The sequence below is a fragment of the Rana temporaria genome, chromosome 4, assembly GCF_905171775.1.
Source record: "Rana temporaria chromosome 4, aRanTem1.1, whole genome shotgun sequence".
NCBI classification, from domain to species: Eukaryota; Metazoa; Chordata; class Amphibia; order Anura; family Ranidae; genus Rana; species Rana temporaria.
In genome coordinates, this window is record NC_053492.1 from 382,855,745 (window position 1) to 382,913,659 (window position 57,915).

A 57,915-nucleotide genomic window follows, 5' to 3' on the forward strand; every position below is an offset into this window, starting at 1 on the left:
AATATAACAGTTTGGGAAGTCACATGAGGGGACGAGGGGGGTTGCCCCCCCCCCCTTTTTTTTTTTTTTTTTTTTTTTTTGTAAAGAGGGAGGGAGGATAGGCCCCCGGAGCGTAGGTGGAAGAAGCGGTCTTTTTTTTTTTTTTTTTTTTTTTTTGGGTCTCCCTCACCTATCGCAGTAGATAGATAATAGATCTATTACAAAATGAATGAGGAAGCGAGGGTTGAGCGAGGGGGGAGGAGGAGAAAGGGAGGAATATAGGAAAGGTAAGAAGAAAGGGTATACTATTGGATAAGCAATGTGTGATATAGGAATATGTAGAGAGGGGTAATGAAAGGTGATGTGATATATATAAGAAATACAGGATTAATTGCGGGGTGCACGGGGGGTATAGACAAAAAGGCTCAGATCAAGGCTGTGCTTATTCACTTCTCCTAATCTTAACGTCTCTCCTCCAAGTGGGGGGGAAGTCAGAGACGTTTACATTTTTGTGTGTGGGAAATCTTTTTTTTTTTTTTTTTTTTTTGAGATACTGCAGGTTGCAGGTCAATTTGCGGTGGCACAAGACCTGTGACTATTTAGAAAATACAAAATCCGTGGGGTTGGAAATATTGCCAGAACCGGAGTGTGCGGTTTATCTCTAGTTAATTTAATTTTTTTTATTTTTTTTTTTTTTTTTTTTTTTTTGTGTTTTGTATATTGGGCTCTCCGTGGATAACCTAACAGGATTAGCCAGAAGTAAAATAGTAAGATGACGAAGTTTAATGTCACCTCATATAATGTAAAGGGGCTAAACAATCCAGAGAAACGTTCAAAACTCCTAGCGGAATTAAGCAGATTAAAATCCCAAATAATATTTTTACAGGAGACACATTTTAAGAACGATAAAATCCCGAAATTGGGTAATCGTAAATTCCCTACGGTATATCATAGCGCATCCCAGTCTACAAAAACAAATGGGGTATCTATCTTGGTGTCCAATCAAGTGCCTTGGAAAGAGTGTAAGACAGTGAAAGATGAGACGGGGCGCCTCCTTATTGTGATAGGACTATTATGTGATCAAAAGGTTACACTGGTAAACTTGTATTTGCCAAATGAAAATCAAGTTAGTGTACTGGAAACATATCTGAATATGGTCCATCAGAATAAGGAGGGGATGGTGATAATGGGTGGAGATTTGAATTTGGTATTGGATCCGGCTCTGGATGTTTCTAAGGGAGTATCTCATTTATCATTTAGAAAAATACGAAGAGTAAAGGGACTATTACAGGATCTACAGTTGATGGACACATGGAGGGTTCTCCATGCGCACGACAGAGATTATACTTTTTTTTCAGCGAGACATAAGACGTATACCAGAATTGACTATGTTTTTGTATCACAGAATGCCCTGTCGTGCGTAGTGGGGGCCTCTATAGGTTCATTTACGATATCGGATCATTCACCCACCAACTGTATCCTGGAACTGGGAGAGTTAACTCCCCGTGAATGGCATTGGAGAATAAATGAGATGCTCCTGAAGGATCCAGAGTACGAAAATCAAATAGCAAAGGAAATCGAATCTTTTTTTGAAATTAACACATCAGAAGAAATAAGTCCTCTATGCGTATGGGAAGCACACAAATGTTATATAAGGGGGATCCTTATCTCACTCGGCGCACGTAGGAAACGAATTTTTGGGGCAGAATTAGATGCGCTGATTGAGGAGATCAAAGGAGTTGAGCGGTCGCATAAGAAATTTCAAACTATAGGGAAGGAGGAGAAACTTATGAGATTACGGGAGGAACTAAATGTTTTACTAACGGAGAGAGCGAGGGCAAAACTAACTAGATGTAAGCGTGCATACTATGAATTTGGAAATAAACCGGGTAGAATGTTGGCCAATGCGCTGAGAGAAACAAGGGCGAGGAATCATATTGAGCATATAAAAACGCAGGGAGATACCCTAGTTAAATCGTCACAAGAAATCGCAAGGACGTTTAGGGAGTACTATTTGAAACTATACAATATAAAAAGCCAACATTCAGCTCTAAGTAGGGAACAACAGGTAAATGATTATATAGTAACATCAGGGATGCCGGGGCTCTCAGAAGAGGAGGCAAAAAATATGGACGGTCCAATTAAACTAGAAGAATTCCTAGAAGCATTGAAAGTATTAAAACCAGGAAAATCACCAGGCCCAGATGGCTACACGCTTCTATATTATAAAACTTTTTCAGAAAGGTTGGCACCGAGATTCCTTGCCGCCTTTAATTCTATACGAGAAGGACAGGAAATGAGAGGAGAGACATTGATGGCTCATGTAACTTTAATTCCGAAAGCAGGTAAAGACCCAACTCAGTGTGCCAGTTACCGCCCCATTTCATTGTTGAATGTGGATCTCAAGATTTTAACGAAGATACTTGCAAATAGGTTACTGGGATTTATCCCGGACCTCATACATCCAGACCAGGTGGGATTTACCCCGGGTAGAGAGGGGAGGGAAAATACACAAAGGGTCCTTAGTGCCATTCAATTATCACACTCCCAGCAGAAACCGTTAGTGATCATATCCGCTGACGCGGAGAAAGCGTTTGATCGGGTGGAGTGGACATACCTGAGAGCAGTTTTACAACATATAGGATTAAAAAAAGGAATGTTAAATTGGATTACAAGTCTATATTCATGCCCAAGAGCTAGAGTGAAGGTGAACGACGTTATGTCTGAATCCTTTCCGATAGGTAATGGAACGCGTCAGGGATGTCCACTCTCACCCATCATATTTATTCTCACAGTTGAACCCTTTTTAAGAACAATACGGGCCAATACAGATATTAGGGGAATTAGAACAAAAGAGAGGGAACATAAGGTGGCAGCTTATGCCGACGACTTACTGTTCTTTGTAACTTCACCAGTGATATCTCTGCCGCCATTGTTGTCGGAGTTACGGAGGTATGGGGAGATGTCCAATTTTAAAGTAAATTACAGTAAGTCCGAAGCAATGGGAGTGGAAATGAATGGAATGTTAAAGCAACAATTGGCAGACAATTTTAGTTTTAAATGGACTGAATCACATCTAAGTTATTTAGGGACTAAAATACCAAATAATCTTAACCGTATATTTGAACTCAATTATGCACCACTGATTAGGCAAATCAAAGTGGACTTCCAGAGGTGGGAGAAAGAAATTTTTACTTGGTTTGGGAAAATAAATATCATTAAAATGAACATAATGCCGAGAATATTGTATTTGTTCCAGACCCTACCCGTTAAGTTATCGGCTGGCTTTTTAAAAGATCTAAGGGCAAGATTCGTTAGATTTATTTGGGCAGGAAAACCCCCGAGGGTACGTAGAGCTATTCTGACTCTACCTAAAGAACGAGGAGGGGTAGGCCTCCCAGATCCGGTGAGCTATTATGAAGCATCGCATTTAACACGGGTAGTGGACTGGTGCACAGTAAAAGAGGTAAAGCCATGGATACAGTTGGAACAAACTACAACGGTTATACCTTTAGAAGGTATAGTGTGGCTCCCAGAAGCTGAGATTCCACAGGAGGTGAAGAGACACCCCACGATTGGGGCTACTATCCAGACGACAAAAAAAATATTTAAGAAAAAAAAGATATCGATATATCCAAGTCCCATGATCCCAATCCTGGGGAATCCAAGTTTTGAGCCGGGGCTGATAGATCAGAACTTTAGAGAATTAAGGCGGCAGGGAATTAGTAGGCTAACGCATTTTTCTAGAGAAAACCGGGTAATGACTAGGGAAGAGATAGAAAGAGCATTTTCTGAGGCCCTTGATCCGTTTAGGAGAATACAGCTCAATGCTTTTTTGCAGTTATTTAGGCAACGCATTGAAGGGATATGTATACCTTCTGGGTTTGAGCAGATATGCTTAAAAAGAGAGCCACTTAGACACTCGCTTTCAGTTATGTATGCTTTGCTGATAGAATTAGAAGCCCCGCCAGAATTGGCCTTTTTGCAAGCTTGGGAAAGAGATCTGGGCGTTATCTTCACGGAGACACAGAAAAAGAAGATACTACTATTTGCACATAAAGCATCTATGGCAACTAAGTATCAGGAAGGAGGGTATAAAATTTTGACTAGGTGGTACAGAACTCCGGTGGTATTGAATAAGATATATCCGCAAGTATCCAAGCAATGCTGGCGCTGTCAGAACGCAGAGGGCACTTTATTCCATATTTTTTGGGAATGTTCCAGATTAAAAGAATTTTGGACAATGGTGTCAGAAACGGTTCTAGAAATAACAGATGTATCTCTGGGAGAAAATCCATCAGCTTTTTTGCTTCACGATATACCTCTGTCTAATGAAAGATATAAAAATTCTTTGGTAAGGCACTTGATTACGGCAGCAAAAGCATGTATCCCGGCCCTTTGGAAAAGTGCGATAGCGCCAACTAAATTACAATGGTTTGGGAGAATAGCGGAGATCCAGCAAATGGAAAGTTTAACGATGATATTGAGAGAGCAAGAAGAAAAATATCGCGAAGTATGGACACCATATATTAAATACAGGGAACAAAGCGCGTAGACGGATATGCTGGGGACCGGGTGGGTAGGGGGGAGCCCAGTGTTCAAAACGTGTTTTTTTTTTTTTTTTTTTTCCTCTTCCTTTGTGAGTTTGTTATATTTTGGTTGGTTAATTTGTTTATGTAGACATGGGGTGGAGGGTACTGGGGTATTACCCTAGGTAAGGAAAATATATTGCATTGGTGTTAAGAAATATTAACATAAGTGTACTAGAATGAACAGGAAATATGTGACGTTAAAATAATGTAATGAAGCTGAGGTGAGAAGGCATGGTTTGATAAATGTTGAAAGGTATTCTATTGTATAGGTAGATGGGAATTGTTAATGTACACATGTGTGTTGCTGTATAACACTAATGCAGTTAAGAAAATAAAGAATTTATAAAAAAAAAAAACCTTCCGAGCAGTGGGCTTTATATAGCCCCCCGCACGTGTACAAAGCCCGGGAAACATGTGAATTCAAACACATGCAGAAAGCCCGGGAAACACGTGAGTTCAAACACCTGCTAAAAACCCGGGAAACACGTGACTCAGAAGCCTATTTTGCCCAGCAACATGACTCATCCTTTGAAAGTCACGTTTTTCCCGCCCAAGCTGCCAGCTACAGTACTTTCAGTTGACCATTTTTTTTTTTTTTTTATTTCATGGTTGTTCCGCCGGCCACAATCCCATGATGTGGGCACTAATTAATGCCCCCTTTCCATCCATCCGACTTTCATGAACAGGATACTACTTTGATTCGACTTTGTGATAGTCTGACATGTTCTTTGACCAATCAAAACAATCCCAGAGTGAGATAAATTACTTTTACTGCTGCTGTAATCACAATGTCGGATGTCAAAAGTCAGATGGTAAGGACAAGGGTCCTACTTTGATCCGACTTCAATTATATTCAAGTCGGACCAAAGTAGTACAGGGAGCATTTTTCCAAGTCAGACCAAAGTAGTACAGGGAGCATTTTCAAAGTCGGACCGACATGTGTCGGACCAGTTAAGACTGCTCTCATAGGGAAACATTGATTTTCACACGTCATGCGACATGAGCTCCCAATGTCGGAGCGTTTGTCGGACCAGTGTGAACCCGGCCTCAAAGAGGATGCCGCAGAGTTTTTTTTTGGAAGCAAGATCACTTCCACCTGGCTGAATTAATAAGAGAAGAGGATCTAGCTGCAGCCTTTTACAGAATCTGCAGCTGCATCAGCCAAGAAGGCAACTGACTTGGCAATGAGTGGGAGAGACTCCCTAATCTCCTGTTTGGGGGTGTCGGATGAAAGGAGATCGTCCAGACACTGAACCCATGCGTTCAAATTCCTAGTCACACAAGTGAATGCTACAGCTGGATCCAAGAAGAAAACTGAAGCATCCCAGGCCTTACGCAGCAAGGAATCGGCCTTCCTGTCCATTTGATCTTTCAGGACCCCCTGAGTCTTCAAATGACAGGTCTGACCTTTTGGACAGCTGTGACATAGGGGCATCCAGTCTAGGACATTTAAAGAAAGTCTCCTTGAATTCAGACTGAAAAGGAAATCTCCTTTTGTGCCTTTTAGACTGGAATAACCTCCTCTCAGGTTCCTTCCACTCTGTAAGAATCATATCCTTAAGTGACTGGTGTACCGCAAAAGCTCTCGACTTCCGCCCCTGTACATTTTATCTTGTACAGATTGGACCAGCTGTAGAACTACAGACAAGGGCTTACCTTGGGGGTGTCTCAGTGACCCGAGTGATCACAGGGCGCACGCGAAGGGGAGGACGTCTATTGACGTCCTCCCGGCATTTGGGGTCCACGCTGTAGCCGTCATTCGGCTATAGCGCGGGCGCCAAGTGGTTAACTGCTTGCCGACCAGCCGCCGTCATTCTACGGCGGCAGGTCTGGCTCTCCTGGGCGAGAGCCCGTAGCTCTACGTCGGCTCTTTGACCCGCCACTAGGGGCGCGAACGCGCCCCGCCGGTGGCGGGCACCCCCGACTCCCGTGCGTGTGCGATCGCCGCCGGGCACACGCGATCGCTCGTTACAGAGCGGGGACCGGGAGCTGTGTGTGTAAACACACAGCTCTCGGTCCTGTCAGCAGGGGAAATGCTGATCTTCTGTTCATACAATGTATGAACAGAGGATCAGTGTTTCCCCTAGTGAGTCCACCCCCCCCCCCCCCCCACAGTAAGAACACACCCAGGCATACTTAACCTCTTCCCCATGTCAAAAGTGTCCGAAGTGTCCGCCAATAATGTCGCAGTACCGAGAAAAAAAAAAATCGCTGATCGCCGCCATTACTAGTAAAAAAAAAATATTAATAAAAATGCCATAAAAATACCCCCTATTTTGTAAACGCTATAACTTTTGCGCAAACCAATCAATTAACGCTTATTGCGATTTTTTTTTACGAAAAATATATAGAAGAATACGTATCGGCCTAAACTGAGGAAAAAAAATGTTTTTTTATATATTTTTGGGGGATATTTATTATGGCAAAAAGTAAAAAATATTAATTTTTTTCAAAATTGTCGCTATATTTTTGTTTATAGCGCAAAAAATAAAAACCACAGAGGTGATCAAATACCACCAAAAGAAAGCTCTATTTGTGGGAAAAAAAGGACGCCAATTTTGTTTGGGAGCCACGTCGCACGACCGCGCAATTGTCTGTTAAAGCGATGCAGTCCCGAATCGCAAAAAGGTCTCTGGTCTTTGGGCAGCAATATGGTCCGGGGGGTAAGTGGTTAAACGTCATCTTGCCCCACATATTCATGCAGAAACCCAGATTATTCCTACAACCAGATCTCAGAATATAGGCAAGTTTATTAATCTTCAAATATTTATTCAAGAAACTTACCCTACATAAATTGACCTTTCATCATGGTAGCCCAAGTAAGCGGAGTCGATGCGCATTTTTTCAAATTTTTGTTTATTTTATTTTGTATAAATCAAAAGGGGGAAAAAAAAGACCAGCGTACAAGTTTAATAGACTTATTAAAAAGACACAATCTAATCTTTTCTCAGTGGAATCGACTCTTCTTTTATGCCATCCTTGGTGACAATGGAGATTTTCAGTGCATCTCCTGTGTACACATCTCTCTCAGCTGCAGAAATAAATACATCTTTGACAAGCTGCAGAGCCTTCTCCAGTGTCAAGGGAAGGTGCTCCACATTCTGCATGTTCTTGTAGCCAATCTAAAACCCAAAGAAATACAATTAATGTCTCAAGTACAGACCAGGAGTTTTGTGTTATGGTACAAATCACATGGGAAAGCCAAGGATAGACTAACAGGCTCAGTAACATTTCACAGACAGATTTAAAGCATAACTCAAAGCAGATCTAATGAGTAGAGTCTGCATGGCAGTGCTCCTCTTGCAACACCACCAGTAGAAGGCTGATACTTGGAAGCCTGAATGATTTTATGAAGAGAGCAAGACCAGGAATAGATAGAAGGAAGTGAACACATTGCTTATGCCAGTGTTTCCCAACTCCAGTCCTCAAGGCACACCAACAGGTCATGTTTTCAGGATTTCCCTCAGAGGAAATGGCTGTGGTAATTACTAAGGCAGCGAAACTGATCAAATCACCTGTGCAAAATAATGGAAAGCCTGAAAACATGACCTGTTGGTGTGCCTTGAGGACTGGAGTTGGGAAACACTGGCTTATGCAACAGTGAGACCACCAATGACTGCACAGCAATCACATGTAAGCACATCCTGAAGCCCCAAATGGGGCTTATTGTGTCACTTCCACCTTCATACTTTCCACTTCCATACTTCCGGGCCTTGGAGTGCAGAAGGCTCCAGGAAGTGTTTACATGTGATTTAGCTTGCGACTTATAATCATTTTGGAGTAAGCACATTTTTATTGTTTTTAACTGCAAATAAATATGATTTTACACCATTGGAGCCTGCCTCCTGGTTTCTTCCCTTACATACATGCACTGGTAGAGAGGTTTCAAGAGGTGGAGATACAAGTCCTGTTGAGCAAGTCCATGTGTGGCAGGAGGAAAGATATAAATCGTAAACCACTTATAATCAATAGGGGGTCAAGAAACTGGTGAGTGCGGTGTTCACGAGGGGAGCACGATTGATTACTGTGAATAATTGTAGAGACACAGCAACTGACCAATTTGTTTTCACTGAATACATAGCACTTTATTGCACAGAGACTTTTATTTTTTTCTGCTGGATATATTGCACTTTGTTAATTGCATTTTAAGGTGGGAATTGTGTATAGGGGGTGGGGGGGTGTCAGATATATTTGTGAGCAAGCACTATGAATAGTAACATTGTACGATAGGGGGTTGGCATTTTATAGTACTGCTAGCACCACACCAATATATTTAGCTTTATTTAGTTATATCCTATTCATAGCATATAAACACGGTGGAGGCAGCTGCACTTGCTGATGGGTCTACAGCAGAGTATTAAATTGATCAATGGTGAGCTGTTTTATTCATAGATGCCTTTATATTGTGGTGGATTAGGTGCACTTGAGGCTGGGTTCACACTAATACAAGCCACGGGTCCCAAAAGGGGTTCCGGTGAATCAGGTCAGAATTTGTTCCTGAATTCGCACCAGAAACTGAGCCAAAGTATCCTTTTCCAATGCGGACCAAAGACAAAAAAAAAAAAAAAAAAAAAGAAGATACTAGACATCTTACCTGATTGTCCAGAAGGGGCTGGAGCATGGCACTTGCAGAGCCACCAGCTTTGTATGCATCTCTCTGATAGGATCCTACTGGATCAAAACTGTACACAGCACCTTTGCCTGAAAAGTAACAAAGGTTCTCATCAAATTATCACACAAAATCAGGCAAGAAAAAAATAAATGTGTACATATCCTTAAGCGAGTACAATCTCAGGGGTGGTCTGGTGCTGCCCAATCTTCATAATTATTTATCTGGTATTTGTCCATAGAAGATGGCGTCATGGGTGGATGATGGGGAGCCACTATTGTGTTAAAAGTTGCACTCCTGGGGTCTTATAAGGCCCTATAGTTTTTATTCTATAGAGGATCTGTCAGCTTCCTCTCTTACACCTTCAAATTGTGTGTTGGGGAAAGTTCAAAAAATTCTGTACTTCTTGGGAGCTAAAGCCTCCACATACTCCCCACAGCAGCACAAGCCTCCATTTTCACACTTCCTACAGTTACCACCAATGTGGTTAAAGAGGAACTACACTGAATCTGAGCACCACAAACGCTATTTAATTCATTTTTAATGTTCAGAGCAAAATGTCCCCATCTATTCATGTCTCCATGCTTTATTTTGCTGAGAAATCATTATTAAAAACACTTCCCTAGCATTTCTGGCTGTGCCCATCTTGAGTGATTCATGTAACATTTACTTCCTGGAATCCATCTGCCTTTTGCTCAGCGGATAAAAAACACTCCCTTCCTACCTGAAGACTCCTTGGGATGTAGGACATTGCTAGCCTAGGCATGGAAAGCAGGAAGTAAGGGAGTGAAAAAGGGTTTAAAAAAACAATTATATACTTTACCTATTTACTAATGCTAGCCGCATAAAGATTAAAAATAGTCAATGTTGCTTTAGAGAGCGAAGTTCCCCTAAAAACTCTTCGAGGGATTCTACAAAAGGAAGGCTAATGATCTACAGGAACCTCTCACCCTATACAATTTCTATTTGGATATTTACAGCTTACTGTGTAATGACTCTTTATAGATTCTAGAAACAGGAATTTCCTAAAGAATTGCCCAGATCTTCAGGGTTAGGAACTGGAAAGTGGGCTTACCCATTTATGCACTTAAGACTCTTCTACAGACTGACCCATCCATTAGATGTTCTGCATAGAATCCCCCCCAGCTAAGCCTATGGGGATTTACCAATTACTCCCCTCTTAGTGTTGGCACTGTACTTATTCTCACTGACATCCATCATATTTATTTTTTTATAATATGTATTTTAAGTGAATTTGTTAGCATATTTATATTATTGTTATAATTAGGATTGGACATGGGGGTATGTGTTTTAACCACTTGACAACCAGGCCTATTTTGGCACTTTTCTCCTTCATGTAAAAATCACAATTTTTTGCTAGAAAATTAATCCGAACCCCCAAATAAATATATATATATATATATATATATATATATATATATATATATATATATATATATATATATATATATATATATATATATACACATACATACATACATATTTTTTTAGCAGACACCCTAGGGAATAAAATGGTGGTCATTGCAACTTTTTTTTCTCGCGCTGTATTTGCACAATAATTTTTCAAACTCCTTTTTTTGGGGGGAAAAAAACGGTTTCATAAATTAAAAAACAACAAAACAGTAAAGTTAGCCCAATTTTTTTGTATAATGTGAAAGATGATGTTACGCGGAGTAAATGGATACCCAACATGTCAGGCTTTAAAATTGCGCACACTCATGGAATGGCGCCAAACTTTGGTACTTAAAAATCTCCATAGGAGACGCTTTAATTTTTTTTTACAGGTACCCCGTTTCCCCAAAAATAAGACCTACCCTGAAAATAAGACCTAGCGTTATGGTACCATTTTCGAGTTACAGAGGAGGTATAGTGCTAGAATTGTTGCACACGCTCTAACGCACGCGACAATACTTCACATGTGGGGGTTTAAACGGCGTTTAGATATGTGGGCAGGACTTGCATGCGTGTTCGCTTCTAAACGCAAGCTACCGGCGACAGGGGCGTTTAAAAAAAAATAATAAATAAATTGTATTTTACTTTATTATTACTTTTTTTTTGTAAACATCCCTTGTAATAGGAATCACTGTGACAGGTCCTCTTTATAGAGAGAGATGTGGGGTCAATAAGACCCCACATCTCTCCTCCAAGCTTACAAGCATTAAATCGGTGAAAAAAAAATTCACCGATCTAATGCAGACAGCCGCAATTGCTGCTTTGTTTACTTCCGGGTACCGGGCGTGACGTCATAACGTCGCGCCCGGACCTCCGACGGTCATAGAGATGACTGGTGACCATCCCGCTGCCTATAAGAACGATCAAGTGGCGGAACTGCCGCTTTGATCGTTCTTATCGTGCACAGAATCGGCGGCTGAAGACGGTGATATCTGAATGATGCCTGTAGCTGCAGGCATCATTCAGATATCACCACACAAAGCCGAGGACGTCCATAGACGTCCTCGGTCGTCAAGAGGTTAAGAGGCATGTACTGTATGTGTGGATATGAAGGATGATAATGTTGCTGCTGTAAACAGAAATGTAATTGTACAATATGTATACAATGTATTTATCTCATCTAAGAGCACATGTTAGCGACATTTTTGGAGGAAAGTCTGTGCAGCACAACGCAGGGCTGCAAAATGAAGATCACTGGAACCAGAAGGTACAGTTATATAGCAATAACAAACCGTGGTAGAGTTATTAAAAAAAAAAAACCCCTGTAAGGTTATTGCATACTAGCACATTACGAAATACTTGCGTTAGAACGAAGAGTTAAAAGTTATGTGAAAGCTCCTGTGAGAGTGGGAAAGTTGAAGATTGAAAGTATGTTGTAAAAAAAAAAATCTATTGGAAAAAATAAAGATTTCTATAAAAAAAAGTGAGTGGCCGGAGCCGCAACAACGTCACTCCTGCGCATTTGTGTGGGAACCCTCGGTTCCAGCACAAACCTCTGAAGGAGGTTTAGGAGGTATTTATTTTACCTCCAATTAAGCTTTGTTATAGGCATCCCTGTAGGTTTAAAGCCGACTTTACTACCGCTTTAACAAACTGTCAAAGGCCATATTAACACTGCACATGTCCGTGCAGATTTCGCGGCTAGGCGGTTTAAAAAAAATGTACAGACCATGGTGGAATTCAAATGTAGTGCGTGCAATGACATTAATGAATGGTCTTCCAAAGCAAGCATGACATACATTTATGACACCAGCTGCTCTTTTCTAAGCCTGCCCCTTCTACTTCACTGACTTAGATGAGGAAAGGCTCTCAAGACATGAAAGGGCAGAACGTTCCTGCTAAGCACACTCCACTAAAGGCTGTTTTTTTTTTATTCCTAATTTTCCAGCTTGTGCGCAGATTTTAGCAACTGGATCTGCAAGCGTATGTCCCATCTGTACCCAACTACTACTACTGCTCACACCATGCACCCCTTGGAGATATAGATCAATGCAGACTGGTCTTAGAAATTCACCTTCTTCATCGAGGCCTCCAATGATATTGTATACATAATATGGAAAGAAGCGTCTTGAGTAGAGAATTGTGGAGAGCATTGCTGCAATTGCATTACTGGTCATGGTCTTGTTGTTTGAATGCTTATACATCTAGAAAGAGAAAAAGAAGAAATAGTTCACGTTCTCCAGTAAGGCTGCATTAAACAATGTACCATCCTATTGATTAAAAAAAATTGAAAGATTGGGTTATTCTAAAAATAGACACCTTCCCTGAGAGAAACACGGGAGGCTACCATTGCTGACTTTTTGCTCTGAAAACGCTAGAAGCCTGGTTGGCATGATGATCCTCTGGCTTCAGTACTTTGAGCTACTGGATTAAGCACACCAAAAAGAGAATGACAACTTTCTGGTCCTTCCTGACCTGCATACTTATTCTGGGTCAGTGACTCGGCAATGGCAACCGCCATATTCTTTTCTTTAAAGTGGAACTTCACCAAAAGAAGAAGCTCCACTTTAAAATAGTTCAGCCCAATATTAACTCTAAATACACTGGCAGTCACATTCCAAGACTAATCTAACCCTTTAAAGCAAAAATCGCTATAAATATCTTTTCTGCAGTCAATCTGGTCCAGTCCCAGGCTGAGCTGTCAGCGGCGGCTTCTCTGTGTAGGAGAGACGTTCGACATCAGAAGCCCCATCGTAAGTTTACGGGTGACGTCACATATCAGGCATTTCCCAGCCACTGTCAGCCGTCTCTTCCACACAGCATCCGTAGCTGGATACTGAACCGAACCAGCAGAAGAAAAAGGTATGTATAGCGATTTTTGATTTACAGGGTTAGATAAATCAGTCTTAGAATGTGGCTGCCAGCAGATTTAGAGTTGGTTTTAGGCCGGACGTCTACTTTAAGTCTCCCTCTACCTCTGTTTTGCCATGTTTGGCATATAATTTTGGGGGAGGGGAGTGGGTACCTAGTTTTGACAGGTACTCGCTTCCATTTACCTAGGCAATCTGAGCAGAAGTTCAACCCACCCCCCCTACAGTCTTCTGGGACATGTCACAGGTAGTGATAATAGAACAGAGACCAACTTCAGCCAAAAAAAATTTTCCCCCAGTTATCTTCCAGGACAGTACAGGAGAGACTTTTTATACTAATAGGAAACCCAAACTATAAAGAAAAGACCCATGCAGAAGCCATTTAACCACTTAACGCCCGCCGCACGACTATTTACGTCCGCAAAATGGCACGGACAGGCAGATGGGCGTGTATATATATATATAGGTCCCCGCCTTTCCGCGGGTCCGATCGGGACCCCCTCCGCTGCGTGCGGCTTACCTCGGGGAGCCATCCGGGACGACGGCGCGGCTATTCGTTTATAGCCGCTCCGTTGCGATCGCTCCCCGGAGCTGAAGAACGGGGAGAGCCGTATGTAAACACGGCTTCCCCATGCTTCACTGTGGCGGCTGCATCGATCGAGTGATCCCTTTTATAGGGAGACTCGATCGATGACGTCAGTCCTACAGCCACACCCCCCTACAGTTGTAAACACACACTAGGTGAACCCTAACTCCTACAGCGCCCCCTGTGGTTAACTCCCAAACTGCAACTGTCATTTTCACAATAAACAATGCAATTTAACCACTTAAAGACCTTAGGTGTTTTTCAGATTTGGTGTTTGCAAGACTAAAACAGTTTTTTCTGCTAGAAAATTACTTAAAACCCCCAAACATTATATATTTTTTTTGTCTAACACCCTAGAGAATAAAATGGCGGTCATCGCAATACTTTTTGTCACACTGTATTTGCGCAGCAGTCTTACAAGCGCACTTTTTTTGGAAAAAATTCACTTTTTTGAATTAAAAAATAAGACAACAATAAATTTGGCCCAATTTTTTTATATATTGTGAAAGATAATGTTACGCCGAGTAAAATGATACCCAACATGTCACGCTTTAAAATTGCGCCCGCTCGTGGCATGGCGTCAAACTTTTACCCTTAAAAATCTAGATAGGCGACGTTTAAAAAATTCTATAAGTTGCATTTTTTGAGCTACAGAGTAGCTCTAGGGCTATAATTATTGCTCTCGCTCCAACGATCGCGGCGATACCTCACTTGTGTGATTTGAACACCGTTTTCATATGCAGGCGCTACTCGCGTATGCATTTGCTTCTGCGCGCGAGCTCGACGGGGCGCTTTAAAAGAAAACATTTTTGTTTTCTTATTTAATTTTATTGATTTTATTATTTTTTACACTAAAATATAAAAAAAAAAAAAAAAATGATAACTTTTATTCCTATTACAAGGAATGTAAACATCCCTTGTAATAGAAAAAAGTATGACAGGTCCTCTTAAATATGAGATCTGGGGTCAAAAAGACCTCAGATCTCATATTTAGGCTTAAATGCAAAAAAAAAAAAAAGGAAAATTTGTCATTTAAAAAATGACAAAAAAAAAAAATTGTCTCTTTAAGAGGCTGGGCGGGACTGACGTTTTGACGTCACTTCCGCCCAGCAGAGCTATGAGGACGGGTGGGGGCCATCTTGCCCTCACTCAAGTCCTCACTCTCCAGGCGGCAGCATCGGATCTCCTCCGCCGCTACCGACGGCTCCGGTAAGCGGCGGAGGGCGCGGAAAAGCGGCGGGAGGCCCTCTCCCGCCACCGATAACGGCGATCTCGCGGCGAATCCGCCGCGGAGACCGCCGTTATCGTTTACACGGCCGCCCGCTGAAAACATGGATATCTCAGTTGTGGCAGCAGCTGCTGCCGTTACTGAGATATCCATGTTTAAAAAGAGGACGTACATTTACAATACGCGGGTCGGGAAGTAGTTAAAATGCATTTTTTGCTGTGAAAATGACAATGGTCCCAAAAATGTGTCAAAATTGTCCGAAGTGTCTGCTCTGCCATAATGTCGCAGTCACGAAAAAAAAAAAAAAAAATCGCTGATCGCCGCCAATAGTAGTAAAAAAAAAAAATTAATAAAAATGCAATAAAACTATCCCCTATTTTGTAAACGCTATAAATTTTGCGCAAACCAAATCGATAAACACTTATTGCGGGTTTTTTTTTTACCAAAAATAGGTAGAAGAATACGTATCGGCCTAAACTGAGGAAAAAAAATGTTTTATATATGTTTTTGGGGGATATTTATTACAGCAAAAAGTAAAAAATATTGCATTTTTGTTTATAGCGCAAAAAATAAAAACCGCAGAGGTGATCAAATACCACCAAAAGAAAGCTCTATTTGTGGGGAAAAAGGACCGCCAATTTTGTTTGGGAGCTACGTCGCACGACCGCGCAATTGTCTGTTAAAGCGACGCAGTGCCGAATCGCAAAACCTGGGCATTTAGCAACAAAATGGTCCGGGGCTTAAGTGGTTAATGTAATGTTTAGCCTTTTCCCTGTAGTATACAGAAACCGGTTGCCATCAATTTTTTTTTGTAATTAAATCTGCCAAACATTCTACTACAGTATGTTTCTTTCAAAGAGAGAACCAAATTGACTGAGAACAGCTCTCCATATTTCAACTTTATTTAAAATGTGGAACTCTGGGATAGCCCCAACTATGTCAGATCACTCTGGTCCGGTCACGTGATTCCCGCTCCAATGTGTCAGCTAGTGCCGCTGCAGGGAAGAGGAGAGCGCCAACAATGGATGGGCCATTGAAGCCTATAGGTGATGCCACTGCTCAGGGCTTTACTAGTGGTTGACCAGTGCTCTCTCCTCTTCCCTGCAGCTACCTCTTGCTGACGGAAAAGGTTCACGTGACCAGACTGGTTCTGAAAAGAGCCAAGTACACACATTTTTCCTAAAAAGGTTAGTAAGCATAGATGTTAGGGAGGGAAAGGGGAGACCGCTTTAAGAGTACAGTAAAACCTCGGATTGCGAGTAACGCTGTTACTGAGCGTTTCGCAATTTCAAGCTTTTTTTTTTTTTTTTTTTAATCCTGAGTGCGGTCTTGAATCCTGCTAGTTTTGCAAGCCACAGCGGTGTGCAGTACGGCATTTGGCCAGAGGTGCAGGGGGCGCCGGAGCCAATCGGAAAAACTCTGTTCCGAGCTGTCCCGAGTATTTCCAAGGCTCTCCGGTGCGCCCCCTCCCTCTGGCCACATGCGGTATTGTATGCCATAGAAGTCAACGCAGAACAAATTATTTTCTTTCCATTGACTTCAATGGGGAAACTTGCTTTGATATGCGAGTGTTTTGGATTACGAACATTCTCCTGGAACAGATTATGCTCGTAATCCAAAGTTCCACTGCAGTTAGTGTTTTCCAGAAATTCCACTTTCCAGGTTTTAAACTTGTTTATCTTGAACATTAAAAGGTTGCATAATATACCTTTAATCTGGCTTCAATTATTTTGGTGAGGGTAAGGCAGTCTCCATGGAATCCACTACATCCAAGAACGGTTTTGTCTGTCCTAAAAAGACAAAAAGGATGAAATTGCTTTTTAAAGCCAAGTTGAATTAAATACAGCCATGAGTGCTCAAAGACTACAATATAGCAATATATGGGAAGTGAACGTTGGAGATCAAGATTTTCCATTAGGCACCTGGCACTTTCAATTTTATCTGTTCAAAAAAAAGAGGCTTAGCTATAAGCATATACTACCAAACATGTTTTACAACATCAATGTGTATTATGCCAAATGAGCAAGGTGTATATTAAAGAAAGCAACAAAGCGAACACATAACTAAGGAGATAGATATGGCTCCTCTTACACAACACAGCTCCATTTATGTACAGTGATGGTAAAAAAAAAAAAAAAGTACTTTATCTCTTGCTGATTTTATACTTTCGTCCACTGACAAAGAAATTATCAGTCTATAATTTTAATGGTAGATTTTAACAGTGAGAGACTGAACAAAGAAATATTCAGAAAAAAGCATAAATAATAATAAAAAAATTATAATATATATATATATATATATATATATATATATATATATATATATATATATATATATATATATATATATATATATATATATATATATATATATATATATATATATATATATATACTGTATTTATTCGAGTATAACGCGCAAAATTTTATACCCAAAAAAAAGAAGATCAAAGTTTGGGTGCGCGTTATACTCGAGGACTTTGTCCCCCCCGCCGCTACCGCCGCCGCACACGCCGCTGCTACCGCCGCCGCCACCGAAGCCACCAACGCCGCTACAACGTTAATCCCGCGGCGCGGGGGAACATTAGACAGCTTTCGTTTGAATAGCTGTTTTCCCTGCCGCGCGTAGACACTCCCCCACGGATCTGTCCAATCGCGAACAAGGGGGAGTGTCTATGCGTGGCAGGGAAAACAGCTGTTCAAACTAACGCTGTCTGTAATGTTCCCGCGCGCCGCGTGATTAAAGGTAAGGGGGCACGGCTGGACATACAGGGGGCACGGCTGGACATACAGGGGGCACGGCTGGACATACAGGGGGCATGGCTGGACATAAATGATTTTTGGCAATTACAATGATTTTATACCGATTTTTAATTGAAAATTAGGGGTGCGCGTTATACTCTAATAAATACGGTATATACGATTTGCATTTTAACCACTTGCTTACTATGCACTTAAACCCCCCTCCTGCCCAGACCAATTTTCAACTTTCAGCGCTCTCACTCTTTGAATGACAATTGTGCGGTCATACAACGCTGTACCCAAATTACTTTTTTTATAAATTTTTTCCACACAAAATAGAGCTTTCTTTTGGTGGCATTTGATCACCTAACAAAAAATAAAAAAATCGCAAAGACCAAATCCTTTTAAAAGAAATACAAAACCGTTTTATATTTTGTTATAAAATTTTGCAAACGGGTAATTTTTCTCCTTCGAAGCTGTACGCTGATGGGCACCGATAAAGCGGCACTGAAGGGCATTGATAGGTGGTACTGGTGGGCACTGAGAATTAGCAACGATTGGTGGCAGCAATGGGCGAGACTGAAAGGCAGCACTGCTAGGTGACACTGACTGGCAGCAGTGATGGGCACTGGTGTTCACTAATGAGGCCGATGTGCCTCTTCCACTGGGGACCAATGTCCTGTACACAGGAGCCGGTGATCGACTTTTTCTCCTCACTCTGTCAGCAAGGAGGAGAAAAAAAAAAAAAAAAGAAGATTACCGAACTTTGTTTTCATCACATTATCAGCTGTCAGGGGGCGGGTGCAAAGGGGAGGACGTCTATTGACAAATCATTTGACTACAGCGCAGGCCCCTAGTGGTTAGTGAGTGAAATAAGTATTTGATCCCCTATTAAATCAGCAAGATTTCTGCCTTCCAGGTGACTTCTATACAGGTAACAAGCTGAGATTAGGAGCACTCTTAAAGGGAGTTCTCCCAATCGCAGCTTACCTGTATAAAAGACACCTGTCCACAAAAGCAATCAGATTCCAATCTCTCCACCATGGCCAAGACCAAAGAGCTGTACAAGGATGTCAGGGACAAGATTGTAGACCTACACAAGGCTGGAATGGACCATTGCCAAGCAGCTTGGTGAAAGGGTGACAACAGTTGATGCAATTAGTTGCAAATGGAATAAACACAAAATAACTGTCAATTTCCTTTGGTCTGGGGCTCCATACAAGGCCTTGCCTCGTGGAGGTTCAATGATCATGAGAACAGTGAGGAATCAGCCAAGAACTACATAGGAGAATCTTGTCAATGATCTCAAGGTAGCTGGGACCACAGTCACCAAGAAAATAATTGGTAACACTACGCTGTGAAGGACTGAAATCCTGCAGTGCCCCGCAAGGTCCTCCTGCCCAAGAAAGCACATGTACAGCCCCCGTCTGAAGTTTGCTAATGAACATCTAAATGATTCGGAGGAGAACTGGGTGAAAGTGTTGAGGTCAGAGGAGACCAAAATCAAGCTCTTTGGCATCAACTCAACTCACCGTGTTTGGAGGAGGAGGAATGCTGCCTATGACCCCCTAAGAACACCATCCCCATCAAACATGGAGGTGGAAACATTATGCTTTTTGGGAGTTTTTCTGCCAAGGGGACAGGGTAACTTCACTGCGTCAAAGGGATGATGGACGGGACCAACAAGGGTTTTGCCACCAAGTACTATGTCATGTTTTGCTAAGGGGTCAAATACTCATTTCACTCAATAAACGCAAATCAATTTATAACTTTTTGAAATCTGTTCTTCTGGATTGTGTTGTTATTCTGTCTCTCATTGTTAAAATAACCCTACCAATAAAATTATAGACTGATCATTTCTTTGTGTGTATGCAAAAACGTACAAAATCAGCAGGGGATCAAATACTTTTCCCCCCCCTCACGGTAACAGTCTAATGGAAAATATGGGTTTTATACAAGACGCTGTTAATGAAACTTTTGTATAGAATAGTACATAACTAGAGATGCACTGAATATTTGGTGGCCGCCAATAATGTATTCAGCATTTTGCCTATAAAGAAAAAGGTGCCAGAATTGGCACCGAAAACGCACGTGATTTTGCTGCGATTTTACCGTGCTTATGGTGTGTTTTTCATAGGTCATGTGACAAAAAAAAAAACTTAACACAGGTGTGTTCTTTCAGCATTATCGGTGCATTTAAACTGGGAGGTGCGCGTTTTTTTAACTGACCAAAAAATGCAGCAAACAGACCAGTGTGAAGACATACATAGAATTTAAAGGGATGCATTTTCTTGAGGTTTGTTTTGCTAAGGGTGCCGATAATGGCCGACCGCAACATACAGGGATATACAATGTAATACTGACCTATAATCACACACATAGCATTGACTTGTGTCTTTTCAACCTCACCTATGTATATTCATTTAAATTCATGATATCAATAAAAAGTCAAATATATTACAAATATACATATATTTAAAAAAAAAAAAAAAAAAAATATATGTCGTTTCGGTCAAGTGCATCCTGCATTTTCGGTTTCGGTGCACCTCTATACATAACCTTATGGCATACATGGTTAACCATTTTGTCTACATGAACCATGTAATTTTTAGAACCGATCACAAATGAGTTAGTTTCCCTTTAAGGGAGGCAGTACTTTATTCCCCAAAGTGAACCTTTAAAAATTCCAGGGACTAGCATTTGGGAAAAATGCCCTGAAGAAAGTCTGGGAATATATAAAAGACATTGGTGTCATTACCCATGGCATCATGCTGCCTTACTGCAGCAGTAATCAACCCTTAGCATTTCTTGTATGTATACTATCTGAGGTTTTTTAAACAGGCCGAGAATGGAGGCAGCACACATGCAAAGCTTCTGCACTCTCCAACACAATAGGAGTACTCACCTTTCTCACTGCGGAAGCAATTTTTTTCGTGGGCAATTTGTCAGGGAAATGGCTGGCGTTAGCGCTTCAATCATCACAGCACCATGCTTGATATGGTGTCAGGGTGATTGAAGCGCATTTTTTCTATTACCACATCGTAGTAATAAATTAAATAGTTCAACTCACCATAATGCAGAATCAGTGGGAGCCCCGAGCGCGTCACTTGCCACTGTAGCCTGCCACCAGATGCGGACTGTCCCTTGCCGCGCTGGCTGCCACCAGATGCGGACTGTCCCTTGCCGCGCTGGCTGCCACCAGATGCGGACTGTCCCTTGCCGCGCTGGCTGCCACCAGATGCGGACTGTCCCTTGCCGCGCTGGCTGCCACCAGATGCGGACTGTCCCTTGCCACGCTGGCTGCCACCAGATGCAGACTGTCACTTGCCACGCTGGCTGCCACCAGATGCAGACTGTCACTTGCCACGCTGGCTGCCACCAGATGCAGACTGTCACTTGCCACGCTGGCTGCCACCAGATGCAGACTGTCACTTGCCACGCTGGCTGCCACCAGATGCGGATTGTCACTACATTGGTGGCAGCACTGGTCCATTTAGCACAGAGGCAGTGGTGGGTTCCGACATTGAGGCTGACAGAACACCGGCTGCGAGGGCGGAAGAGCGGGATGTGGCGGGCGGAGAGAGATAATGTCATCTCTGCTTGCCTGCCTGTTCGCTTCTCTCATCCACCTGGCTCTCATGCTGCCCGCCCCTTTCATGCCGGCAGCACCCGCGGCCCAGAAGTGGGCCCCCTGATATAGACTAAAACACTTAGGTGCAACTGGCTTTTCTTATGGATATTTATCATCTATTTAACAATAAAAGATGCATTGTAGCCACTTTGTATTAAAAGTCACTTACAATTTGTAGCATTTTGGTGTGTTTCTGCTGTGGATTGAATAATCCTCACTGAGTCGTGTATCTGAAGCAACAAGTGCAAAATCTTCACCAGCAAGAGCCAATACGGTACTAGAAAAGAAAAGACGTTTTATTATTATTCATATTATACAGTAAAATACATAAAACAGTGTACAATAATAATCTTATCTATGATAATGTTAAAAACTGGCCTCGCTTATCAGTGTAAACAGCTGCATGTGTTGTCCAACAAGACACAAAGGGCCAGATCCACGAAGCAGTTACGCTGGCGTATCTATTGATACGCCACGTAACTTCTAGGTTGCTCCGGCGTATCTTTGTTTTGTATCCACAAAACAAGATAAGCCTGAAGCTGGGCTAGATCCGACTGGCGTACGTCTTAGTACGCCGTCGGATCTAAGGTGCATATTTACACTGGCCGCTAGGTGGCGCTTCTGTCGATTTCCGCGTCGAGTATGCAAATTAGCTAGATACGCCAATCCACAAACGTACGTCCGGCGCATTTTTTTACGTTGTTTCCGTAAGGCTTTTTCCGGCGTAAAGTTACCCCTGTTATATGAGGCGTAGCCAATGTTAAGTATGGACGTCGGGCCAGCGTCGAATTTTCCGTCGTTTGTGTAAAACGTTCGCGAATAGGGCTTTGCGTAGAATTACGTTCACGTCGAAAGCATTGGCTTGTTGCGGGTTAATTTGGAGCATGCGCACTGGGATACCCCCACGGACGGCGCATGCGCTGTTAAAAAAAAAACGTAATTTACGTGGGGTCAATAGGAATTACCATACAACACGCCCACATCTGATCCATTTGAAATGCGCGCCCTTACGCCGACACAGTTACACTACGCCGCCGTAACTTATGGCGCAAATTCTTTGTGGATACGGAGAATACGCTGTAAGTTACGGCAGCGTAGTGTATCTGAGCTACGCCGGACGTAGAGATGCGCCGAGGTACGTGGATCTGGGCCAAAGTCCTCCCTGAAAAATGAAAGCGCAATGTGACTGAACGTTTGAGGCAAGACATATGGTTCTACATGGGCCCATTGTTTGTTTTTGCACTCGTCGTAAACAAAACAAATGTGGCTGTTAGTACAAACAGAATTATAGGTAAAACTTTTGTTTTCCCTTTTGTATAGCGCAAGGGAGAATTATACAACGGCCAAGTTTTTTATTTTTTTTGCCATTTGTGTCCCATTGGGGAGATTACCTTCACTTCCTATCCCATAGTCAAAACAGGAAGTGAGAGGAAATCCCTGCTAATTAATGAAACCTAGGGTTGTCCCGATACTAGTATTGGGACCGATACAGAGCATTTGCGCGAGTACTTGTACTCGCGCAAATCCTCCCGATGCCTGATCCGATACCTGGGAGAGAGGCAGCGTGTAATGCCTGTGTCCGTGTATAATGCTCAGACGGCGGCCATCCAGTGTATAAAAGCCGTGCCTCCTCCTCTGTGATAGGGGAACACTCCCAGCAAGTGAGTCAGTGTTCTGCCTATCACAGACACCCTCTCATCCTCATCCCATGGACGAGGATGAGAGGATGTCCGTGATAGGCGGAACACTAACTCACTGCTGGGAAACCGAGTTCCCCTATCACGGACGAGGAGGAGGCGCGGCTTTTGAACACTGGATGGCTGCCGTCTGAGGATTATACAGGGACACAGGCATCAGAGGTGTTGAGTATTTTTTTTAGCCGACACATCCAGCGCTGCCGTGTGTATGTCTGTCCGACTTTGTCCCTCTTCTTTTTCCGCTCAACTCCCCTACTGAGCCAGCCGCCAGCGAGGCGAGACTCAGCTCAGCCTGTGCCTGTCACACAGCACTGTGTGATGTGGCGCGGCTCAGCGGCTGCACGCACCTGCTGTGATGATTGCTGCCCAGTCCTCTGTCTCCTCTCCCGGCCCGAGGTATGCCGTTATGATAAGGGGGAGGGTGCAGTGGCATGTAGTCCGCCGACCAGTTACACCACCAGAGCTGGTGTGACAACAGGGGGGGGGGGGGTGGCTGCTTTTGTCATTTATTGTAAGGTTTCATTTTATGGAATAAAAAATCCATAATTAAAAAAAATTATACATATGTGAAAAAAATAAAATAAAAAAAAAACTGTAATCAATAAAGAATACACAATTTGGAAGTAAATCTGTCACATGACATTAAAAAAAGTATCGGTATTCGGTATCGGCGAGTACTTGAAAAAAAAAAGTATCGGTACTTGTACTCGGTCTTAAAGTGGTATCGGGACAACCCTAATGAAATCCCTTGAGGCCCTCAAGATCACCAGCACTAATGTCCCCATTGGAAGATGTGCCCCCTATTACTGGTTGGGGTTTTTTTTTTTTTTTTTGGACAACCTAAAAAAAAAATTTTTTTTTTCACTGGCAATGGTAAAAAAAGACAAAAAGAGTGGAACTTTAAATAAAATAAAAAAAAGAAGGTTTTGCCTTCAGTTATACTTGATATGTTGGAAGCTGAACTCCTGGTGCCATTTGGTTCTGAGTGGCTAAAGAACCTGAGAAAAGAGCTTGGCATTGCTTGAGAGATGAAAGCAGAACTTGCTGCGACTTCCACAGTATTGGAACTAAAGGGTCCAAGTTGGAATTTTTAGAGCTCCAATTACTGCATCCTACCTTATGAACTAATACAGATATGAAAATGGTAATAGAGTGAAACTAGTAGCCTTGGTTACAGTAATTTCAGCTTGCTAAACAGTGACAGCGCATTTGACAAAAAAACAAAAAAGGGGGGAATGGGTGGCAAATCCGGGAATGTTGAAACTTTACTTCTGGACCACCAGCTGCTCCCCCATTTGAAGAAATATAGAAAAATCTCAAAGGATTATTAGTGAGTGCCAATTACACCCTAATTATGGGTGTAACATATTTCGAAGGGTAAACTTATCCTTTTAAGCTCTATTCACAGTTGTGCGATTCCAAAGTTGTGCCATTTCCATTTCACTTTGATGCGACTTAGGCTGTTGCGCAACTGTCGCATTGATATTAGGATGCGACTTTCAAGAGTTTACATTGCAGTCCAAGGTACTCAAGTGGCATCAAAGTAGCGTAGTCGCATTGATTTGAACAGCTTCCATTGAAATATATGGGCTGTGACTTTAAAGTGGTGCGCCTGCCCCCGCCACCCAAAAACTAAAAGTCAGCAGCTGCAAATACTGTAGCTGCTGACTTTTAACCACTTCCCTACCGGGCCTATTCTGTCACTTCACTCCTTCGTGTAAAAATTATTGTTTTTTTGCTAGAAAATTACTCAGAACCCCCAAACATTATGTTTTTTCAGCAGACACCTTAGGGAATAAAGTGGCAGTCATTGTCACTTTATCTTGCACGGTATTTGCGCAATAATTTTTCATGAATTAAAAAATAACAAAAAACAGTAAAGTTAGCCCAATTTTTTTGTATAATGTGAAAGATGTTACACTGAGTAAATCAGGGTTTGACAAATTTGTTTGGAATCTAGGAGCCAGCTAAAAAAGTTAGGAGCCAGAAAACGCGCCCCGTCCCGACGAGCTTGCGCGCAGAAGCGAACACATACGTGAGCAGCGCCCGCATATGTAAACAGTGTTCAAACCACACATGTGAGGTATTGCCGCGATTGGTAGAGCGAGAGCAAGAATTGTAGCCCTAGACCTCCTCTAACTAAAAACATGCAACCTGTAGATTTTTTTAAACGTCGCCTATGAAGATTTTAAAGGGTAAAAGTTTGTCGCCATTCCACGAGTGGACGCAATTTTGAAGCGCGACATGTTGGGTATGAATTTACTCAGCGTAACATTATCTTTTATAATACTAAAAAAAAAAATGGGGATAACTTTACTGTTGTCTTATTTTTTAATTAAAAAAAGTGTAATTTTTTCCCCAAAAAAGTGCGCTTGTAAGACCGCTGCGCAAATACGGCGTGACAGAAAGTATTGCAACGATCGCCATTTTATTATCTAGGGTGTTAGGATAAAAAATATATATATAATGTTTGGGGGTTCTAATTAGAGGGAAGAAGATGGCAGTGAAAAATGAAATTAGAATTGCTGTTTAAAGTGGTGGTTCCCCTAAAAATAAAATGTTAACCATTGCCTTTCCCAAATAAATTACGATTAGAATCGGCCGGTTTTATTAAAAAAAAAAGCTCCGTACATACCGTTTGTTAGATTCGTTCCCACCGCCACTTCCGGGTACGATGCTGGCGGTGGGCATTCCTATTTGATTGACAGGCATCCGACCGACGCATACATCGCGTCACGAGATGCCGAAAGAAGCCGAACGTCGGTGCGGCTCTATACGGTGCATGCGCACCGACGTTCGGCTTCTTTCGGCATCTCATGACGCGATGTATGCGTCGGTCGGATGCCTGTCAATCAATTAGGAATGCCCACCGCCAGCATCGTACCCGGAAGTGGCGGTGGGAACGAATCTAACAAACGGTATGTACGGAGCTTTTTTTTTTAATAAAACTGGCCGATTCTAATCGTAATTTATTTGGGAAAGGCAATGTTAACATTTTATTTTTAGGGGAACCACCGCTTTAACTTGTGATGCTTAACTTGTAATACCAAGGGCCACCACCAGATGGCGCCAGCTCACACAAGGAAGAGCTGGGGCCCACCTTCCAAGCAAAGTCGCCAGGACGCTATTTCTAGTCGCCATGGCGACCGGGATTTGTCGAGCCCTGGAGTAAATACATACCTAACATGTCACGCTTTAAAATTGCACACACTCACAGAATGGCGCCAAACTTCGGTACTTAAAAATCTCCATAGGCGACAATTTTTTTTACAGGTTACCAGTTTAGAGTTAGAGTTACAGAAGAGGTCTAGTGCTAGAATTGTTGCACGCGCTCTAACGCACGCGGTGATACCTCACGTGTGGTTTGAACAGCGTTTACATATGTGGGCACAAGCTACCGCGGACAGGGGCGTTTTAAAATTTTTTTTTTTACATTTTGTTTGTATCACTTTATTCCTATTACAAGGAACGTAAACATCCCTTGTAATAGGAATCTATTGCGACAGGTCCTCTTTATGGAGAGATGCAGGGTCAATAAGACCCCACATCTCTCCTCTAGGCTGGAAAGCATGAGATCGGGGAGAAAAAAAAAAATCACCGATCTCATGCCGACAGCCGCGACTTTGTTTACTTTCGGGAACCCGGGCGTGACATCATAACATCGTGCCCAGGCCTCCGATGGTCATAGAGATGACTGGAAATCTCTATTATCATCCAGTGCGGGCCGATTTATTCTCCGGGGCCCCAATGGCACTCGAGACCCTGGAGAAGCACCGGATGGCGGCGGGAGGGGCGTCCCCTCCCATCACCTATAAGAACGATCAATCGGGGGAACTGCCGCTATGATCATTCTTATGGTGCACAGAATCACCGGCTGCTAGAAGAGATTTCTAAATGATGCCTGTAGCTGTAGGCATCAGATACCCCCCCCCCCCCCCTAAAGTCCAGGACGTCCAGCGGTAGGGAATTGGTTAATATTAGGACACTTACCTGTCCAGGGATCCCGCGATGTCGGCGCCCCAGCCGATTTTTCAATTGGCTCTCAACTGCTTGTAAGGGAAATAAGCTCCCTTAAGCGCGCTGCGCTTTGTGATAGCGGCAGGGGGAAGTAGGCCAAACTTGCGAGAGACCCTGTCACCGTGAGGTCACCCAGAAGTGGCCATCAAAAACAGATATACATAATATATTGCGCTGAGTATTAACTAAGATAATGTGAAAACCCCAAAGTATACGTGATTCAATATATACAAGACCCACAAACAAAGGGAAAAAGACAATTAGTCCAGTGGATACACCAGAGTTTCTTCCGTGCACAACACCCTGTGTAATGATTGAGAGATGTTTGATCTAATCACACTATGCAGACTTCTGTTTCATATGTGCAGCACTTCCTCCACACTGATACAGCTCATAGAAGAAACAAGAGAAAAATCTTCATAGCGCAAATGGCATGAACAAATATAAGTAGAAAATTTCAGACTAGGTCTCACTCACGAATCCGCCGAGTTAAAACAGCATTTAGGATAACCTAGCACCAATCCTTCAAATTTAGCCGCTCAGCGTCTCTGATGAGCTCTCCTCATTCGGGTCTGCGATCCGTCCCGCTCGTAACTTCTCCCCCACGCGTTACGTCACTAGACACGTGACTTAATCATTACCCATGATTAAGTCACGTGTCTAGTGACGTAACGCGTGGGGGAGAAGTTACGAGCGGGACGGATCGCAGACCCGAATGAGGAGAGCTCATCAGAGACGCTGAGCGGCTAAATTTGAAGGATTGGTGCTAGGTTATCCTAAATGCTGTTTTAACTCGGCGGATTCGTGAGTGAGACCTAGTCTGAAATTTTCTACTTATATTTGTTCATGCCATTTGCGCTATGAAGATTTTTCTCTTGTTTCTTCTATGAGCTGTATCAGTGTGGAGGAAGTGCTGCACATATGAAACAGAAGTCTGCATAGTGTGATTAGATCAAACATCTCTCAATCATTACACAGGGTGTTGTGCACGGAAGAAACTCTGGTGTATCCACTGGACTAATTGTCTTTTTCCCTTTGTTTGTGGGTCTTGTATATATTGAATCACGTATACTTTGGGGTTTTCACATTATCTTAGTTAATACTCAGCGCAATATATTATACATAATTTTCTGCACTATTTGTTTGACTTACATCATTTTATTGCTGCGTTTATTATTTGGTTATTTTGTTAATGGCATTTTTTAAATATTTAATTAGCGCTGTAGTACCATTTTTCACAAAAACAGATATACGCTCCCCCCCCAAAAGGTGTCAAAAGTGGCAGCGGGAGGAAGCTAACATATGGACCTTCCCCTTTTGGGTGGAGCTCTGCTTTAACGTGGAAGTTAACCCATCAATTTAAGGGTTTCAAATAAAAAATAAAGTTACATTGGATGTGCTCTCAACCAAATTGTCAAACCATCCAATGGCTGGTGTCATAACTGATGACATGGGCAGCATCATGGCAGCTGAAGATTAAACTGAGGCCAAGGTGGCAAATACCTTGGGTGAAAACTATAGGAGAGTTTACTTCCACTTTAAGACGCAAGACAAGCTGCACAAGTGTGAATGGAACATTTTCCTGAAAATCTGCATTTCGCAAATATTATGCGACATTAAAAAAATTGCAACAGCCGCTATTTTATTAGCCCTCCATGTAGATCGGTGATGACAGACAACTCTGCAGAATCGAAAGTGAAATCCTCACACCACACACACAATAAGAGGAGGTAATGGGCTCCTCGGACTCGTCTGTCCCTCGCCTTTAGCCCTCTATAGACTCACAATGGCCCCCTTGTGCTCACCAGCCTTGTCACCACATTGTATGGGGGGGCACAGGGGATCCCCGCTCCCCTCACTCTTACCCTCCGTTGAAGGTGTAAGGGCTGAACCTCTGCTGCACCGGCCCCGTATAATGGTAATCCATCCCCCTGTACATTTGCTCTCCAGCCCGGGACTCTGCAGACATATACATCTTGATACACGAACTCAACAAACGCTCTAACACCCGGCAATCCGCTCTGCTGTCTCACTGCCAAGATGGCGACAGAAGCACTTCCGGCGTCCCGCCCTCTACTTCCGGTACAGGCCTACACACTTCCGTCTGCATTGTGTCGCTGATTAGAAGTTGCTGCCATGTTTTTGGTTATCATAGTATGTCTAGTATAAACAGATGCTGACTGAGCCATAACCGGAACTTCCGGTTCATAATAGAGCGCCGGGGAATGGGAGCATGTGACAGAAGGGGGCTAGATCGCTAAAGCGGATTGGCTGAGGCGGAGGGTACACGGTGTATTGGGACATGCGCAGTGGATAGTGGCGCTGGTGGAATGGTGTGAGATGTTCGGAGTGGTGTGGGGAGCCCGGGCTGTGTAGGAGAAGAAGGTAACGATAGACAGTGCTAAGTGCTCAACCGGGTGCTAGATTTTCCTTTCTCTGACAGTATTCCTGTGCTGGGAGATAAGGAACCCATCCTATTCCCTCCCGGTCCATTCACATTCCACTAGATAGAGAAAGTTCTGCTCACTGCATTTCTGTTTTCACTCACATTCGGTTAAAAACGGCCAATATTAGGCCTGGGCTCTACTATATAGCAGGAGGCTGTGCGTCCCAGTCCATGGCTCCTTCATAATGACAGCCCCAGGTGTATTTTGTAGGTTTTGTCATTCACAAAATAGTCACCTGTTCAGACCTATACACCGGACAGCCATAACATAATGACCACCCACTTAATATTAAGTCTGCCTTGTGCCGCCAAAACATCCCTGGTGGGCACCGCTAGACCGGTGAAGGCATGGGGCGCCGCTAGACCGGTGAAGGCATGGGGCGCCGCAAGACCGGTGAAGGCATGGGGCGCCGCTAGACCGGTGAAGGCATGGGGCGCCGCTAGACCGGTGAAGGCATGGGGCGCCGCTAGACCGGTGAAGGCATGGAGCGCCGCTAGACCGGTGAAGACATGGGGCGCCGCAAGACCGGTGAAGGCATGGGGTGCCGCTAGACCGGTGAAGGCATGGGGCGCCGCTAGACCGGTGAAGGCGTGGGCACGCCGCTAGACCGGTGAAGGCGTGGGCACGCCACTAGACCGGTGAAGGCGTGGGCACACCGCTAGATGCGTGAAGGCATAGGTGCACCGCTAGACCGGTGAAGGCATGGAGCGCCGCTAGACCGGTGAAGGCGTGGGCATGCTGCTAGACTGGTGAAGGCATAGGTGCACCGCTAGATGCGTGAAGGCATGGAGCGCCGCTAGACCGGTGAAGGCGTGGGCACGCCGCTAGACCGGTGAAGGCGTGGGCACACCGCTAGATGCGTGAAGGCATGGAGCGCCGCTAGATGCGTGAAGGCATGGAGCGCCGCTAGACCGGTGAAGGCATGGAGCGCCACTAGACCGGTGAAGGCGTGGGCACGCCGCTAGACCGGTAAAGGCGTGGGCACACCGCTAGATGCGTGAAGGCATAGGTGCACCGCTAGACGTGTGAAGGCATGCTGTGGTATCTGACACCAAGATGTCAGTAGCAGGTCACTGCCTCCATCGGCTAGTCTTTTTCCATACTGTATCCTGGTGCCATGTCTCATACAGGTAAGTGATGGACATGCACCTGGTCATCCACATGATGTGCAAGAAAATTTGATTTATCAGACGAGGCCACCTCCTTCCATTGCTCTGTGGTCTAAGCCTGATGCTCGTGTGCCCATTGTAGGTACTTTTGGCTGTAGACATGGGTCAGCATGGGCACTCTGACCATATGTAGTCCCATACACAACAAACTGCAATGCACTGTGTGTTCTGACACCTTTCTATCACATCCAGCATCAACTTTTTCCCCAATTTGAGCTACAGACTAGTCTTCGCTCCCCACGTGCATCTTGTTTCAAAACAAGAGCTGCCGTTTTGAAATTGCTCTGACCTGGTCATCTTGCCATTATAATTTGGCCCTTGTCAAAGTCACTCAAGTCCTCACGCTTGCTAATTTTTATTTTTTTCTGCTTTCGACAACTTCAGGGGTAATGTGTTTACATGCTGCCTAATATATCCCACACACTTTTAGAGGCTGTTGTCACAAGATCAATGTTATTCACTTTACTTGTCAGTGATCATAATAATGTTCTTGGGAACAAACAGGAAGACTGGAAGAAACAATGTTTTACTATCCAAGGTTAAAACAACAAGGGAAGAAGATTTAATAGATGGAAAGATGAAAAACTGACTGAAGGTCTGCTTTAATGTTCTTTCTCAAAAATCCTGCTTTCTGGCTGTGTTGGAAAGGCCCCCCGCATTTTTAAACTGTACTAACTTGAAACTTACCGACATGTAAAGTCTGCTGACATCCCGTGGCCTCAAGTCATTCCGTAGTCCTAACAAATTGCTTAAAACCAGCATTTTCTGCTACAGTAAAACCTTGGTTTGCAAGCATAATTCGTTCCAGAAACATGCTTGTAATACAAAGCACTTGTATATCAAAGCATTTTTTTTTTTTAACAGGGTGTAAAAGAGAAGAGAGGCGCCTCTAAGTGTAGCAATAAGTTGCAAAATGTTGTACCTTCGTTAAATGTAACCATATTGCTACACTTAGAAGCTCCTCTCTTCTTTTTTATACTCAGTTGTGACATGACACTACTCTTATATCAAGACATCGCTTGTATATCAAGGCAAAATTTATTAAAACATTTTGCTTGTCTTGCAAAATGCTCTCAAACCAAGTTACTCTCAAACCAAGGTTTTACTGTACTTGCAAGTTAAACATTTTGTCTATGATCTCTGTCCCTACCAAAGGGAAGAGCTGGCAGGTTTTGACAATCACAGGTTTGGATCCCCTTGCTTCTTACTGGTTTCACCTCCCCTCATCATGCTTGTATGCATAAATGGGAAGCCGACCTCAATATCACTCTGGAGCCAGAACAATGGCAGAAATCTAGAACGCCACCAAGTCATGTTCCCAGAATGTTTTTATGCTCAAAACTAATTACAAATGATTATATCACTGGTAGAGGTCGACCGATATGGGTTTTTCTCTGGCCGATGCCGATATTTAGAAATCGGGGTGGCCGATATAGGTTGCCTATTTATTTATTTATCTATTTATTTTATTTTTTTATTTTTTATTTTTTTCCCTTAACCTCAGAAAATCTAGGGTGGGGAGGAGGTTATTGTTTAGGGTGGAGAGATGGGGTGCAGTCTATTAGTGTTCAGCTGGTCAGTGCCGCCTATCAGTATCCATTAGTGCCCACCAGTGCAGCCTGTCAGTGCAACCTCACCAGTGCCACCTCATCAGTATCCACCAGTACAGCCTGTCAGTGCAACCTCATCAGTACCCACCAGTACAGCCCGTCAGTGCAACGTCATTAGTGCCCACCAGTGCAGCCTATCAGTGCCAACCAGTGCATCACATTAGTCCAGTACAGCTCATCAGTGCCCACCGGTCCAGCTCAATGTCATTCACTGCCACCTCCACCAGCGGAGCGCTCCTGGCTCCGTTCCGGCCCCTTGCATGGCCAAAGGCAGCTTCATTCATACCCTGACGTGTTGCGAGCCCCGCCTCGGCCTCCAGACTACAAACCCCAGAATGCAGCGCAACCGGTAACGGCCAATCGGTGGCCGCCGATAGCAGCCGCTTAGAATAGACGGGGGGGGGCGGGATTTCCACCCACCACACCCCTGCCTCAGATTCTCACAAAATCTGCCCTTTTTTTACATAATAATCGGCCAATGACAATTTTTTTAAAAAGGCGATATACCGGTCGACCTCTAATCACTGGTACTTCATTCAAATCTGAGCTGCACACTATACTCCGGGATTTGCTAGGTCCTGCTTCCCTGGCTTTTCAGAGCCAGGTACTAGACTTGTCCAACTGTTCATGTTTTATGGACACGAGTCTGATATGCTGAAATCTCTATACAACCTTGATATACTGGTGCTTCCTGGAGCCTTGCTACTCAATTTGAAAACATACAAAGAAGGGGAAAAGAACTTGAGCTCCGTTGCGGGTTTGTTTTTAAATGTTAACCATTTGCCTACCAGGCACTTTTACCCCCTTCCTTCACAGGCCAAATGTCATCTTTCAGCGCTGTCGCACTTTGAATGACAATTGCGCAGCCATGCAACACAGTACCCATATGAAATGTCAGAATTGCTGGTTACCGGCTCTCCTGTCACAGCATGAGGACTTGCCTATACCTGGCAAGTCTGTTTACAATGTGATTAGACACAGCTGATCACATGGTAAAGGGCACCTGTGATTGGCCATTTACCTTGATCAGCTGTGTCCGGGGGGTGCGCAGGGGGGTCTATTAACGTCCTCCCAGAACTAGATGGCTGTGCGGTCGGCAACCAGCTGCCCAGCGCTGCATGTCCAGGCGTCAAGCATAAAGAAATTGTTCGCCTGGTAATGGGCTGACGGCTCAGGCGTCAGGATGCAAGTTCTAGTCGCCATGGAGACCTGGCGCCGGGGATTTGTCGAGCCCTGTGGTAATATGTATACTAATGTCTTTATGAAATAATAGGGAAAAGATGAAGGCTCCCATACAGCTTGCTGATCTTATGTACTTTCAAACACCTTTGTTTCTGTGGTGATAGGTGTAGGATTAATATTGTGAAAAACTTTTTGCTTATGTTATAATTATTTATTTATTTATTTATTTTGTATTTTTGCAGTTTCAGAAGATTTTGGGATGGTTTGAAACTACATATAAACACAAAAAGATTTTTCTTTCTGAGCTTGGAGAGAGGTGCAAGGAAGAAGATGGATCAGAATAACAGTATATCGACTTTCCAGGGTCTGGCCTCCCCACAGGTAAGTAAATATTTAGTTTTTATCTAGCAATTGAACAGTTCTGGGAACCAATACCATTCTATAGTGTGTATCAGAAGAATCCTATTGTTAAAAAATGTGAAAACATTATTTTATTTTTTTTCTCTATCTTGTGGGTTCCAGAAGTGCAGTGCCCAAATAGACCATCCACAAAAACAAAAAAATCTAAATAAAAACACTGGTCACAAACCATGACATAATTAATAAATGGGGAAATTCAAATTTTTGCTTGGTCTAATGTTCTGTTTTTTTCCTCTTTTCATAGGGAGCCATGACTCCAGGGATTCCCATCTTTAGCCCGATGATGCCCTATGGCACTGGCTTGACGCCCCAGCCTGTACAAACTGCAAATAGTTTATCGATTCTGGAAGAACAACAAAGACAACAGCAGCAGCAACAGGCCCAGCAGTCCACATCCCAACAGGTTGCTCAGGGGCCAGGACAGACCCCACAACTTTTCCACTCACAGACTCTAACAACAGCGCCACTTCCAGGCAATACACCGCTGTATACATCCCCCATGACTCCAATGACTCCTATTACCCCAGCCACTCCTGCTTCAGAAAGTTCGGGCATTGTTCCTCAGTTGCAGTAAGCAACTTTTCTTTTTTTTTATGTGTGTGTGGTTTTATTTTTTCTGTTTTTGTTTTATATAGACCGAAGGTCTCCAAACTTCCTAAACAAAGGGCCAGTTTATTGTCATTTAGATTTTAGGAGGGCCAGACTGTAGAAAAGGTTCTGACATCAGTGGGAAAAAATAATGCCTCGTTTGTTTTCAGTAATTGCACTCCATTATTGGTTTAACTGGGAGAAATTATACCCCATCGTTGGTGTCATTGAGAGGTTTGTGCCGCATCGCTGATGTTAGTGGGCCCCATTGTTGATGTCATTGGGAAGAATTGTGCTCCATTGCTGGTGTCAGTGGGAGAGCTTTTGTCTCATCATTGGTGTCATTGGGAGGAAATGGGCACCCTTCATTGGTGTCAGTAGGGGGAATTATGCCCCATTGTTGTTAGTGGACGAAATGGTGTCAAGGGCTGGATAAAAGCAAGCAAAGGACATCTGGCACCCGGGCTTCAGGTTGGAGACCACTGATATAGACTATGGTTAAAGGGAGACCTTCAGGATAGCAGTATATTGGCTGCTTGCTCTGGGGCCATGGATCCCTATTTTCCTACCTAGTGAGTCACTAAGTTGGAACAAACTTAGACCAGTCCCAAATATAAATACTGTATAAGGTATTTATCGAATGCCCAAAAAAAATATTTATTTTTGGTGTTTTTTGTTTTTTTTTCTTTGAACATCTATCTTTATTGGGGATCAATAGCGGGATCAGCTGCAGTGCAAACATTTCTATTTTGTTTGGAACAAGCATAGAGAGGTTTCGGGACGCCCAATGTGCACATGCTTTTTGTTCTGCATCAGTAACTCAAGTACTAAAGGAAGGAAAAAGATGACCGCTCCTGAGCTTGCATCTTCACAAACATTTGACAGCTGCAGTACATTTATTTTCTGAAATGTAACTTTTCCAAATTTTTGCTTTATTTGTATCGTGTGAACAAAAACCTATTAACTTTATTTTTGGGGGCAACATACCAATACACTTTTAACCACTTCAGCCCTGGAAGGTTTTACCCCCTTCATGACCAGGCCATTTTTTCTATGCGGCACTGCTACTTTAACTGACAATTGCGGGGTTATGCAATGCTGTACCCAAACTAAATCTAGATCGTTTTTTTTTCACACATAGAGCTTTCTTTTGGTGGTATTTTGATTACCACTGGATTTTTTTTTATTATATAAACGAAAAAAGACAGATTAAAAAAATAAAAATAAAAAATAATTTCTGCTATAAAACATCCTATAAAAAAAAAAATCAAATCTCTTAATAAATGTTGGCCAAAATGTACTCTGGTACACATGTCTTGTAAAAAAAAAAAAACACCATTAAGGGTATATTGTTTGGTTTGTGTGAAAGTGTCCTAGTAATGGTGGCGACCAGCGGGGGTTCCGCGGATTATCTCTTTTTTTTCTTTTTTTTTTTGCCATTCTTCTAACGCTCTTACCTTTATTACTCCACTACCAGTGTGTCCCACTCCTTTAGCCGGCGTAGTCAGTGTTCTCGAGGAAACGATATTTTATAAAAAGAAGCGATGGACGTTTCCATTTTAACTTTGGGCACTGTGAAGCCCACAGGGTATTCTTCCGGGATACGGCGAATGTGTTCCCATACCTAAAATGGAGAATTCGTTGCCACATGACCCACTTGCCGAGTCACGTGAACCGCTAGATATCGTAAGCCGTAAGCACAGCACGTCTCCTGGGATTCTCATGCCTCACTCCCAGGAGACATAGCGCTGGTGGGGGAAAAGGAACATTCACGCCCACTCCCGCGGGGAATATTGAGTGACGGCACACAAACGGCAGCATTAGAAAGGTAAGGATCGAGATTAAAAAAAAAAAAAACAACGGATTATTTATTGTCTATGGCTACCAGTTTGATTCAGCACAAGTCAAAACTTAGGGTGAACCTCCGCTTTAAAACGGGACTGCCTGCGATAGTGTGACGGACAATCTGACACTAACTGATGCTGGGGCGACCTAACTGCCACCAGTGACATTTTTACAGTGATCAGTGCTAATAATATGCACTGTCACTAATGACACTGGGCAGGAAGGGGTAACATCTAGAGCGCTCAAAGGGTTAAATGTGTGCCTAGCCAGTGTTTGTGTGTACTTGCTTAGCAGGGAATGAACAAACAATGAGATCCCCTTGCACTGAACACAACTCTGTTTGATGAAGCTCAGAGCTGATTGGGTGCCGGGGGTCAATCATTGGCTGGGACCTGGTGATCGGCATGTTCTGTGATTAATTACAGCACAGCCAGGCGGTGCACCCCTACCCAAAAATGCAGAATTGTTTATATATACATGATTATGCACACAGCAGCCGTCCTGTATCAGTAAATGTACAGGAGGCTGTCGTTAAGTGAGTAAAACCCAACTGAGCCTTCCGTTTAAGCTGTCTGAATATATTCTATATGCATCAAATCATATATTTTGGGACAGTTATCAAGCAAATTGGTAGCACAATTTGATACAAATCGGGCAAAGTCTGTCAAGGTGTGTGTTTATTTATTTTATTTTTTTGTCCTTTCATGACCCTTGTGTCTGTAATCCTGGGCAGCCAACTGCAACAGATTTGCACCATTCTGTGACCGTTTCATCTCTATAGATGACCGTTTTGTGTTTTTTGTTTTGTGTTTTTATCCCTTCAGATGCAAAATAAGTTTTTTAGGGGCAAGTTCCTTTTTGTTGCAGTGCTACTTTTAGATCAGCAGAGGGAGGAATTTGACTTGAGCTGTAGCATTGTAGTAAATCTGTCTTACTGCTTCTGTTTAGAATTGCTGTGTCACAGAATTTATTTCCCTGACCCTTTCAGTCACCAACCTGTGAAAAGCATGCAACTAGTAGTTAGAGCTCTCGTTCTGCATATTTATTCCACGTTGGTGTGTAAGTAACATATTTCATAATCGTGGGTATTTTCTTATTTCCAGAAATATAGTATCCACCGTCAATCTTGGCTGCAAATTAGATCTGAAAACCATTGCACTTAGAGCGCGAAATGCTGAGTATAATCCAAAGGTGAGTCCTCTTGGTTAAATTATCAATGTCATTCAGAGGGGGTTGACTGGTTTGGAACAATTTTGTTGTAAAAAGATATAAAATTCAACTAATTGTAAAACTTTTGTTCTGTCCCTCCAGCGTTTTGCTGCTGTTATTATGAGAATAAGAGAGCCACGTACAACAGCACTTATATTCAGTTCTGGAAAAATGGTCTGCACAGGAGCTAAAAGGTAGTGTTGACTTTCCAGAAATGTAATGGGTGTGCTTTTTATTGAACTATATTTAGTTGGTTTTTCTCATACAGTTGTTGTGAATGATTTCCTCTCTATTGTTCTTTACAAACCTGTCAGTTGATGGGGGGGAGGGGGGGGGGTGGTTGTAATTTAATTTTGCCACAGTGCTGAAGGTAAAAGTTGCAGCAGCGCTGTATGCACTAGTGCAGTGTTTTTCAACTCCAGTCCTCAAGGCACACCAACAGGTCATGTTTTCAGGATTTCCTTTAGATGAAACGACTGTGGTGATTACTAAGGCAGTGAAACTGATCAAATCACCTGTTCAAAATAATGGAAAGCCTGAAAACATGACCTGTTGGTGTGCCTTGAGGACTGGAGTTGAAAAACACTGCACTAGTGATGCTTGCTTAATATTTGTATAAGTGGTGCTTTGCTGGTTTACGAGATGCTATTCTGTCATCTTATTGTAATAGTGAATGTTGTATCCACAGTTTTACAAACTAGCATGGTCAATAAGGGGGACAGGGACTTCTATGGACACTTGGATTGCCGTTATACATCTTGAAACAATTCACTACTATAATGGAGTGCTAAATTGGTCTGACATTGAAATTCCAGTGAAAACCCATTTGACAATTTCATTCTCTTAGCGATTGTCTTAACTCTCTGCTAAAATGTTGTTGTGCATTAGCACTGTTCAGACCTTGATGAAGGGGACACAACCCGAAAGCTTGTCCTGAAAAACTATGTTCGTGCAAACAAAGTATCATGTACAGTACTTAAAGCGGAGATCCACCCTAAAGTGGAACTTCCGCTCATTGGAAACCCCCCCCCCCCCCACGATGCCACAATTGGCACCTTTCAGGGGGGAGGGCGGTGCAGCAGATACCTGTCTGACAGGTATTTGCACCCACTTCCGGGCACACAGTCTGCGGGCAGAACGTCAGTTCCCGTCGCCCCTCCATTGTGTTCTGGGAAACTCACAGCTCCCAGAACACAGCGGGGACCAGTGAAAGACGCGCTGCTCGCGCATGCGCAGTAGGGAACCGGGCAGTGAAGCCGCAACGCTTCACTTCCTGGTTCCCTCACCGCTGATGGCGGCAGCCGAGAGACGAGCGATTGCTCGCCTTCGGCTGCCGACGTCGCTGGACTCAAGGACAGGTAAGTGTCAATTTATTAAAAGTCAGCAGCTGCAGTTTTTGTAGCTGCTGGCTTTTAATATTTTATGGCGGAGCTCCGCTTTAATTGTTTGTCACAAGTGCACGAAGGCCTTTTTCACCTTGGTGTAGCACGCCAGCGGATCCACCAGGGGATCTCTTTGCTGAGCAGGCAGATGACTGGTCCATGTCCGCTCTGCTGATTCCGAGTGGACATGGGCACAGCCAGATTTTCCTCTTATGGGTTGTCGGATGGAAACTGATCACCTGTCCGTTTCCATCTGACTGTCATCGGATTCGCCAGAAATATGGGGAATGGGGATTTTTTTTTTTTAGCAGACAGCATTGGTTCAGATGTCGGCATTTGTCACATCACTGTTGACATCTGCTGCTCCATAGAGAGCAATGGATGATCCGATCGGGTCCACCTGAAAAACTGACAAGTGGACCCGATTGGTCCGTCCATGTGAAAGGGGCCTAATACGGCTACAATCGCCTCAAGACAATTTTATTGTAACCTTTTTTATAGGTAATGCAAACATTTACCAGCACTTTCTCCAGCTAGTCAGCCCAAAAAAGCGGAGTTGGGGAGACCCAAACTTTTCTTACCCATAGAAGTGATCGGGTGGCATTACAACCACTATTCTCTAGCAGGCTAATGTACTTTGCCCAGTCTCTTGACTGTCCTCTATAGCATGTATGCACTCTCCAACTACCCCTGAAATCAGATAGAGATGGATATAGCAAAACTATATATATTCACAGTCCCTTGGTGACATCTGGGGCTGTTTCTGAGGCCTCTATTACTTGATTAGCACAGCTCTAAATAAAAAAAGAAAGTCGCTCTGTTCATACAGAATATTAGTGCAGAGGGAAAAAAAGCTATTGGATGCAATAGTTGGCATAAATGTGAAATATTGGTACTGTCATAAACGATGCTTATTTGTTTTTTGCTTTCCTTTCTTTCTAGTGAAGAGCAGTCGCGCTTGGCGGCCAGAAAGTATGCGCGAGTTGTGCAGAAGTTGGGATTTCCAGCAAAGTTTCTGGATTTTAAAATCCAAAATATGGTAGGGAGCTGTGATGTGAAGTTCCCAATCAGATTAGAAGGCTTGGTCCTTACACATCAACAGTTTAGCAGGTAAATTCCAAACTTTGTGATTAAATATTATTATATTCACCATACCAGTCAGTGTGCGCACAACATTTTTGTGCACTGCCTTCTGTAAAGATGTATTGCAATTGATTAACTTAAACCCAAACCTTTTTTTTTTCTCTCTCTGTGACTGCGACATTATGGCGGACACTTCGGACAATTTTGACACATTTTTGGGACCATTGTAATTTTCACAGCAAAAAATGCATTTAAAATGCATTGTTTACTGTGAAAATGACAATTGCAGTTTGGGAGTTAACCACAAGGGGGCGCTGATGGGGTTATGTATGACCTCACCTGTGTTTCTAACTGTAGGGGGGTGTGGCTGTAGGTGTGACATCATTGATTGTGGTTCCCTATATAAGGGAACACACGATCGATGACGGCGCCACAGTGAAGAACGGGGAAGCTGTGTTTACACACAGCTCTCCCCGTTCTTCATCTCCGGGGACTCCAGCGGCGATCGGGTCACGGAGCTTCGGACTGGGTCGTGGGAGCGTGCCCGCGACCCATGGCTGGGTACTTAAGAGGACGTACCTGTACATGCTTGTGTCCAGCCGTACCATTCTGCCGACATATATGTGCAGGAGGCGGTCCTTAAGTGGTTAAAGTGCTACATTAAATGCAATAACAAAAAAAGTACAAATGGTGAGATAGGATTTTTTTTTTGTTGCGATATCTGCCCAATTATGCAAAGTAGGGAGACTGGGAATTTTCCACTTCCACCAATTTTGAACAAGCAAGCCATAAAACAAAGTTTCTACAGTAAATATAGATTGGTTCCACTACCAGTCTCCAAATTGATTATAAATGCTATATTGTAGAATGTAGACATGCTGTATACCTCAGCACAGGATGTCTGGACAGTGATTGGTGCTGATTGGCTGTGCCAGTCACACAACATAAAGGCTTTCTGACTAGAGTCTCAAAATAGCAATAATAAAGATATTTGTAGGAGATTCTGCCAATCAACAGGCTATGTCATTTCCCTCCAGCCTGTGTCTATTGTGTGTATGGAACTAACAGGGAGGTGACGCCTTCATCTTTGGTCCCCCCTATAGTGACTAGCAATATGTGGGCATAGAGGAAGGTGAAATGGAATGTCATTTATCCCAGAGTGTAAGCCCATGCGTGACTTCGCACGTGCACTACTCAGGTGCAAAAAGAAGGAAATTAACAGTTTATAAGGGAGCTGAAGACTGAGCATGTGCAGTAGATATGGAAACGGCCGATCTATACAATCTCAAGCTGCAGCGGTGCAACAAACAAGGGAGGGACAGCAAATGGCAGGATCAACCAAGTTTTTTTTTTTTACAATCTACAGAAAATAAATCCTTTAGTGGTTAGGCGAGTATGCATATAACGTATTGACAGTTTTTATAATTTGGGTTTAACCACTTAACGCCCGCCGCACGACTACTTGCGTCCACAGAATGGCACGTACAGGCAGATGGGCGTATATATACGTCCCTGCCTTCTAGCGGGTCGGGGGTCCGATTGGGACCCCCTCTGCTGCGTGCGGCTTACCTCCAGGAGCGATCCGACTCGAGGGGACGGCTGTTAGTTTCTGTCCGCCCCCTCGTGATCGCTCCCAGCCAATCCTGTGAGCCGCCGCCGTGTCACTTCCTCTGCCTGTAAAATGTAAACATAGGCAGAGGAAGTGATGCAGCTCTCATCTCGGCGGTATTTTCAAGCCGCCGAGATGAGAGAAGAGTCACAGTAAGTCGCACCTAACACTACACTGACACCAGTACACATAGGCACATTTAACCCCTTCCGATCACCCCACCCCCCTGTCACTGAATGCAGTGATCATATATGTACTGATCACTCCATTTAGTGTGAGTGTGACAGCCAGTTAGTGTTAGGTCCAGGGTAGCCCCGTACCCCCCCCCCCCCCCTAATAAAGTTTTAACCCCTTGCTCAGCGCCCTAGTTAACCCTTTCACTCCCAGCTAATTTTTTATTTTTTTTTGCTAAAGACGTGGCTGAATACATTTTGGCCTAAATGTTTGACTAAAATTTAGTTTATTCAATTTTTCTTATAACAAAAAGTAAAAAATATTGATTTTTTTTTTCAAAAATGTTGCTCTATTTTTGTTTATAGCGCAAAAAATAAAAATCGCAGAGGCAATCAAATACCATCAAAAGAAAGCTCTATTTGTGGGAAGAAAAGGACACAAATTTTGTTTGGGAGCCACGTCGCACGACCGCGCAATTGTCTGTTAAAGCGACGCAGTGCCGAATTGTAAAAACGCCTCTGGGCATTTAGCAGCATATTGGTCCGGGGCTTAAGTGGTTAATGACACGTAAAGCAGGAGTTCACCCATTTATAAATTTTTTTTTTTCTCCCCTTAGCTTCCTGCTCGTTCGGTCTAGGGGAATCGGCTATTTGTATTAAAATATGAGCAGTACTTACCCGTTTTCGAGCTGCATCTTCTTCCGTCGCTTCCGGGTATGGGTCTTCGGGAGCGGGCGTTCCTTCTTGATTGACAGCCTTCCGAGAGGCTTCCGACGGTCGCATCCATCGCGTCACGATTTTCCGAAAGAAGCCGTACGTCGGTGCGGCTCTATACTGCGCCTGCGCACCGACGTTCGGCTTCTTTCGGAAAATCGTGACGCGATGGATGCGACCGTCGGAAGCCTCTCGGAAGACTGTCAATCAAGAAGGAACGCCCATTCCCGAAGCCCATACCCGGAAGCGACGGAGAGGATGCATCTCGTAAACGGGTAAGTACTGCACATATTTTAAAATAAATAGCCGATTCCCCTAGTAAAAACGAGCAGGAAGCTAAGGGGGAAAAGTGCCCTCTAAGGGTGAACCCCCGCTTTAAGGAAAGCATTGCCTGAGCAGACACATGGAGGCCATCAGTCCTGACATTTTCTTACAAATGCCAATTGCCAGCTGTCATGCTAATCCTCTTTCATCAACGCTTTTGAGTAACTAGCCCAAAATCGTGAATCCCCTTTCTTTCTTTTTTTTTTTTGTGGATTTATTGAACAAGTATACCAAACGTATAAAAGCCAAAAAACTCAGTATGGCAGCATCCAAGTTTCTTAGTAAAAGTTGACATCAATAGAAAGGAGTGTCTGCAACTCCACTAAATAACAGGCACAGGAAAAAGTGGAAGCTAAAGGTGGGTAGGGGCTCTGAAAACTTTCATGCCTTTTGCTTTCTATCCTTGCTTACTAAGCTGGAGGAGCAGCCTCCCTGCTGTTATAGAAGATGGCATTCAGACCATTTTGAATTAAAACATTTTGCTCTGTTCTGCAGACCTTAATCACTTGCCGACCGAAATTCGTATATATACACGTTGTCATTTACCGGAATGATGGCTAAAGATATCAACCATAACACCGGTATTGTTTTTTATGCCAGTGACTGGCTTTCAAATGAAAGCCGTTCAAATGGCTAATGAGCCGCTGGAACGCTCTCAGAAGCGTCAGGAGGGGACTTCCTCACAAAAAACAAATGAACCCATCACTCCGGGTTCGTGCGCAGAAGCAAACGCATACGTATAATTTTGGTTTTGTTGGAGACTGGCTGTGAGTTTTTTTTATTTTTTTTGCGTTGCCCCTTCATTTGCTACTTGTTGCCTTACTGGGGTGGTTGCCATTTGTTTTAGTTTTTATTCATTTACAACTCATTTCTTTTTCTCATTCCCCAGTTATGAGCCAGAGTTATTTCCTGGCCTTATTTACAGAATGATCAAGCCAAGAATCGTTCTCCTGATATTTGTTTCTGGGAAAGTTGTATTGACGGGTAAGTTTTATACTTCTTTTTTTTTTTTAGATGAATTCGTACAATGTAGGGATTATTTTCCTCATAACTAAAAACCTTAATTTATGATGCATTGATTGTATAATTCAAGATTGGGCTTCCTCAGTACACTGAACCAGGAACCGCTTGTCCTTTATAAATGGGATCATAATGGAGCAGGTGGAAATATATTCTTTGCTTAATTCTACCATGTGTAATTTAGAGTAGAGCTGTTGCAAAAATCTGCTGCTGTTTATTTCAGGTGTGTTTTGTATTTAGCCTGTTAAATTAGTAAAGCGGCGACTCTTAGGACCATGGTATGCAGTGAATACTGGAGTGGCATAGGGTTTCTAATCAGATTTTTGCCCAACTAATAGTTTTCCAGGCCTAGGTGCAGTGTGTGTGGGGTGTGTTTTTTTTTTTTTTTTTTTTTTTTTTTAGGGAACCTGTACTGAAAAAATCTATGGAGGGCACCAAAATTTAAATGGTGCTCTGCCTGGTATGCTAATTCCAAAGACTTCATCATTTTTTTTTTTTTTCTAATACATTGACTACAAGTGTGCAGAGTTCTGACCAAATTTTTTAATTTCTGATCTGCATGTTCAGGATTAGTGGTTTCCAGAGTATTTCAGCTAGACAGCCAAGCACTCAGCATTTTCAGGTTATCAGCAATGGCAGCCTCCACACTTTTCCTTGTAAAACGAAAAAAAACTTAGCGTGTCATAAATGATGACATCGGCCTATCCTCGTCTTTGGGGAGATTTACTTAAAACTGGTGCACACAGAATCTGGTGCATAGTAACCAATACGTTTCTAGGTTTTATTGCCAAAGCTTAAAGTGCTTCTAAAGCCATAGTTTTTCACCTTTAATGCATAGGATGCATTAAAGGTGAAAAACCCTTTCTGTGCTGCAGCTCCCCCTTCAGACCCCCCCCCCCCCCTTTTATTTATTCTTACCTGAGCGCAACGGCTCCAGCCGCTGGCTCTCTCAAAGATTGGCATTGGCTCCTGCTACTGTCAATCAAATCCTGTGACGCGTCCAGCTGTCTGTGTCAATAGACGCAACAGCAGGGGGCTTGAGAGCAAGCACATACACGTGTCACATTGGAGAGCGACTTTCTGTGGGGGGACCCGACTAAAAAGAGGGGCATGGAGCACTGGTGGGGGGACCACAGTAGAAGAGAATTGGAGCTGCTCTGTGCAAAAGCATTGCACAGGGCAGGTAAGTATAACATGGTGGGTATTTTATTACAAAAAAAATATATATATATATATATATATATATATATATATATATATATATATATATATATATATATATATATATATATATATATATATATATATATATATATATATATATATATATATACATTTTTTTTTATTTTTTTTACAACCACTTTAATTGAAGAAGCTGATTACTACTGGTTACTACACACAGCTGCACCAGTTTTAGTAAACCTTCTCTTCTATCTCTCTAAATCTATTCTGAAATTACTATTCTCAAAATTTTGTGACAGCTGGGATGCTAAGACCTGCAGGCTTTTTTTTTTTTTTTTTAACAGTAAGCCTATACTTTGGTCACGCTAGCAAAGTAAGTTTTATTCCAAATGAAAATCTTAGCTATGGTGTCAGACTTGCTTAAAGGGATGCTATCACCTTGCCCATGCAGGGTAAAGTGACAGGGTCTTTTCAAAGGGCATCCCCCACTCTATCGCTACACTACCTTGCAGCTCTTTGCCCCTGCACAACTGGCAAGTATAGTTAGTACTTGCGTATATGGGGGAAGCATGTGATTTGCTCCTCCTGTGACTGTGCCCAGACTTGGAAGCCAATGGCTAGGCCCGGAGCACAGTGACATGACCAACAGAGTGACATCAATGCTCCCCAGGATCGCTGATTTCAGTGCCTGCTGCAGGGAGCGCATGCAAGGTGAAAATATCCTCCTTGCAGGGACACAGTCGCTTTACCCTGCCTATATATGCTGACAGTGTCTCTTTACATTTTTATAAAAATGACTTTTCAAAAAGTCAAAACACAGGAGTCAAAATAAGCTTTGGCAGCTAATCGGGCCGGATTGCAGGAAGGCAAGTACAGGCAGCAGAACAGTTACCATATATAGCATAAGCAAAGTACAGGCTTGCTTTATCGCAGGGGTAGGTAACTTTGGCCCTCTAAGACAAAACTAACTATTGCATTTTGCTTCCGAGAGTCATGCTTGTAGCTTTTGGAGTCTTGCAATGCCCTATGGAACCTGCAGTTCCTCAACAGCTGGAGGGTCAAAATTTGGTTGCGGGATCACATCATTTCTAGGAGTTATAGTAAACTAATCCTGGCAGCACAGGTATGGTAATGCAATGCAATGTGATCTTTCAGTCTTGTGAATACAATGGCATAACCGGCTTTGATATTTTATTTCATTTATTTGTTTCCAGGCGCTAAAGTTCGAGCCGAGATCTATGAAGCATTTGAGAACATATACCCAATTCTGAAAGGCTTTCGGAAAACCACATAACAGTTGGCGTTTGCCGTTTTTACTTTTCTGTATATGTGTTATATATTATGGAGACCTTTTTAACACGGCGCACCGTTAAGAAATGGACTTGGGTTACATATGGTGTTCCACTGACGTTGCTATGATCCGACGACATCTTACATCGCCACATATTTTATTTGCCAAATGTTTCTAATTTTAAAGCAGTTTTTATGTGGAGGATTTTGACTTTTAAAAACAAAAAAATGGTTCTGTTCTTTTTATTCCATGTAGTTCAGAATTTATACACCATCTTCAGTGCGACTGTTCGGACCATGATGTCTAACTGAACAAGAAGTATTTCTTGGAGACCGTGCACTTCAAGTGTAACATTGGGATCCAAACCTGGTTTTGTAAATATCACCTAAACATGAACTCTGTATTAATCCTCCCTGAAGGGTACATTTTTTGGCACTGTTTCACTTTTAATAAACAGATTTTAGTCCAAAGTTAATTTATGACCATCTAATCTTATGTTGATAGTAGCAAGAAATTTTAATTTAACTGTTGTTTAGGTCATAATCTGTATATATTTCTTCCTCGTTTTTCAACTGTCCCATATTAAACAGAACCGTTTTTTATGCTATGCGTCGTTCCCAATAGGCTTTGTTTTTTTTATAAGGTAATTGCAATAATAATCATGTGCCAGAAACATTCCTGGATTCCAGTGTTCAGCTTGGTAAAATAAATTTTGTCAACTTATTCTGAAGGTGTTATTTGTGTTAAATGTATGTTTGACATTGGCAATCCATCTTTTGTGAACTTCTAACCACAATTTTAATGTGTATCTAAAGCTAAAACCTTTTTATTTTAGTGTGGGGAAGGGGTTAGACCTCTGTCAAGATTCCTTTTGCGGTTTGTAGCTTTTATTCCATCTATTTTTCCTAGTAACCATTGTCACTGGAACTAAAAATTAGGTAAAATACTATGGGCCAGATTCACATAGAATTGGGCTACGCTGCGGCGGCGTAACGTATCCCATTTACGTTACACCGCCGCAAGTTTTCAGCGTAAGTGCTTGATTCACAAAGCACTTGCCTGTGGAATGGAAGATAGAAACGGGAAGAAAAGATGGGGTCCACTAGACGCCTGCAGCTTCATCCCCAGAGATTGAATGGATTTTCTTACAGCTAAAAAAAAAAAAGAGCAGACACAGGGCAAGGTCACTGGAGTTAGTAAAACTGCAACAGTACCACTTTATTGAAGCATAGTAAGGAACTTGACTGACAGCATACAGAAGCCAAGGCCAGAGTGGCAGGCATAGAATTGTGAACACACAATGGCCACCGAGCAGGACATGCAGCAGTGTATGTAGGAGGAATGCTTGGCACAGCCAGGGATTGGCGGGCAAACCGGTGGCGTGTACGGCCATAATGAAAGAAAGACGAGCTGCTTTTCAGGGGTTCCACCCCCTTTGTCAAGTAGCACTCATATCGTTTGTACAATATTGTACCAGCTCTACTCTATCCCCATTCGAGCTGGGTAACGTCCGCGGAACGGATGTGACTGCTTGCTCCATCCCATATGCATTTCCCCTTCTGTCATTCTTGGCAATTTTTGTTGAGGGGGGGGGGGGGGGGGGAACACTCCCCTCTGGGTGAGCTATGTACATTGCATGGATTATAACAACCTTTGTTGCAGACTCCTATCTTTTGGTATTCTGATGAAATCCCTGATTGTTCCTCTGTGCTGAGTGGGTCTAATAGGTGTGGTTTCATAATTGTCTATCGGCTGTGCAGCTGCAGAGCACGAATGAGAAAATCTGGGCCTGCAAGACGTGTTCCCTTTGGAAGTATCTCACCAAAAATGAGATTTTTGTTGCGGGGGATGTCTGAAATCTGACTTGTATCCTAGGCAGACTTCTGGGGAAATTGGTGAGCCACACAAGCAGGAAATTATGTTTATGGGTTGTGCCATATTGCAATGCATTTTCAGAAAATTACAGCAGCTGCAGATTGAAAAGGAAGCTCAATTTTTAATAACAATATGACTTGTCGCAAAACTATATTTTTCTTTACACGAAAGTGGAGTTACCCTTTTAAAGTGGATTTTTCTCTTATCGTCCATGGACGGACACAGCTCCTTAAATCTTGACAAGTGGGTTATGTTCCCTGTTTACAGGAGAGGACTAGGCAGAAACATGTTAAATACATGTTACATTAACAGAGTTGAACAGCCCCGCCCAGGGGGCGGTCCCTCCAGACATAACCCTCCTCACTGCAGCTTGCAGCCTCAGTTTCGTTCTGCCTAGCAAAGGAGAAGGACGTATGGCTCCCTTTGGGCCCAGCGCCCTGAGGAGAAATTTTATTTTATTTTATTTTACTTTACTTTTTCTTGAAGAATCTTCTTTCAACTGTTGGCTGAGAGACAGGCTGGATAATATAGATCCTTGTAGTCTACTCAGTCCGACCAGCAAGCGTGGGCACACCTTTGCAAAGAGGCTTGGTCTGCCACGCCATACCTCATGACTCCTGAGGTGGCCGGTGAGCTTTGCTCCGAGGTCCACATATGACTGGGCTGTGGTGTTGTCTCACTCACAGTGGACCGGGCCGACAGCAACCTCCATTTCGGTTGTAGTTCTGTCAGGAATGCGTCAGCGAGTCCTCGCTTGGACGGGTAAGTACAGTCCCTCCTGCTTCGGTGGGTTGGTACGGCTGGGCATTCCTGGGGTTCGGGGGTCCCTTCCCCTTACTTCCCTGCTCCTTTCCCTTGCTGCATTGCTAACATTGCCGCTGTCAGGGGGGAGGGGGCCTTCCTGAGGGGACTGTGTTATCTGGCCTGTGCTTTTTCTTTTTTGTATTGGGCTTTCCTGTGAGGTAAAAAGCCCTGTGTTGAGCACAGATGTTTATGATTATACTTCAGCAGACGCTGACTGATTGGTGACACCTGTAACGGTTTTGCTTTTTATGCTGTATCTGTGTCTTATCCTTAAATAAAACAGCCCTAGGAGGCTTTTCCTGTTTAAACACAGGTCCCTGCAAAAGTTACCTCACGGTTCTTTTCCTCACAGGCAGCGCTGGGCAGTCTCCTCCTGAGGGAGTCCCCTGGTTACCCCTGGTCAGCGCAGCAAGTGGGTGAGAGGCCCTGAATAGGGCTCTAGGAGCTTTTGTCTATTTGTATGGACAGGTGTGCATATTGTAATACACACTATATGTAAATATTGGAGTCAGTATCTGGGTCCTTCCCCACATGCTGGTGGTGGCAGCAGGTGTTAGCACCTGGGATTCCCACAGAGTTTTTATTGTTAGTCCTGGACACAGTTTGTGCCAGGGTGGGGGTGGACTGCGGGCGGTAAAAGAGTGCCCCCTTCCCCCGTTATCCCCTGGGGAATGCTCTGTTATGGAGCCATGGACTAGGTACATAGTTAAAAAAAAAAAAAAAGGCAGAATAAGGCATTTATGGGTGCGCTTTTTACTGCTGCAAGGGACTCTCCTAAGCTGCATAGTGCAGCTGGTTTTCCGCCGAGGGCTTGGTCTTTTTTGGATCACACAAATCAGACCGCTGTGTAGGTTTTTTTCCTTCTGTGCCCTTCTTTGATAATTTCTGAGATGCGGAATGAGAAAAGCCACTGAGGGCTTTTGTAGTCCCTCACCGCCGGGCGGGAACCCCCGCTTATATGGATCTGACTGATAGAAGATCCGAAGTACTGACCCGTTCCATGTTTACCATGCTGGGGTCTGGCTTGCGGCCTATTGTGGCCACTACACTGGGGTCTCAGTGATCCTTGGCGCTATTTTTTGGGAGGTTTTTCAAATACATTGAAAACTCCCATTGGCGCCCATTTTGTCGTAGCCACGCTATGGCGCAGCTTACATTGTGCTGGCCATTTTCCTGTGGCCGCGTTCTGAACGCTCGGCGGTCATCTTGGAGTAGTCCTGACCCCTAGTGCTGTATACAACTCGGAGTGAGCATTTTGCACCAGACAGTGGAGGAGCACCGACTCTCTCCTGAGGTTATTAGCCTAGCGGACCAGCTGGTCCAGGGCCTCGTATAGGTCTGTGATGCTTCATTGAATGCTGCGCCCTTGTTATCCAGGGCGTCTGTTTCAGAATTGTTTTCATGCACACGGTGGTGTAGTGCTTAACTCCATTACTTGGCAGCAAAAGAGTCATTGGTTCGAATCTGCACACTGACGCCAATCTGCCTGGAGCTTGCATTGTCGCTCCCTGTGTCTGCGTGGGTTTCCTCCGGGTACTCCGGTTTCCTCCAAAGACATGTGTGCATACACCTACATAATATACATACACACTATGTGTGTGTATTATTTAGGGGCAACCCTCCCAGGCCGTCAAAGGCCCAGCTGGGGGACTAATCTGTCCCTGGGTGCATAAGCCGATCACGCCGGCACCCAAATCCTGCCAATGTATATAGCCTTCCCTCCCTGTCTCTAGGTGGGAGGGGCGGCTTGCAGGTTCACAATTCAGTGAAACCTCCCTGCTCTCCGACTAGTGGGTCTGCGAGGTGGTCTCTTCGGAGTACTAGATAGGGTTTCCTCCTATCCACAGAACAAAGTTCTGTCCTTGTGTCCTCCCCTCCCGGCCCGTCGGTCTGCCTTGGGCTGTGTGGGATTTGCTAAGCTGCAAGGTAATTTTAACTTTCCTGCAGGACGAGAGTTTTGGGGTTTTCTATGGGCCTCAGGCCCTAAATACCTTTGTGAACGTCGGGTAGTTCCGCATGGAATCCATTTGTTCGGTGGTAGCTGCGCTTCATCCGGGGGATGTCCTGACGTCCTCGGACATCAGGGACGCATACATGCATGTCCCGTTTTGCACATGTCACAGTGTTTTTTTCTGTGCTTCGTGATGAGAGAAGGGTCTCTGTCAGCCTGTGGCCCTCCCTTTTGATCTGGCGTCGGCACCATGGGTTTTCAGCTAGGAGCTCGCACTTATTTGAATTTTGTTGGGACAGCGAGGCTTTGCCTCATTGGCTACTTTGACGACTTTCTTCTGAGAGCAGCTTCTGTCTCCGACCTAGTGGATGGGTTATTCCCATACAGACCCTCCGAAGATTCGGGTGGATGTTAAATGTTTAGGCCAGAAAGTGTAGCTCAGTGGCAGCAAGCCTGCCCTCCATGTGTGCGACCCAGGGTTCAAATTATGGGCATGCTAGGTTCCAACTCAGCGTTGGAGTATCTAGTGTTGATCCAGACTCCTCAGTGGCAAAGGTCCTTCTTCCCCTGGAGAAATTGCAGACTCTTCAGTCTGCGGAGAAGGTATTGGCATCACGCAATCGGTCTTCTCTCCGGAAGCCTGCTGGTTCGGGGTCTGTGTGTAGCCTCCTTCAAGGTGGTACTGTATGCCCAGTTCCACACCCTGGTTTTCCAGTGGAACTACTGTCCAGGTGGTAAAAATCTCTTGTCTCTGAAATCATTAGATTCCTGTGCGCCACCTAGTCAGTCTCTCTGAGTTGGTGACAGAGACTTCCCGACTCTTCGGTGCGGGAAGTTGTTCCTTCCTTCCAGTGGTCGGTGTTTACGACGGATGCCAGCTCACGGGTTGCGAACCTGGAGGTTCACAAAACTGGGGGGTCCAGTCGGCCCTGAGTCGCTGGACTTGCGTGGACCTATGACCACACCTCCTTGAATGTGTCTGGTCTCGGTAGCTACCCAGGGTCGGGCCTGGCTAGTGCCTGGTGGGAGACCGCCTGGGAATACCAGGTGCTGTCTACTGTTCATTGTCCTACTATTTTAGGCGATCAGGCTATGCTTCTCCTTGTGGTCGACCGATCTGGTTTCAGCCGGACAACGCCACGGCCGTGGCTTCAGTCTACCATCAGGCGGACTACTGGAGTCGCCAGATGCTGGACCAGGGCGACTGGTCTTTGTGCTTGGGGTGTTTCGGCTCCCTTGCAGGAGGTGAGCCTCACATGGCATGGATCTCCTGGCAGCTTGTCTCCGCCGCAAGGGTGTCAAAGTTAGTGGCCAGGTCTAGTGATCTTGTACAGACGCGTCAGTCGCGCTGGTGGCCCTGTGTTGTCTGTATCGGTGATTTTTTGCCATTCCTCCATGGTAGTTGCTTCCTCAGCCGCTCCACAGAGTGGATGCTGAGGAGATCCCGATGATTCTAATCGCTCCAGATTAATCTCGGCGTCCTTGGTACGCTGATATCGGGCGCCTGGTAGCGGAGTCACCCTGGCGATTGCCAGGGCAGGAGGTTCCTGTCTCAAGGTCCCATACTTCCTCCTGTTGTACAGTCACTGACTTGCTTAACATGGTTATTGGAAGCCAGACTTTAGGTGACCAGGGTCTGTCTGACTCGGTCATCTCAACAGGGCACCGTAGTCTTCTTCCGGAGGATCTACCGTCGCACCTCTCGGTGCGAAGGGATGGAGTGACGTCCACGGGCGTACTCTCGGTGTCCAGGGTCCTGCTGTTTTTAAAGCTTGGATTGGATCTAAAAATTGCTTAAAGCACCGTTTGGGGGCAGATTTCAGCCTTGGCTGTGTTCTTTTAGTGGCCCGTTCCCTGGTGGGTCCCCTTTTTTTTTGTGTGCAAGGGGTTTGTCATATACTTTCCCCTCTTGGCCCATCTCTTCCCCCATGAGTTTTGACTCTGGTGCTCTCGGTTCTTCAGGAACCTTCCTTTTGGAAACATCAGAGAGATTTTCTCTTGACACTATCTCAGAAGGTGGCCCCTTTAGTGGCCTTTACCTCTGTTAGAGGGGTTTCTGAGTTGGCGGTCTTGTCTTGCAAGCCGCCATGCTTGATCCCCCATAAGGATTAGGTGATGGTGTGCCCGCGACCTTCCCTTCTTCCGAAGGAGGTTTCGGCCTTTCATACTTTAGGCGTGGTACGCGCTTTGCGGGTATACCAGCCTACTACGGCTCCATTTCGGAGCTTCTGACTCTCTTTTGTGTCGGTGTCTGGTCCACAAAAGGGCCTGGCGGTCTCGTAGACCACCATTTCTCGTGGATCGGGCAGGCCGTCATACAGGCCTATGCTCCTAAGGGCGGGGGCGCCCCCCCCCCTTTCCGGTCACGGCACTTTCGACCAGGGCAATTGGTGCTTCCTGTTTTTTTTTTTTTTTTTTTTTTCGACATCATGCGTCGGTCTCACAGGTGTGCGAGTCGGCGATTTGCTCGTCCGTTCACACTTTTTCCAGAATTTACATGGTTGCTGTGAGTGCATCTTATGATGTTTTTTTTCAGCCGCTAGTTTTTGCCGGCGGCTGTTTAAAGTTGCACCTCCTCCGTTGAGGAGCTCTGCTTGTTTTGGGGTGAAGTTAAAATTGTTTTTACTGATATATTTCCCACCCCTCGTTTTTTGACACTGCTTGGGGACGTCCCACTTGTCAAGATTTAAGGAGCTGTGTCCGTCCATGGACGATAAGAGAAAATAGGATTTTTTGTACTCACCGTAAAATCCTTTTCTCTGAAGTCCATGGACGGACACAGCTCCCACCCCTCCTTTTTAGGTTTGTACTGCTTGTTACGAACTGAGGCTGCAAGCTGCAGTGAGGAGGGTTATGTCTGGAGGGACCGCCCCCTGGGCGGGGCTGTTCAACTCTGTTAATGTAACATGTATTTAACATGTTTCTGCCTAGTCCTCTCCTGTAAACAGGGAACATAACCCACTTGTCAAGATTTAAGGAGCTGTGTCCGTCCATGGACTTCAGAGAAAAGGATTTTACGGTGAGTACAAAAAATCCTATTTTTTCTTAATAAAGGGTTGTTCACACTATGAGTATTTTTGTATATTCCCTGTGGTACATATAATGCGGACTGTGAGATGGTAACCCTTAAAGGGGACGGGCAGTGAAAAGAAAAGTCCCTGACCCTTTCCAAAAACGCATAGATGTGAATATGTACCATAGGAAACACATAGCTGTGAACCAAGGGTAACTTTTAAGGCCTGGCTAGTAGCGTGTGCATGTGTAGCAATTTTTTTTTTTTTTTAAAGCATGGAATATAGCACTCAAGGAAAAACAAAAACCACGCTACTAAACAGATATTCTAAAGGCAGCAGCTGGCGTGCAATACACAAAAAGCAATAAAAGACAAAAAAAAGCCGCGCCACAAATTTAAAACATTATTGATGACCAACTCTAAGGCCCCGTACACACGACCGAGTTTCTCGGCAGAATTCAGCCAGAAACTCGGTCGGAGCTGGATTCTGCCGAGAAACTCGGTCGTGTGTACACTTTTCAGCGAGGAACCCGTCGGGCCGAAAAGACAACATGTTCTCTATTTTCTCGTTAGTCAATGGGAAAAGTCGGCCCGCCGAGTTTCTTGGCGGCTTCCACACTGAACTCGACGTGTTTGGCACGTCGAGTTCCTCGGTCGTGTGTACGGGGCCTCAGAGTATGATAAGGATGAGAAAAATGATGATTAAGGAAGTCCATATATAACATATGATAACACTATGTAGCAGTCCGTGCTGGAGTAACTTTTTCTTTAAGCAGCAGTGCGATCGGTTGGCTATAACCCAGCCACGGCCTTTGGCTCCCCAGGGATCACAGATGGAGCAAAAACGTCCCAAATATGCGATACCAGCCAATCCGAGGATCATTAAAGATGCAATTGGAAAGAAAGGCGCATATAGCGTAATTCTGTAAAATATCAATTTAATTAAAAAAACGAGATGTACTGACAAGCAAGAGAGCATAAAACAGCATATACGATAAAACAACAAATGCCGGCCGGCATGAAGGAGCCCTCCTCCTTAGCGTGGTGACGTCACTGACGTAGCCTCCCACTCAGTGACGTCACCACGCTAAGGAGGAGGGCTCCTTCATGCCGGCCGGCATTTGTTGTTTTATTATATATGCTGTTTTAAGCTGAACTGCGTGGATGGAAGAATCTCCCACTGGTCCAAGCTTCCATATCTGGCTAGTCCGCCCCACTGGCTCTCACAATACCTGAACATTCTGATTGGGTGCAGGCATTGTTTAGGTTGAGAGACGGCGGGCCCGACTAGCAAGATACTGAAGCTTGGCCCAGTGGGAGATTCTTCCATCCACACAGTTTAACATACATGGAAAAATCTGTTGCACTTTTTCCAACTAACCATAGAAAATCTGCAGATAATCTATAGGTGTATGGCCAGTTTAAGTTCTATTAAGGGGAATGCGGCTACAATTGACAGAGTAAATGCAGTCTCAAAATGTATTACAATTGTCATGCAAACATAAACACGAATCATAGCCAAGCCACTGAAATGATACATTCAGTAAAAAATGTCATTACACATATCATGGTATAAAATGTAAATAGTCAAAAAAGTACACAGGCATTAAAAGTATCCCAATGTGCGATGTCCGCGGTTGCGGCATTGAGAGCTAGTCATGGTTGGGATCAATTCCTGTTTGACTCACATGCAGCAGTTTCACTTTTTTCAAGGCAAGTCCACACTCCTTGATGGATGCTAATTATCCATTCACTCCCTTCACATTTGAGCACTTAATTTTAGCATGGTCTGCAATATATATTGTTTCACACATTATTATGTTCACTCTCATGGTTCATTCATTCATGCACCCACCATAACACATTCATCTACTTATTTGATTCATTATATCTACTACAGATGTACTACACACGCATCTACCCCTGATGAAGTGAGCATGGTCTTGCAAACGCGATGGGATACTTTTAATGCATGTGTACTTTGCAATTTACATTTTATACCATGATACATATGAATTCAATTTTTTACTGTATGTATCATTTCAGTGGCTTGGCTCTGATTTATGTTTATATGACAATTTTAATACTGCATTTACTCTAATAGTTGGCTAACCGCATTCACCTTATCTAAAGTCCCGGGCGATCTGGTTTTTTTTGTTGCATATATTAGGATGGAGGTGGTTTGCGAGTGACACCAGACCTTTTTCTTTTTGTCTCTTAGTTGTATTGGACCACACTATGGGTTACCCATCACGCATGCTATAGTTTTTCATATTGTTTGTAGGGGGTCCTCATACACCTTTATTATGTGCCTCTAGGCATTTCACATGATAGACCTGCTTCTTCAGGAGCACTTCAAAGGAAACAAGGTCGGGCCAAATTCCAGACTGCCACAAACCCTGATTCGGGGGTGGGGGGGAGGCTCACCAAAAACAGGTCTGCCCCTGGGGGCAAGTGTAGGGGTACGGAAGGAGTAAAATCTAATCAAAAAGCAATTCTCAGCTATACACCCTTCAAGTTGCATTATTGTAGGGTTGGTAAATTCAGTGTTAGAACAGCATCAATTGGTACCTATCATCAAGAATCAGACCACTCTATGGAAATCATTGGTCATCAACCCTGTCCTTAGGACCCACTAACAGTCCAGATTTTATGCATTACCCTGGGGAGATGCAGAACTAGAATACTGCAATCACTGAGCAGCAAATTATATCACCTGTGATGTACTGTATTTCAGTTATCTTGCAAACCTGGCCTGTTAGTGGGCCCTGAGAACAGGGTTGATGACCACTAGTCTAGATGGTATCTTAATTTATAATTTTACTGATGGGTTAAGGCCAACCCACAAACCTAGTCCATCTGTACTTTTCAGGAAGGTATACACCTCTTCCCAATGCAACTGCACTGCAGGAGAGTCAGAAGTTTCTGTAGGCACAAAAGAGGTAATATATATTACACACACACACACACACACACACACAACCTTCCCATTTTCAAGAGCCTTGGGTTTCTCGGTAATGACTTGAAAATAACATATGGTAGCTTTTTATGGTGGGCACCAAATGTGTTGACTCAAGGATCTTATGACTTCAGCATTGATCGGCAGAAACTCCTCTGCAAGAAGCAAATCGAGAGGCTGCCCTTTGCGAACAAATGCTTGTTGGACTCATCTTTAGATGCCTTCATCCAGAATGTGACTGTGGGTAAAAACACAATCTTAGCCCCAATGAATAAGGCGACAGGTCAGAAACTGGAGAGGTCTTTGAAATTCAAGAAGAGTTCCGATGGGCTCGATTTACATCTATGCATGTTGCTTTGAAGCGTTTCTGCAGTGCTTGCCACGTTTTTTGGACACGCGTTCTTACAGCGATTTGCGTTTTTTTTACACTGCCAATAACTGGTTGCCAAGCTGTCAGATGGGGGACAGCTAAAAGTGCAGAGGCACTAAAATGCATTGATTTGAACGTGTTCCATAGGAACTCATGTTTTAAAAAAAAAAAAAAATCCCTGCATGTCTGCAAATACACATTTTGCAGACATACACAAATACACATTAAAAACACATTAGTGTGAATCAAGCCTTAGGCCCCTTTCACACGATCGGACCATTCAGGTCCACCTGTCAGTTTTGACGGCGGACCTGAACGGCCACTCCATACAG

At 43.8% G+C, this 57,915-nt stretch overlaps 2 protein-coding genes across 2 annotated transcripts; one reads left to right on the forward strand and one right to left on the reverse strand.

Annotated features, from left to right (window-relative positions):
• Window positions 1-7,466: 7,466 nt before the first annotated feature.
• On the reverse strand, window positions 7,467-29,453 carry PSMB1 (proteasome 20S subunit beta 1). Its single transcript, XM_040351056.1, has 6 exons — window positions 29,229-29,453; window positions 21,819-21,926; window positions 16,986-17,067; window positions 12,668-12,797; window positions 9,166-9,272; window positions 7,467-7,693 (listed from the first exon to the last, which is right to left on the reverse strand). Exons 1-6 carry the CDS (start codon window positions 29,336-29,338, stop codon window positions 7,508-7,510), a joined length of 723 nt encoding a protein of 240 aa, XP_040206990.1. The 5' UTR covers window positions 29,339-29,453; the 3' UTR covers window positions 7,467-7,507.
• A 110-nt stretch (window positions 29,454-29,563) lies between these two features.
• LOC120937652 (TATA-box binding protein) lies at window positions 29,564-47,335 on the forward strand. The gene is made up of 8 exons (XM_040351055.1): window positions 29,564-29,748; window positions 34,014-34,152; window positions 34,436-34,761; window positions 37,728-37,815; window positions 37,936-38,027; window positions 40,158-40,325; window positions 44,008-44,102; window positions 46,535-47,335. Exons 2-8 carry the CDS (start codon window positions 34,102-34,104, stop codon window positions 46,612-46,614), a joined length of 900 nt encoding a protein of 299 aa, XP_040206989.1. The 5' UTR covers window positions 29,564-29,748; window positions 34,014-34,101; the 3' UTR covers window positions 46,615-47,335.
• The last annotated feature ends 10,580 nt before the right edge of the window (window positions 47,336-57,915 follow it).

Bases quoted from the DNA above. Each gene is read 5' to 3' on its own strand.
- PSMB1 (XM_040351056.1), bottom strand. From the start codon at position 29,338: ATGTATATGTCTGCAGAGTCCCGGGCTGGAGAGCAAATGTACAGGGGG. The intron at 21,927-29,228 runs GTAAGAGTGAGG...TTTCTTTTCTAG, and splicing joins CCTTACACCTTCAACGGAGG to TACCGTATTGGCTCTTGCTG. The intron at 9,273-12,667 runs GTGAATTTCTAA...GTTACTTTTCAG, and splicing joins TGGAGGCCTCGATGAAGAAG to GCAAAGGTGCTGTGTACAGT.
- LOC120937652 (XM_040351055.1), top strand. From the start codon at position 34,102: ATGGATCAGAATAACAGTATATCGACTTTCCAGGGTCTGGCCTCCCCA. The intron at 34,762-37,727 runs GTAAGCAACTTT...TCTTATTTCCAG, and splicing joins GGCATTGTTCCTCAGTTGCA to AAATATAGTATCCACCGTCA. The intron at 44,103-46,534 runs GTAAGTTTTATA...ATTTGTTTCCAG, and splicing joins TGGGAAAGTTGTATTGACGG to GCGCTAAAGTTCGAGCCGAG.